The following is a 67562-nucleotide window of genomic DNA, read 5'->3' on the forward strand; positions in this document are numbered from 1 at the left end:
ACCAACAACTGAAACCACATCTACAACTCAATCAACAACTACACCAACATCTACACTGACTGCACAAATCTTTACAACTCAATCAACCACAACACTTGTACCAACAGCTACTTCAACTGTATCAACATCTACAGCTCAAACAACTGTACCAACATCTACGACTCAAACAACAGCGATCCCAACAACTAGATCAGCTGCACCAATTTTGACAACTCCAATACTGTCTTCATCAACTGAACTAACATCTACCACTCAATCAACAACAACTGCACCAACCTCAACATCAGCTGTGCCAATATCTACCAGTCTATCAACAACAACTGCACAAATCTCAACAACAACAATTGTGCCAACATCTACCACTCCATCTACAACAACTGCACCAACATCTACCACTCTATCAACAACAACTGCACCAACATCTACCACTCCATCAACAACTGCACCAACATCTACCACTCCGTCAACAACTGCACCAACATCTACCGCCCCATCAACAACAACTGCACCAACATCTACTGCTCCGTCAACAACTGCACCAACATCTACCACTTCATCAACAACAACTGCACCAACATCTACCACTTTGTCAACAACAACTGTACAAACCTCAACAACAACAACTGCACCAACATCTACCGCCCCATCAACAACAACTGCACCAACATCTACCACTCTATCAATAACTGCACCAACATCTACCACTCCATCAACAACAACTGCACCAACATCTACCACTCCATCAACAACAACTGCACCAACATCTACCACTCTATCAACAACAACTGCACCAACATCTACCACTCTACCAACAACTGCACAAACCTTAACAACTGCACCAACATCTACCACTCCATCTACAACAACTGCACCAACATCTACCACTCTACCAACAACTGCACAAACCTTAACAACTGCACCAACATCTACCACTCCATCTACAACAACTGCACCAACATCTACCACTCTATCAACAACAATTGCACCAACATCTACCACTTTGTCAACAACTGTACAAACCTCAACAACAAGAACTGCACCAACATCTACCGCCCCATCAACAACAACTGCACCAACATCTACCACTCCATCTACAACAACTGCACCAACATCTACCACTTTGTCAACAACTGTACAAACCTCAACAACAACAACTGCACCAACATCTACCACTCCATCAACAACTGCACCAACATCTACCACTCCATCAACAACTGCACCAACATCTACCACTCCGTCAACAACTGCACCAACATCTACCACTCCGTCAACAACTGCACCAACATCTACCACTCCATCAACAACAACTGCACCAACATCTACCACTCCATCAACAACAACTGCACCAACATCTACCTCTCTATCAACAACAACTGCACCAACATCTACCGCTCCGTCAACAACTGCACCAACATCTACCACTCTATCAACAACAATTGCACCAACATCTACCACTTTGTCAACAACAACTGTACAAACCTCAACAACAACAACTGCACCGACATCTACCATTCTATCAACAACAACAAGAGCACAAACCTCAACAACAACAACAACTGAGCCAACATCTACCGCTCTATCAACAATATCAACTGCACCAACATCGACGTCAACTGAATCAACATCAACAGCTCAAACTACATCAGCTGCATCAACACTGCTATCATCTACCTCTCAACTTACAACAACTCAATTTGTGTCTACAACTCAACCAGCAAGTCAGTCAACACCCTCATCTCCGGAAGCTGTCCTGCAAAGTAAGCAAATTTTATTTTATACGTTCATGCATTTGTTTTATTCATCACCGATATTTAGTGAATAGATTAAAGTTTTATTCACCTATGCTGATATGAATCTGATTTGAATTTGATTTTTATAGATATGACAGCAGTTGCGTACATCAATTTCAAAATGAGATCGTTTGTTGAGCTGAGCAATGATGAAATAATTACATATATTGAAAAGGTAAGCTGATATTTTGTCATTAATATATATTTTTAATTGCAAGCATTAACTTGTCAAACTGTTAAGTTCAAAACAGAATTAGCAATTACAATGGATATTTAATGTACCCAATAGAAGAAAAAAAGAGATAGTTCACCCAAAAATGAAAATTCTGTCATTAATTACTCACCCTCATGTCGCTCCAAACCCACAAGACCTTCGTTCATCTTCAGAACACAAATTAAGATATTTTAGATGAAATCCGAGAGCTTTCTGGCCCTCCATAGACAGCAATGCAACTGAAATGTTCACAAGCCCAGAAATGTAGTAAGGACATCGGTAAAACAATCTATGTGAAATCAGTGATTCAACCGCAATTTTATGAAGCTAACTAGGGACTTTGGGCTGGTACTCGGTGAATTTCCACCGCAGGAACCAGGATCTAAATAAAGTTCTGGGTAGAAATTTGCCCCTCAGAAAGTCCCTGCTCGCGAGGCAGTACTTTTTCAAAGGTCCGGAACTTTCAGGGGCGGAACTTGGGCGCTGAGCATGCTGATTGGTTGAGTTCACACAGCATTGAATTTAAACCACTATTTATTCGCATAATGTTTTTAAATATTACTGTTATTGTGTCATGAGATGTAGTTTTAAAAGTATTTCAGGCGAAATACTGCGGTTTATTTATAAAGACAGTGCCTACTTGAAAATGTGCTTCGCTGATTTCGGAGACATGAGCTCCACGCGATCACCGGGCGCTCAGTGCTCATGTATCCCACTGAGAGTAACCTCAACTCGGCTAGTCCTTCTGACATTTACTGCTGGCTCTGATGTGTAGTGGTTAGACATAAGATATAATTCATTTTGGGTAAATCTAACAGGTAATCTTCGGTCTTTATTCTATTAATCTATTAATATGTTAAAATGAAAATTAAAAGAGGCAATATTGATATAATATTTCATTTCATTGTAATGTACACTGAACAAAATTATAAACGCAACACTTTTGTTTTTGCCCCCATTTTTCATGAGCTGAACTCAAAGATCTAAGACTTTTTCTATGTACACAAAAGGCCTATTTCTCTCAAATATTGTTCACAAATCTGTCTAAACTGTGTTAATGAGTACTTCTCCTTTGCCGAGATACGCCATCCACCTCACAGGTGTGGCATGTCAGGATGCTGATTAGACAGTATGATTATTGCACAGGTGTGCCTTAGGCTGGCCACAATAAAAGGCCACTCTAAAACCTGTATTTTATGTCTGTGGGTAAGCACGGCATAAGTGGCTCAGTGGGAAAGGCTGTCTCCTCGCAGCAAGAAGATCTCTGGTTCAAGTCCCAGCTGAGCCAGAAAGTCTTTGCCTCACAATCTAAAGATGTGTGAATTACAGATGCTTAATTGTCTAAAAGTATAACTGTGTGTTTTACTGCCTGATGGATCCGTGAGTTGTTGTTTTTTGGGGGGGGCTTTTTATGGCTCAGTTTTGGGGTTTCTGGTTAAAGACTGGTCTCTATGTGGTTTACTGAAGGATGAGATTGGGTAGCACTATTAAAACATGTTCTGGCCCAGATCAGGGCTGGTTAGAAGTTACTATTTGGCTGAGATTTGGGCCAGTTATGGCTCATGTGGCTCATGTCCAGATCTGGGCCAAACAAAGGCCGTAATTCTTTGCTGCATGTGGGCCGAGTGTAACTGCTTGTTTGTCCCAGCAAACACAGTACTAAAATATTTTGAAATGTTTTAATAAAAAATACTTCTGTAAATATGTTTGGATTGCCTTTTGATTTGTAATGTTATTCTGAAGTATAGTATCACAATTTTACTAACTACAGTCATGGCCAAAAATATCGGCACTCTTGCAATTCTGTCAGAAAATGCAATACTTCTCTCAGAAAATTGTTCCAATTGCAAATGTTTTGGTATTCACATGCTTATTGTTTTTATTTGCAATGCAACAACACAAAAACACAGAAAAGAAAAGTCAAACTTGATAAAATTTCACACAGAACTCAAAAATGGACTGGACAAAATGATTGGCACCTTGTCAAAATTGTAAGAAATAATTGCTTTTCAAGCATGGGATGCTCCTGTAATTTGTATTTAGACACACCTGTGGCAAGTAACCGGTGTGGGCAATCTAGTAATCACACTTGCAACCAGTTAAAATGGAGAAAAGTTGACTCAACCTTTGTGTTGTGTGTCACACTGAGCATAGGCTTTCCTGTAGCTCAAATAGTAGAGCATGGCGCTAGCAACGCCAAGATCATGGGTTTGATTCCCAGGGAAAGCAAGAGCTGATAAAATGTAAAAACTGTAACTTGAATGCAATGTAAGTCGCTTTGGATAAAAGCGTCTGCTAAATGTATAAATGTAAATGTAATGGAGAAAAGAAAGAAGTGTAAAGAGTTGTCTGTGGATTTGAGAGAAAAAAATTGTGGAAAAACATGGACAATCTCAAGGCTACAAGTCCATCTTAATGTTCCTGTGTCCACTGTGAGCGATATCATCAAGAGGTTTACAGCCCATGGTACTGTAGCTAACCTCCCTGGATGTGGACGGAAGAGCAAAATTAATGAAAAATTACAATGAAGGATTGTTCGAATGGTGGTTCAAGCTGATCTGCAGACACAGGGTACAACAGTGTCAGCTCGCACCATCTGAATGAAAAGGGTAGGAGACCCAGGAGGACACCACTGCTACACAAAGGCATAAAAACGCAAGACTGGAGTTATGTGTATGAGTATGTGACAAAACCACAATCCTTCTGGGAGAACGTACTGTGGACAGATGAGACAAAAGTAGAGCTTTTTGGTAAAGAACATCATGGCACTGTTTACAGAAAAAGAAGAACACAATCCCTACAGTCAAACATGGTGGAGGTTCAAAGATGTTTTGGGGTTGCTTTGCTGCTTCTGGCACTGGATGCCTTGCCTGTGTGAACGGTATCATGAAATCTGATGATTACCAAAGAATTTTGGGGCGCAACGTTGTGGCCAGTGTCAGAAAGCTGCGTCTCCACCAGAGGTCATGGGTATGGTGGCTGGGAAGTGCAAAACAACATTACAAAGTGTGAAACACTTTTACGAAGCTCGTAACATTTTACGAAGCTCGTAACATTTTTACCTATCATAAAACACAATTACATGGGAAAAACACTTTTACCAAGGACGAAACAAATTTACATTTTAGAAAACAAATTAACAAGACGCAAAACACTTTTAGCAGTCCCGAAACAAATTTACAATGACAGATTCTTCACGGAAAGGGAATGTACCACACACCGGAAGTGACGCGGTGAAAGGTGTTGTTGTTGGTGAGCGGGTAAATTCGTGTTGTGGTTGTGGAGTAAATGCCGTAAATAAAGTTTATGGTGACCGAACATGGACTGCGGCCGAGGGATGTTTTGCCCGTATTGTGGCAAACACATGAGCAGCTTAAGGTGGTTTTGCTGTACGTGTGGTCGGTGTTTGGAGTTTCTAAAGGACGCGAACCAGACGGAAACACAGGGGACGTCTCGACAGCCGGACAGTGTTAAGCTGCTCATGTGTTTGCCACAAAACGGTAGTGATGTGACGTTCGACACAGAGGCTTCGAAGCCTGTATAAAAAAAACGAAGCATCTGGCAGTGAAGCACTGTACCGGAGCTTGATTCATTTTGCCAAAACCACGTGATCTGTGACGTCCGAAGCTTCGTTTTCGCACACAACCACGTGACTGCTTCATATTCTGTTTCAAATAACGCGATTCGCTTGCGCAGTTTGAAGTGTCACTCACTTATTTGATAAGAATGAATCAACATACGAATAAATATATGCATGTGTAGTTTTGTGCATGTTCATTTTGTATTAATTCCCGCTTCACAATCACTTCAGCTGACCATTCTGATAATCTTCTTTTATTTTGATCATTTATGCATATCATATATTCTTGCCTATTTTTTCCACAAATTTATTCACTCATTTATTCATATATTGTGTAAAACAATGACTGACATGTAAAAGATTAATTTATATAGCGTTAATACTTTCTTTGTTTTATTTTCATAGCACAAACTGATTTATTATCTGAAACAATCCAAAAATGGCTGGGTCGTCTGGGACGCAAAGGCAGCTATTTCCACCTTTTGACCACAAGATGTCGTTATTGTGCATCGTTTTGAAAAGCTTCGAGTAATGAACCTTTTTACGATACAGTTGAGGGGAAGCCTTGGTGCTTCGCAAAGCTTCATTTTTACATCACTACAAAGCGGGCAAAACATCCCTCGGCCGCAGTCCATGTTCGGTCACCATAAACTTTATTTACAGCATTTACTCCACAACCACAACACGAATTTACCGCGCTCACCAACAACAACACCTTTCACCGCGTCACTTCCGGTGTGTGGTACATTCCCTTTCCGTGAAGAATCTGTCATTGTAAATTTGTTTCGGGACTGGTAAAAGTGTTTTGCGTCTTGTTAATTTGTTTTCTAAAATGTAAATTTGTTTCGTCCTTGGTAAAAGTGTTTTTCCCATGTAATTGTGTTTTATGATAGGTAAAAATGTTTTCCAAAATGTAAATTTGTCTCGAGCCTCGTAAAAGTGTTTCACACTTTGTAATGTTGTTTTGCACTTCCCGGCCACCGTACATGGGTCTTCCAGCAGGACAATGACCCGAAACACACTTCAAAAAGCACTCAGAAATGGTTACAATCAAAGCGCTGGAGAGTTCTGAAATGGCCAGCAACGAGTCCAGATCTGAATCCCATAGAACACCTGTGGAGAGATCTCAAAACAGCAGTTGGGAGAAGGCATCCTTCAAATCTGAATGACCTGGAGCAGTTTGCAAAAGACGAGTGGTCAGAAATTCCAGTAGAGAGATTTAAAAAAAACTCATTCATGGTTACAAGAAGCGATTGATTTCAGTTATTTTTTTTCCAAAGGGGGTGCTACCAAATATTAAGTTAAGGGTGCCAATAATTTTGTCCAGTGCATTTTTTTGGTTTCTGTGTGGAATTGTATTAGATTTGACTTTTCATCTGTTTTTTTGTGTTGTTCTAATGCAATAAATAAATAAATAAATAAACATGTGAGTACCAAAACATTTGCAACTGCAACAATTTTCTGAGAGAAGGGTTGCATTTTCTGACAGAATTGCCGATATTTTTGGCCATGACTGTATATGTATGTAATATTCCAACTATACACACACACACACACACACACACATATATATTACACAATAGCAAAATACAGTAGAAACAAAATTACAAAGTACTGTAAAAATACAGTACAATACTGTTTTGTAGTTATACGGTACACAGTTCTATATACTGTAAAGTTGCATTACAGTACATGGTTCGGTAAAACCAAAATACAGTCACTTACCGTGCTACCAGTAACTTACTGTACAAATACAGGAAAATTATTGATAGTGCAGAGCTGGGCCAGATGACAATTGCTATGTGGGTTACTACATTTCTGAGCCTTGATCATGTTAGGATCCTTGCTGTCTATGGGAGGGTCACAGAGCTCATGGGATACATCAGAAAAATCTTAATTTGTGTTCCGAAGATGAACGGAGGTCTTGGAGGGTTTGGAACGACATGAGTAATTAATGACAGAATTTTCATTTTGGGTGAACTATCCCTTTAAGGACTGTTTAGAATCTTGTTTAGAGAACTGTTTAGAGAAAAAATTGGCTGAGAGTAGAATAACCTGCATACATAAAACAAGTCTAAAATAAGATGCACCAGTTTGCAATATCAAGCAGCTAAATTTTGTACAGCTAAAAATAGCTGGACATGGAAGACCCCGGAAGCTAGACACATTAAATTTACAAATGGTCACGTCCTCTCAATATGGGAAAAATAAGGTGGATTCAGTCTAAGTAAAAATCTTGGCTATCAAATACTGCCTAATAAGTTACCAATTGAATTTAACTGTAATGCTTACAGTGCTTATCAGCTTGCCAATTTTATTTGCAGTTTTTCAAGCACACAAACAGTAGTGGGACCATCAGGATTACTGTGAAGAAATCAAGAAAATTGATCTGAGGATCTGATATGGAAAACTGCAATCTTCTACAAACAATCTCTGAGTGAAGTGACCAGTCAGGCGTCCAAATATTTTGCATTTCATTTTTAAATATTGCTGTTTTAGTTGGTTTTTAGTTTAAGTCATGCATTTTTTTTTTCATTCTGAACTCAACAATCACTTAAGCTGTGTTGTGTAATGTGCAATGTTTTGTGTATGTTATTTAATTTCTGCTCCCTTCAGTGTGAATAATTAAAACAGCTCTCTCAACTATATAACATCTCAAACTTGTAGAATGTCAGAATGTGTTGCATTCGTCATACTAGACAGATAAGTCTTTCAAGACAACAGATAAAAAATGTGTTCTTGTAAATACTGATTTATAAGTGATCTAATATTCTAAATAAATGGTAAATGTATTTAAAAAAGGATTTGTTTTGGGTGGTTTTATCACATGTTTTTGTTCTGTGACCGAGTTTTCAGTTTGTTTCCTTAGTTACTCATTGTTTGATTCATTTTCACCTGCTGTTCATTTCTTTTATGTTAGTTTGATTGGCCTATTTAAGAACTGTGTTTTCTTCAAGTCTTTGTTATTTCTCATTGCTTGTGAACTGGTTGTTCTGTTCTTGTTTCTAGTTCCTGAGTTTTGTGTAATTAAAACAAATACTTACCTTTTTTCTTCTTCTTTCTAGATTTAACGCTAAAACTCACACCAGATGTGTGCATCTAATTTGGAAGACATTAGTGTTATGAAGTTGTAACAATCTGTAGCTTTAAAACTTCAGGTAAATTCTTCTCATTGTTTAAATGCCTTGACAGGTTAAAAAATGCTGATTAACCAGAACCAGCGATGGGAAATTCAAAGAAACCTAAATAAGCTCACTGTTCTCTTATGATAAAGTATCTGGTAATGAAGTATCAGTTAATTTTCTGGTCATATTTACTTGAGTTTTTAAAACCAATTTAATAGAAAAATGGTTTCGAGTTTGAAGAGCTTGCTTTATTAACCTCTTCTCTGTCCCTCTTCTTAATTTAAATTTTTTTTTTTTTTTCTAATTCATCAAGATTATTAAGAAATCTAGATGATAGATATTGATTATACATGCATCAGGCTTTTAATCTCCTCTTAAATAACTGAAAACAGTGTTATCAGAAATGATTTATGGAAATCATAAGGTGTTTCCTCACACTGAAAATCTGAAAACTGTCATTTGAAAATTTAAATTACTGACTTATGTATATTTTAGTCATATGCAAGTCATCTTCTCTGACTTAGAATTAATGGATAAGAGTTTTAGGAAGACAAGACTGCCATGTTTTGCTGTTAAATCTGAAAAAAAAAAAAAAAAAAAAACCCGGAAAAGAATAAAGATATCACATTTCTAGTTGTCTTCTTATTTGTAATTGTAATGCAATTTGAGTTATAAGTCAATAATATTTAAAATAAAATGTTGTCTTTGTCCCTATATTTAATTTAAGTGTCAATGGTGTTCATATGACATTGTTTTCCAGCAAAAGCCTTTATGAATTTATTGCCTGTTGCATATTTTCTTTTTGTGAAGTACTTTGTGAGGAAACATTTTGATGAAAAACATATTTGTAATTATTTCTATGAAAATGAGTGAAAATGTTGTTCTGTAAATAAACATCCAAAAAAGAAAAAGAAAAAAAAGAAAAAAAATCCTGTCTGCACATCAAACCTGTAGGGCAAAAAAAATCAGTGAAAATCTCACATTACTCTGACATACTTTATATTTAAATAATATAAATTAGTTAAGAAGAAATTTTCACTGGTGTAATCAATGTTAAACACCAAAATAAAAACTATTCTTTTTTTATCTAATATAAATGCATTATGCTTTTTATGGAAATGTCTGATCACATTTTTGTCACATTAGCCTTAAATCCAATATATATATATATATATATATATATTTTTTTTTATTTTTTTATTATAATTTATTAACTATACACACACACACACACACACACATATATATATATATAGATAGATAGATAGATATCACAGCAGCTATTGAGCAGTTAAATAATGGAATTATTTAACACACAAATCATTAAGCATGCATTTAATGCATTTGTTATTGATAGTGAACATTAAATAGTAAACATGATAACATTACATATCAGATTAAATGAATGATTATAGTATTTTTTATCATACTTTATTTGATTAAAAAAAATATTCAGACATTTTAGCAGAATGCAAATTGTCAGGGCTGGTTAAAGGTCAGTAGGATTGTTTACCTTCAGTTTATCATTAATAACAAAGCTAGTTACTTATTATTATTATATTTTTTAAACATTATATATATATATATATATATATATATCAGAAGAGAACTGTTTAAATATAAATGTCTATTCAGATTGAGATTTTGTTCGATTTTGAAGGCTATGACATTTTATAGTAAGGACATTTTTAAATATTAATATAATGTATGTCTAATGCATACAAATAATAAAGCCATGCCATTCTTATGTAAACAATCCAGGCGCCTTACACTGTGTATAGGCTATATATGATTCAAAACCTACTGAGGAAAAACAATCACCAAAGGGGGAAAATATAACGAAAAGACATCAGAGATTTTAATAGCCCTCTATTTTGGTATGTATAGCTACTATTTAAATTTAAATCACTGTTGAAATTCTATTAAGAGGAACTTTGAAAATAAAAAGGTATTTAATAATCATAAAAAAGATTAAAGATTTCACCTTCAACGCTATAATCTCGTAAACCCCGCCCATAGATGTGCTTGGCCAATCAGAGAAACTTCACCTCTTTAACTCATACGCGGCTGTACACAAGCCCCGCCCACACACGTGCTCGGCCAATCAGAAGACAAGTACCGCTTCTACCTTCACAGCGAGTTTGTCAATCTTGTGTAAATAAACCCCGCCCACATACACTAGGCAGAGACACGTCCACTTTCACAGCGTGATTTCGGCGTTAAAATGCTCTCAAGTGAGTTTTTCAAATAAGTTTTGTGTGTTGACAACTTATCCTAAAGAAATAAACGAGCTGTCCGGTAAAGACGGTAATGGCTGCAGAAAACGAGCGTGATGATCCATTACAAGAAATTCTGCATCAAATCGGTGGAAAAAGTAGCATTCATTTAATCAGCGCTGTGAGAGGACCTGATGGAGACACCGGCGTTTTACAGGACTTCATCGCTGATATGTTTAATAACGGAGGACACGAAGAAACCAGCGACTGTACTGGCAACAGCAACGGAGAAATCAAAATCCAAACAAACGCGTGCAGCCCTGATCAATCGCACACAGATCGATCAGAACAGAGTCCATCCGATCACAGCAAGAGCGAGAAACAAGATCCACTCAAGAACAAAACTGTGAGCTCAAGCCGAAACATCGGCGGAAATCAGAGAGCCATTAAATGCTCCGTGATCATATTCATCTTCAAACATGATTATGTGTGTCATAAAGAGAATCATGCGTGTTTGAGGGAGATTCTGAAGGACGTGAGAGCTCGGACAAAGAGAAACGCGCACCGTCCGGCTCTGCTGGGACTCGTTCACACCGACTCTGAACAATCAGAGATTCGCGACTCAGTGGAGTTTCTGGATCGATCACTGCGAGCAGTGTTCATTAACCACCCCCCACAGGCCATATGGACCGGACGTTACGTCACAAAGTCCCCGGATGTGTTGCAGGAGATCAGGTGGAACACCTGCAGGGCTGTGAAGTGCTCAATGTCTGCAGGTCAGAGATTCAACCCAGTGGACTCCTGTTCTGTGACAGCATGTTTGGGCACGAGAAAACAAGAAAACGCGACTGCTTTACGTTATGGCGATTTCATACAAATGCAACGATTAATCGAATGCGATCGCCATGCGCATCTCGTCAGTAAAGCCGGTTCTGTGATTAGTAGTAAATCACGTGTTTTCAGATGGAGCAGCATTTGCTATAAAGAGCTGTAGTTCACTGACAAGCTACGTGAAAAAAAAATCGCAGACGATATAATCGCGCGATTATCGTTTGCGATAATGACAGCTGTTTGCGTAGCTTCTGCCTAATCGCGATTGCGATTTCACTTTGATCTATCGTGCAGACCTACGGAATTGTGCTATCTTTAAATTTTTTTTTTTTGAGAAAAAAGTAATCGCGAAGGATCACCTCTAACTCCACCTTTGAACCTAACCATCAGTGGGGCATAAGGAGAGTGTACGAAAACGTACAACCGAGATTGTACGAATTGTACAAATAATTTCGCCAAAATGTAAAATAGTTACAAATTGAAGTTTACTATTTTACGCTTTGCAGCGTTTTGCGCGACACTGCATCGCTAAAAACCAGATCTATTTAGAAAATGCAACTATTTTACGATTGGGTGATTTTGTATGCTGTGATTCGTACGGAACTGTGATTTAAAGAAAAAAAAAAGTAACCACGAAGGACATGTACATGTAACTATTAGTGGGGCGTAAGCAGATTGTTTGAAAACATACGAATGAGATTGTATGAATTAGCTTCCGATTTCACAAAATTGCTGACGCTGCAAATGTAAAATAGTTAGCTATCAATTTCTGTGAGAGTATGTTTCCATGAAAATGTCTTGTGTAGTTTAAAAGCCTCAACACACTCTCATGGCAGTTGGCAACTATTTTACATTTTGCAGTGTCTCGCATGCTAAAAACAAATCTTATGAGAAAATGCAACTGTTCTACGATTGGGTGAAACAAATGTGTCCACGAAGGTCCACCTCTAAACCTAACCCTCAGAGGGGCTTTAGCAGATCGTACGAAAATGTATGAATTAAATTGTATGCATTAGCTACCAATTCGCCAAAAGGTAAAAGTTACGAATTGCCATAAGAGTGTGTCGCATAGACTCTAAACCTCGCTCATAGAAATTCACAAGTATTTTATGTTTTTCAGCGTCTTGCGTGTGACGCTCTTAAAACACTTTTAAAAACGCGAAAACGCAATTATTTTATGATTGGCGATTCTGCATGAATTTGCATAATCGCAAAACCCCAACACATTCTCCTGGCGATTCGTAACTATTTCATGCTTTGCAGCATCGCTCACATGAGCTTTTCTAAAAATGTTAAAATAAGTTCAATTTTTAAAAAGTTTTTTTTAAATTCAACTGATCTACGCCTCACGTTTTTGCAGTCCTCTGCGCTGTTTTCCATTGTTTTTCTATGTAAACATGTACTTGACTCATGCATTTGACCATTGGACTTAAAAAACTAACTTTTAAATAAATGAGCGTTTAGACTTAATGCCTGTTCACACCAAGAACGGTAACTATAAAAATAATAATTATATTAGCGTCCAGCTGTAGCATGAACTTCCCTATTCTCATAGATTTAGAATGATAATTAAGCCTTTATTATCATTATAGTTATCATCCTTGGTGTGAATGGTTGCTATTTTTTAATAGCAAGAATATGTTTTTGCATTTCACTGCACAGCTTTTCCATTGTTTTTCATATACACACATACTAAACAAACACGTTTGACCGCTTCGCTTGCGTTTTTCGAAGCATCTGATGCATGATGGGCCATTTCCACAGAATGCATTTTTTGCATTGAAAAACATGAGAATTCATCTTTTATTTTCGTATGATCTTTTAATGCCCCACTGATGGTTAGCTTTAGGGGTTGACCTTCATGCGTCTTTTTCCTAAAAATCATATGTTTACATACGAATCACAATGCACACATTTACGGCTGAGATTGTCATGTGACCTCCGGTCCTAGATAGCATTTTTGTGCATAGTTTCTGGTTTTAGAAACTAGTTAGACTTTGGTCATCATAGTGACCAGTTTACCTAGGCATATGGTCTGGACCAGCTTGTTTTCTCAAAAACTAGAGAACTGAGCAACCTACCTTGACAGCATTGTGGGGCATCATTGCCAAAAAATAAATAAAATTAAAACCCTGCAAGTTGCCTACCTAGACAACATTTTGGACATTTAGACAGCACATTGTCCCAAAAATGGGTTTTTGGTTAAATGCTTGAAATAAGGTCTGTCTAACACAAGCGGAAATGTAAAATAGTTATCATTTTCCATGAGAGCATCACAAAAATGATACTCCCATCATGCGATTTTTGGTCATCGTAGTCTTTTGAGTCTAATAGGACCTAGTGAACTATCTAACTAGACAACATTTTGGCCAATACAATCACGTTTCCTACCTATACAGCGTTTTTGGGCATACAATCCTAAAAATACAGTGAGCTGTTTATCTAGACAGTAGTTTGTGGCATCATAGTCTCAAACCCTATAGTGTGCTGCCCAACTAGCATCTTTTGGGCTTTTGGTTTACTATGTAGCTCACAACTCTGGTTGAATCACATGATTTGGGGGACTATAATGAATGGAGGCCCCTAGAAGAAAGTAATAATGTGATTAATGAGTCCTTTCTCAATGGCTCTTTATGTTGCAGATAGCGCCGTTGGCAGTAAAAGCAGTTTGTTTTGGCCACTGAAATGTTTCCCGGGAATTTTCAGAAAGACACACAGAGGACAGGCTGACATAAACACCAATAGTTGGCAGCAAGGTATGAGGATGTTCTTTTGCATTCAGATGGAAACCTGTTGTTTCACTGTCAACTAATCGCGCAATCTTAACTCTTCCAGCCAATCCAAATGCCACTGAGGAAGGAATTCCACTGCAGATGCGGCCCACGACAGCTTGACGCCATGCTGGCTTTGCAAATAGACCAAAATGGATGAAAAACAAGCCTCAAACTGTGTGCCTGTGTGTTACACAGGTCATATACTCTTGCACTATGACTTACCAGTCAGGAAGATTTGGAGAAATGAGAAATGAAGGCAATGAACGGCTGCTAGAGCATTATACATGATGCATTTTTTGTTATCTCAGAAGGATATATCACTACCATCATAGTAGCATACGGAGTTTATTAGTATTAAATGGTCTAATGTGACAATTCCTGAACACTGTGATTGACTACTGTATCAACTGTTGTTTTTAAATAAAAGAAACGAGTTGTTGCATTGACTGGCCAATGAATGAGGTATTTTGTAATTTTGTACGATTCCTAGATGTGATTCTGAAGAAAACAAGAAATGTAATTCATTTTAGCTGTTCGAAACGTTTTCGGTGTTGTTGAATGAATGAAAACGGAAGAGTTTACATTAGGCTGCGTCCGTACGCATTTTTGCGTTCCTCTGCTGTACGTTTTCATAGATTTTCAATGTAAATATGCTGTTTTGACTGTTTTCATTTGCGTCAGCGTTTGTCGTCTTTTTCGTGGCTGCAGAATTGGCTAAAACAACGTTTTCTGCAGGCTGTTTACAATCTGAACTACTGAATCAGTGTTTGTAAACGAGTGATTCATTTGAGTCGGTTCTTCTCGGTTCATGATTCATTCGGAATGATTCGAACTGATCGCTCACGCACTGAATCGTTTGGAGAGGTTTTTCGCTTCGTTAAATAGGCCTACTGCAGTTCTCAACCAGGGGACGGGGGAAAGTAAGTTAAATTAAAACAATCTAATTAAACTATTACAATGACTAAAATCCGTAGGCTGACATTTTTTATTTTAATTTTATTTGGTGCTATGGAAGCTTTCCGGCACGATAGATATTATAGAATTAAGAGAAAATGGTATGAATTGTAAGAGAAGAAGTTGACATTCATTCATTTTTATTTGATTTGAAATTTAAAAACAGAAATAAATGTGTTCCATGTTTTCATTTTATTTTATGTTATTTTATATTGTTATTTTGTTATTTTATGTTGTCTTATTTTGCTATTTTTAAGTTATGTTTTTATGTTATGTTATTTAATTTAATTTAACTATTTTATTTTATTTTGTTATTTTATTAATTTATTTTATGTTATTTTATTTTGTTATTTTATGTTGTCTTATTTTATTTTATCTTATGTTATTTAATTTAACTTTATTTTATTTTGTTATTTTGTTTTGTTATTTTATTTTGTTATTTTTATTGTATTAATTTAATTTAATTTTGTTATTTTATTTTATTAACTTTATTTTATTTTATTTTCATATAAAAATAAAAATCAGAAATAAATGTGCTCCATCCATGTTTGACCACCGAGTGGCAGATAAACCACGGCTTCAAATACTCTTCTCCGAATTGCAGAGAAGAAGAGCCGCTGGAGGGTTGCCCGCCTCAAAGCCTGTCTGGAAACAATTATTTTTTATTCTTGCCCAACTAAAATATTAATTTAAAAATAATTGCTATTACCCATTAAATAATACTTTTATAACCCCTGCTAACTGCCACGTCCATGTATTCCGCAGTATGTTATTTTACACTAAACGGCATGTGCTATCTTCAGGCAGAGTTCCGGCGCGTCCCGCACAAGCGCTCATTGTCAGATGAGTTTGAGCCGTCGCCGCCGCTGCTGTGTAATAGCAGTCGATCGCTCCTCGCTCGCACTGTTTCATTGAGCGTGAAATAAACTTTATTCTTCTTCTCGCTGATTGTGTGTTGAAATCGTTGTGCTGGAGGAGATCCGGTGACAGTCACAGACAGACATGATCACTTCAGCCGGTGAGTGAAGGAGAAGAGCGCGTTTGATTTAGCTGAGTCACACAGCTAACGGCTAACACGGCTCCTCTCTGACTTTAACCAGCTCTACGACTGTATTTCTGCTTTATGATAATAAATGTGCTCTTATGTGTACTACTTTTGCGCCTAAATGCAGTGGCGAGAGTGTAACTGTTTGCTAATGTCATTTCTAATGACTTTGACTTCAGTGGTTTGTTTACATCGACAACCAAAAGTAAGAAATTAGCGCGATTTATTAAAAATTTGACGTGATTTATGCGTCTCAGTATTGTTTTTACTGTATAAATTTGTCAAAAAGCCATACATATGTTATCTGTGAATGAAACGGATGTCTGAGGTTGTTATTTAGCATATCTGTCATGTCACTGTCATTAAACAACATGGATGGATGGGTAGAGAGAGACCGATATAACTGACAGATAGATGGATAGACAGACAGACAGGTAGATAGAAAGCAAGAGAAGACTGTATATACTGTTCTGATTGGTTTTGTGCTGTTTTGTAGCTGGTATCATTTCCCTCCTGGATGAAGACGAGCCGCAGCTCAAGGTACAGATGAGCTCTATCAAAGACATCAGTGTTTATTATATTGAGGTGGTTGCTAACAAGCTTTTGTTTTTCTTTTAAAGGAGTTTGCTCTACATAAACTAAACTCCATTGTCAATGACTTTTGGGCTGAGATTTCAGAGTCTGTAGACAAAATGTAAGTAGCATCGATTGTTTTAGAAGAGAATTGCACACAAAAATTGCCATGAGCTCATTTAAATGTTGTTCTAATCTGTTTCAAGCAGGGCTGTGATTTTTCTAGAAAAAATAGAAAAAATAATAAAATAAATAAATAAATATATATATATATATATATATATATATATATATTTATTATTATTTATTCATTTTTTATTTATATTTTTAATGTAAAGTGTACCCCATGTGAACTGCATGAATCTAGAGGGGAACATTTTTTAATATTTTAATTTTACAGCTGTTCTTTAAACTAAATTATTATTATAAAATACTCATTTTTATTGTACAGTATATTAGTAATAGTGAGATTAGTGATATTTTAGGGATTTTCTCGTTTTAAATTTAAATCAAAAGTAAAAATTTCAATACTACTACTAATTATTACTATTAGTAATTGCTTGAAATTGTCTTGTAATACTACAATAGGAATGAAATGGTGTTTTATATATATATATATATATATATATATATATATATATATATATATATATATATATATATATATATATATATAATTATTTTTGCAATATTAACAATAATAATTGTTAATTATTATGAGTATTTCTTTACAGGACAGTGTAATTATTGGAATAGTAATACAATTATTATTATTTAAAATATATCATAACTTAAAAATTCTTATTAATTGTTTGTCTTTTTACAATACAGTAGTCTTATTGCAATAGTATTATGTTTCTTTATTGATTTACTTTTATAATTTTATTAGTGCTGTCAAATGATTAATCGCGTCCAAAATAAAAGTTTTTGTTTACATAATAAATGTATGTGTACTGTGTATACATTGATATATGTATAATCTTTTATATTATATATAAATATAACATATTTTTCTTAAATATATGCGTGCATGTGTTTGTATTCATATATACATAATAAATATACACAGAACACGCATATATTGTGTAAACGCCTTTATTTTGGATGCGATTAATTGCTTGACAGTACTAAATTTTATTAATGATCATTTATTTTCATTCAATTATATTCATTTTATTTTTCAAATCATAAAGCTAAAAGAATAATATTTACAATAACGTGTAAAAATGAGTAGTTAGTAATACTACTATTAAAGTATAAAAGTTAGTAATTAATAATCAATCATAATAATAATAATAATAAATTATTGTTCAAAAATGAGAAAAAAAGAGATAAAACATTTTTAATGAGAAAATATATTGCCTTTGCAATAATACTATTGTAGTGTAAAAGCGATTAACAATTTCATATGAATGTTTATATACCAGTGAAGTGAAGTATGTTTTTCTCTGTCAGCGAGGTCCTGTATGAGGATGAGACGTTTTGTAGCAGAGAGTTTGCTGCACTGGTGGCTTCTAAAGTGTTTTACCACCTCGGAGCTTTTGAGGAGTCTTTAAACTACGCCCTGGGCGCTGGAGATCTCTTCAACGTCAGTGACAATTCAGAATATGTGGAGACTATTATTGGTAAGTGAAGAGCTGTCTCTGAAATTTATTTGAAAGTAATTCATACTTTTATTCAGCAGGGGTGCATTAAATTGATCAAATTTTACAGAAAAGACATTTGTTACAAAAGATTTACATTGCAGATGATGTTCTTTTGAACTTTCTACTCCTTAAAGAGACTTAAAAAATATTAAGCAGCTGTTTTCAACACTGATAATAATCTGAAATGTTTCTTGAGAAGCAAATCAGCATATTGGAATGATTTCTGAAGAATCATGTGACACTGAAGACTGGAGTAATGATGCTGAAAATACAGCTTTGATCACAGGAATAAATTACATTTTATCGTATAGTCACATTAGGGGTGTGCAATATGATCATTTTTGATCGTGGACGATAAAAATGTCTCCACGGTCTGCTTTTGAAGAAATATTGCACTACAGCACACATTCAATCAGATGCAGTTCTATGGAGCGAATTTTGTGACAAAATTATACAAACAAATCCAGTGTTTTGCAAATAAACACAATCTGCTTTGTAAAGGAAAAACTCGACTTTCAAACAAACGCAAAGTGATTTGCAAATACAAAACTCTGTTTGAGAGAAAATGCAGAGGTATGGACAAATATATGTACTGTGAGTTACAACTGTGAGACTCATTTGCCTTTTTATGAGGAAACTTGGCTTGATTTTCTCACAAATGCGTGCAGGCAGATTTTCTCACAAATGCAATTGAGCAACTTTCTTTTCCAAAAACAGCAGATGGCGCTGTCGGTCAATTTACGCTAGTCTCCCGAGACTCTATAATTAACCATTTAGATGTTTTCACAAAGCGACCCTACTACAGTGTCAGTGAAATTCACAACAAGTGCTGTAAAGTTGATTAGGCGTGACATGGCTAAACATTTAACTAAACAAAACTGATCCATTCTCCGTACCTCTTATCCTCTGTTGGATTGCGGGATACAGAATATACATATACTGTATATTGATACAATTGCATATTCAAAACAATGCAGGGGTGTAACAATATATCATGTCACAATATATTGTAATACTAAAATGCAGGTGTATAATGGATAGCGACAATATTGTGTACCAAAAATGAAAGCTTAGACAATTTAATTTAGTAGCAGATATAGCAATATCACCCAAGAGGTCACTGATTAGTAATAATAATAATTTAAAAAAAATCACATTATTTAGTACAATATGTAAAACTTTTAAAAATGATGTAACACTGCAATCATTTGTGCCTGAAATAATTTTTTAGCTAAGCAAAATGATGAATATTTCTCTTATGGTGTCACTGTTGTCCTGTGAATTGGGGAGAAGGATCAAGTTCACGCTGATGTAATACTAAATTCAGCATTTTAATAAACAGTGGTTTAATAAACAGCGTGCTACACGGGTGAAGACACACTCTGGACAGCGAGGACTCTTCTCAGAGTGACTCAGATGACGAACGTTTGCATTTTAAAGAGCCATCAATATAATTCCTGACGGTAGCCTTTTATTCTTAACTTCATGAGTTAAAATGTTGCTCGGCCTTATATAAAAAGCTACATATTTTTAGTTGGATTTTTCCAAACAGGCTATTGTCAGACTAAAATCTGCTGGTATATTGTTGAAATATGAAATATCTCCTTACATGCCACTTTTAGTTTTAAATGTTGTACAAGGCATGTATATTACTATACTATATATAAACATAAATATGATAATAAACTATGATATCTTATGAAAATTAAAGTTAGTTTTACTATAGGCAGGTTACCATTTCTATATAGGCAGCTTTACTACAAATACCATGGTATTTATTTAGTAAAACCATAGTTAATTTTCATAAGGGATATTAATGTTTAGATTATATTTTGGTACATTTATAAAGCTCATCTGAACTTAAACTAGTTTGATTATAGTACCTATTTGTATAATTAGTTTAGCCTACTCCTTTCAGTCGGTTGTCTATGTGTAGTTTTGTACTTGTTTAAACTTTTACTGCAGAGGTAGCCTACAACATTTCTCCACTGTAGGCTCTGTCTCAACATATATAGCAGAATGACAATAAACCTTACTTGACCTAACGTAAAAATAAAATTCAAAACGCTTTCATTTTTGGTACAGTTGTCACTATCCAAAATACATCTGCATTTTAGTATTACAATATATTGTGACACGATATATTGTTATACCCCTGCATTGTTTTGAATGGTGAACAATTGTATCAATATGTATATTCTATATCCTGCGATCCAACAGAGGATAAGAGGTACGGAGAATGGATCAGTTTTGTTTAGTTAAATGTTTAGCCATGTCACGCCTAATTAACTTTACAGCACTTGTTGTGAATTTCACTGACACTGTAGTAGGGTCGCTTTGTGAAAACATCTAAATGGTTAATTATAGAGATAGTAAGACAGAAACTCACCTGTTCCCCTCTCATATCGGTCTGAAAAGGTAAAGAGGTGTTTCGGGTCTCGGGAGACTAGCGTAAATTGAAGTTGAAATAGCGTAAGTTGAGTTTTTCTTTGCAAAGCAGATTGTGTTTATTTGCAAAACAACTGGATTTGTTTGTATAATTTTGTCACAAAATTCGCTCCATACAGTTCTGGTGCCGCCGTCTCAATATACTGTACGCTACATACTTTCACATCAGTGTTAACTCGGTAGAGTTACTCTCACAGGACACTGCACTTATTCGCAGTCACATATGTACATTTGCATGTGCTTTAAAGCCTTGCCGGTTAAACATTTCATTCACGTGCTGTACTGATGTGCGCTTTTTCTGAGCGCATACACTTGAAGCGCACGCGCACACCGCCAAACAGCGCCTGATTACCGGACTAAGTTATCTTTAGCGCTAAAACTGTCAAAACACACAAGGTTTACATATAACCACAATTGGTTATGTCTAAAATGAAAGTAAACAGTTGAGAGTGTGCCTGTATATTAGATGCGTGCAGGTCTTAAAGGGACAGAACTAAACATGCTGCTGCTTGTCATTAAAAGGATAGTCTCTCATAAAATTTAAATTCTGTCATTATTTACTCGCTCACATGTTGTCCCAAACCTGTATTAATTTCTATGAAATCTATATAGTTTTTTCTCTCATTTTTATATTTGTTCATTCAATTTCTTGAATGCTAAATACACCTATTGTACCTTAAAATAAAGCATTGTTTGTTTTATTTGTATATTATGTGTATTTGTAATGTGTATCTTTGTTCTTATTTTTTTAGTAACAAAGATAAAATAATAATATTTTTATCTTCGGCTAATTTGGCCTAAATATCCACTGTTCTTTTTTTTAATATTTTGTTACCTTGAAAGGCTTTTTTTTTATTTGTATTTTTTTTTTTTTTTTTATACACAATAGGGAAATTAGTTTGTCTGTACTGCTCAGACAACTAGCAAAATAGTAACATGAAATGAATCGTGATAAAATCGTGATATTTCTAAAAAAAAAAAATCATAAATATTGCCATATCACTCACCCCTAAGTCACATAGAAAACTTGAATTTGTTAGAATATTTCACAGTATTACTGTTTACTGTATTTTTGATCACATAAACGCTATTGGTGCAACGGATCACAAAACTCATGGTTCGGATCATATTACGAATTCTGAGTCACGGATAGGATTGTTTTTCTGATCAGCAAAAAAAAAAAGTTTGCTTTTCACCTATTACTGCAAACTTACTTTACTTCTATACCACTGCAAAAACTACTAGCTTAACTAATAAAGTCAGTAGTAAAACAAGAATAATTACTCATTATTAATAATTATAAGAATAATTTATATTATTACTAATTACTATAATTACAAGCATAGATGAATACAACAAAAGTTACAAATAAAGTCAGTAACAGACTAGTATTCAAGTGCAGAAATGTAATAATTAAGCGTAAAATATGACAACAGTGCCCACTGCATAAGTTTTATAGATTCATCTTTGTTAAAGCTGTGGTTTTGTTTGATTAGCAGTCAGAAGTAGGTATTTATAGGCTTCTGTCTCTTTAAGACCAAATGCATGGACCTGATACTGACAATCATCCGGTTTCTTTCTCAGCTGTTTACGTTTACTTAAGACATAACCAACTTTGTTTTAAAGTGAACGCGCATCTGTATACTGTATCCAGTGTAGACAAGGTAGCGGCAGTGATGGCTATTTCTATTTGCCTTTGTGACGCTAAGTGAGAGTGTTAGGGCTGTCAAAATGGCTAAAAAAAAAAACTAAATTCGAATTTTGTACTAAACTATTATCAATATTCAAATTATATAATCAAATTTAAAAGGCATAACTTCTGTTAGGGGGAAAAAAAAGCTTTTGGCTTCTCTCCTGAGGCGACAAGAGGGCACATTGAGCAAAATATTGGTTTAAAATTGCTTGAATGTGTAAATTGGAAAAACAAAACAACAGCAAATGATAATTGTTCACTCTCTGATGGTTAAACTTAACAGTTAATCCGTGAATCACATGCGTGCCGAACCGAGGGGCCTAGTTCGTACGAATCATGGATCATCTACAATCCGTTGCACCACTAATAAACACAGACTTGGAGAGCACGAGACTTCTTTCAAAAACATAGATCTTACTAACCCTCATCAATATATTGTCTTTTTGGCCATCAGCCAAGTGTATCGATCATTACACCAAACTGCGTGTCGAGAACGCCGAGCTGCCAGAGGATGAGGAGAAGAAAAGCATTGATCCTCGTCTGGAGGGAATTGTCAACAAGATGTTCCAGCGCTGCTTAGGAGATCACATGTACAAACAAGCCATCGGCATCGCGCTGGAGACCAGACGCTTGGACATCTTCGAGAAAACCATCCTGGAATCTGTATGTTTTTATCTGCAGAGTCATAAATTGAATATTAATCTTAAAGGGATAATTCACCCAAAAATGAAAATTCTGTCATTAATTACTCGCCCTCAGGTCGTTCCAAACCCTTAAGAACTTAGTTCATCTTCGGAACACAAATTAAGATATTTTTGATGCATTCCGAGAGCTGTCTGACCCTCCATAGACAGCAAGGATCCTCACACGATCAAGGCTCAGAAACGTAGCAAGGACATCGTTAAAATAATCCATGTGGCATCAGTGGTTCAACAGTAATTTTACGAAGCTACGAGAATACTTTGTTCGCAAAGAAAACAAAAATAACGGTTTTATTCAACATACCGTCTCCTCCGCGTCACCCTAAAGCGCCATTTTGGAGTGTATCTAATATGTAAACAACATATGTACGTGGATATGTTTTTACGTTCAGATCAAAGCGTGAACAATGTATCCGCGTGATGTATGTGATACTCTCCAAAATGGCGCTATAGGGTGATGCGGAGGAGACGATTTGTTTAATAAAGTCATTATTATTGTTTTCTTTTGCGCACAAAAAGTATTCTCATAGCTTCGTAAAATTACGGTTGAAACACTGACTGTTTTAACGATGTCCTTGATACGTTTCTGGACCTTGATCGTGTAAGGACACTTGCCGTCTACCGAGGGTCAGAGAGCTCTCAGATCCCATCAAAAATATCTTAATTTGTGTTCTGAAGATGAAGGTCTTACGGGTTTGGAACGACATGAGGGTGAGTAATTAATGACAGAATTTTCATTTTTGGGTGAACTAAGCCTTTAAGAACCATATTTCAGACCTTGTTTTGTTTTCCTACAGAACGACATTGGTGGTTTGCTGGCCTACAGCCTGAAGATCTGCATGTCCCTCATGCAGAACAAGAAGTTTCGTAACGACGTTCTCAGAGTTCTCGTCAAGCTGTACATGAACCTAGAGAAGCCTGACTTCATTAACGTTTGCCAGGTGACCTGTCCTGAATGGGTTGATCTTTCTCCTGCTGTGCGTTCAGAGATTCCTTTCTCACTTTTTTGTTTTTCATCTTAGTGTCTGATTTTCCTCGACGACCCTCAAGCTGTGAGCGATATATTGGAGAAGCTTGTCAAAGAGGATAACCTCCTGATGGCATATCAGATCTGCTTTGACCTGTATGAGAGCGCCAGCCAGCAGTTCCTGTCTTCTGTCATTCAGAACCTGCGGACCGTAGGCACACCCATCCCTGCGGTGCCCGGATCCACCAACACCGGCACTGTGCCCACCCAAGAGAAAGACAGGTAGACATGTTACTGCTTCCGTATTGGTGTTTCAAACTAATTGGTAAGTAAGTTAAGAAAAATCATATCTTTGTCTATATAATGCAAGTGAATGGGTGCCAGAGTTTTGAAGCTTCAAAAAGCACATACAGCTGTCATGATAGTAGTAGTTTTATTTATTTGTGTATATTTATTTACATGCGAAAAATAAAAACATACAGTATTTCATTGACATTGACAATTAGAAATGTCACTGCAACAAATTATAATGGTCCTAAAAATAGGCTTCATTTTCTTTTGCATTTTTCGTTTTTGTAAATTTATTTATTTATTCATTCAAGTTAGTTTTCTTGAGTCACCCCCATAATCATAGTAAAATCACTTCACTTCACTTTAATATCCTTGAGGGTTATTTTAACAAAAAGGTTGAAATCTAAAAAAAATTTAATAAGAGGATGTGGAACATAAATTGAATATGTTGTTATTGTTTCAGTGATGCCATGGAGACGGAGGATAAAGCTGGCAGTTCTCCAGCTGGAAAAGCTGCAAATGTGGTGAGTCATCACTTAAAGTCTTTTAGCACTTCAGATATCATGCTTGTATAAAAATGTTTAAATTGTAATTTCTTAAAATAGAAGGGTGAGCCGAAAGACCAGAACTCAAAAATGATCAAAATATTAAGTGGTGAAATGGCCATTGAGCTGCACCTTCAGTTCCTCATTCGAAACAACAACACAGACCTGATGATTCTCAAAAACACAAAGGTAAGAATCCAGCTCTTGAACTGCTTAAAGCCTCTAATGATATTTGATGTCAGCTCAAGTAAATTGAATATAAATCAAATCCTAGATGTTGGTATACTCAATTCATAAGCTAATAGTTTTTTTCCTGACATATTTCAGGATGCGGTGCGAAATTCGGTGTGTCACACAGCAACGGTCATAGCAAACTCATTCATGCACACGGGAACAACTAGTGACCAGTTTCTACGGTAAAGCACATTCACATGCTTAAGCTGCTTTTCCACTGAAATTACCTGGAACAGTTTGTCCCAGGAACTTTTTCCCCCACAGACCTATTGCTGTCTGCGTTTCCGTCGCGGTCTAAAGTACCGTGAAGATTAGGCAAATAGTCTGGTGACGTAGGTCTGCGTGTGTTTCTCAATACCCAGTATGCAAATTTCGGCCTTGCGTCCTCTGTAGTTCGAACTTCGCATGTACGCCTCGGGAGTGTGAACTCCCACGGACGGGACGACGCTAGTCCGGTAATTCTGCAAACAGCAGCGTACTTGATAACGTCAGTCAGCTCACCTTGGCCACTGCAATTTTTCTTACTGTATTTACAATAAGACGAAATATGATATCAATCACCACTGCCTCTTTTCGTTTTCATTTAAACACATTAATAGCCGCAGAAATGTAGTTCAGGGAACATACATGCATTACAATGAAACAAAATATTATGTCAAACAGCATTGCCTCTTTTTATTTTCATTTTCACACATTTATAGTTATATAATAAAGACCAAAGATTACCTGTTAGATTTACCTAAATGAATTATATCTCATGTTTAACCACTACAGAGACATCAGAGCCAGCAGTAAATGTCAGAAGGACTAGCCGAGTTGAGGCTGCTCTCAGTGGGATACATGAGCACTGAGCGCCTGGTGATCGCGTGGAGCTCATGTCTTCGAAATCAGCGAAGCACATTTTCAAATAGGCGCTGTCTTTATAAAAAAAAAAAAACACAGATTTGAGTTTTAAACAACTACATTCTCGCCTGAAATACGTTTAAAACTAGGCATGCAACGATAGCATTTTTTCCGATCCGATCCAGAAAAGTCTGAGTATCGGCCAATTCCGATCCGATACCAGTGCAGTTTTTTTTGTTTTGTTTTTTAAATCAATGTAGAATTTCTGTACTTCTGTGTCACTCTTTTGTGTGTTAAACACAATCTATTAGACAACTTAATTTTAATGAAAAAATAACATGAAAAAATATATAGGGGCTGTGTAAAACGTTTGGTCATGCGTTTTGTAATATAAATCTGATCGCTCAAACCACTTCAGGAGGTGGTCGGGGCCGCATTCCAGACGAAACTGGACATGTGTAAATGCATCTGGTTGTTGAAGCCACATATGTAAATTGTATTCCTCCTAAAATGTTAAAATAATAAACGTGTGAGACCGTGTTACAGGCTATGACATAATAGTCAGATATGACTGCGCTAATGCAACATGCATCGCTGCGGACGAGTAGCTGAGTATCTCTTCAACAAGCCGACGTGCAAACTGCCGCGAATGAAACTGAAAGTAAGACGCAGACGCTCAACAAAATCATTTTCTTTAAACGTAGTAAGACAAACTAGCAGTTAAAAAAAAAATCTGTTTTAAATTTTAGTTATTGTGCGCTCTTCGAGAGAGTTTCGTCGTCTTGACTGCAGGATGACAGACAGATGCAGCGGACAGAAGAGTTTAAGTGAACTTGAGTTTAACGTCTTAAATATTCATCTGTACCTCTCATTAAACTATGGAACGGCTTCAGAACACTTGGACTTTGACTTTATGGTGCTTTATAATGTTTTTGTGCTTTCGTTGGGCTTAACAATAACACAGAATAGTATACGCACAATATCGGATTCGGATCGGTCTCGTCTGACCGATACCCGATCTGCAGAAAATGCCAGTATCGGAGCCGATACCGATCCTGAATATCGGATCGATGCATCCCTATTTAAAACTACATTTCATGACACAATAAGTAATATTTAAAAAAAAAAAAAAAATATGTGAATACAGCATTGTATTTCAGAGGTGGTTGAAATACAATGCTGCGTGAACTCAACCAATCAGCATGCTCAACGCCCAAGTCCCACCCCCAAAAGTTCCATACCTTTGAAAAAGTACTACCTCACGAGCAGGGACTTTCTGAGGGGCAAATTTGAACCCGGAACTTTTAGATCCTGGTTCTTGCGGTGGAAACACATCCAGTACCGACCCAAAGTCCCTAGTTCCTGGGGAAAGTTCCTGCGGTGGAAAAGCGGCTTTAGTCTCTCTAACATTTAATGATACTGATAACAAGAAAACAGATTATGATAATTGTCACCTTTTTATTTTACAGAGAGAATTTGGAGTGGCTGGCAAGGGCAACTAACTGGGCCAAATTCACAGCAACAGCCAGTCTTGGTGTCATTCACAGGGTTAGCATTATCAATATGTTCAAGATGCTTTCCACAAAAAGGGAGCAGTTTGGTGATTGTTTGCTTTTGTTTGTTTTGCATGTTTGTTTGCATTTTTTTTCACTTTTAAGGTGTTTGTTTGCTTTAGTTTGTTTCAGATGTTCAGTTGCTTTTGTTTGTTTTAGATGTTTGTTTGCATTTATTTAGATTTTTCTTTTACATGTTTGCTTTTGTTTTATGTTTGTTTGTATTTGTTTGATTTTTAAGACCAGTTTTGTTTTAGTTGTATGTTTGTTGTTTTACAAGCGTGTTTGCTTGTAAATGTATTTTGTTTGCATGTGTGCTTTTGCTTTTGTTTTACATGTTTGATTGCTTTTGTTTTTTTAGATGCATGTTTCTTGTCTTACATGTTTGTTTGCTTTTGTTTTACGTGTGTGTGTGTGTTTTCTGGTTTTAGATGTGAGGTTTTCATTTTTCTAGTATGTTTTAGATGTTTTATTTGTGTATTTAGATAACTGCTTAAGTTGTTTGTTTGTAGTGCAAAAAATATTTTAGCATTTGTAATCATAATTGTAATTTTTTTTGTTTTTGTGTCCAGGGCCATGAAAAGGAAGCACTACAGTTAATGGCGACTTACCTGCCCAAAGACACCTCACCTGGATCAGCCTATCAGGAAGGAGGAGGGCTATACGCTCTCGGACTGATCCATGCTAACCACGGAGGGGACATCATTGACTACCTTCTGAGCCAGCTAAAGAGTGCCAGTAATGATGTATGTGCAGAATCACGCTCAAATAAAGTTTCATGGCACTGCAATTCCATAAAGCAGGAATAACACTCTACATCAATATTTATTTTTTTGCAGATTGTTCGACATGGTGGCGCTCTGGGTCTCGGGTTAGCTGCCCTGGGCACTGCTCGCCAAGATGTCTACGACCTGCTCAAATCAAACCTCTATCAAGATGACGCAGTAACAGGCATGTGCAGCATTTTCATTATTATTATTATTATTATTATTATTATTATTTGTTATTTTGGCACCTTCATTAAAAAGCTTAATCTTTATCAGTAGTTTTCATGAAGGCAAGCATCACTCTTACTGTTGGTCAAATTTTGGGCAACCACCCAGAACAATCAGGTTTAAATGGGCAACATTCGGTCTGTAATTCTACGTTAAGCTCACTGTCATTTTGTTAATTGGTGTTGTCACAGGAGAGGCGGCTGGTCTTGCTTTGGGACTGGTGATGTTGGGCTCAAAGTCAGCCCAGGCCATTGAGGACATGGTGGGCTACGCTCAGGAAACCCAGCATGAGAAGATCCTGCGTGGACTGGCTGTTGGCATCGCAATGGTGATGTACGGAAGGATGGAAGAGGCCGATACTCTAATTGAGAGTCTGTGTAGAGATAAGGTGAGCACTGAGTTTTTACATATATTTTAAGTCAAAACTATTTCTGTACATACCCTTAATTGCATCCTTTTTCATAAAAATGTAATGTTTCGTATAGGGGTGTGCGATATCGTCTGCAATAATATTGTAATTGTTGTTTTAACGATGTGCGATTTGACATTATCGAGTATTTTTCAAAAACCATTCAAAAAAAGCAACGTATGTACGTGAATGCGCTGTTTACGTTGTTTCCACTTTGATCTGAACATAAACAACGTATCTGCGTACATACGTTGAATACGTTGTTTACAAATGTGAAAAATGGTGCTATAGGGTGACGCGGAGGAGACAAATTGTTGAATAAAGTCATTATTTTTGTTTTCTTTGCGCACAAAGTATTCTCGTAGCTTCGTAAAATTACGGTTGAACCACTGTCACATGGATTATTTTAACGATGTCCTTGCTACGTTTCTGAGCCTTGATCGTGTAAGGACACTTGCTGTCTATCGAGGGTAAGAGAGCTCTCATCAAAAATATCTTAATTTGTGTTCTGAAGATAAACGGAGGTCCTATGAGTTTGGAACAACATGAGGGTAATTAATGACAGAATTTTCATTTTTAGGTGAACTATCCCTTTAAGATACCAGCGCAGTAACACACTCGGCAAAATATTGTCTAATTATCGTTATCGATAAAATCCCAGAAAATATCGATGTTTTTTTTTTTTTTTTCAGTATCGCACACCCCTAGTTTAGCAACATTTTTCTTAATTCTAATTCTGTCTCTTTAACAGGCAGAATAAATTCTTTGCAAAAAGTCTTAACTGTTTCCAGAACGCCATGTTTATTCTGTGAATACATTTAACTGTGTGGCTTGCTGTGTTCTGAGGTTCTGGTCTTCCATGCAGACAGCGCATTGAGCTTCTGTTTTATCTCACTGTCCCGACAGGACCCCATCCTGCGCCGGTCGGGAATGTACACAGTGGCCATGGCGTACTGCGGCTCTGGGAATAACAAAGCCATCCGACGACTGCTACATGTGGCTGTGAGTCTTACACTGGCAAATGTTACAAGCAATAGTATTATTAGACTCAAACAAATATAAGGGTCATTCCTCAGTTATAAGATAAAATGATTAGATTGTAATCCTACACTTTTTTTTTTTTCCTGATTTTTAAGAATGTTAAAATGTAACTTTACCTAATGAAAAGTGGAAAAAAAGACTTTTAAAGTTAGGGGAAGACACACATATAAATGAACAGAACAGGGTATAATATAGTATAATATAATATTTATTTTAATAACCTCTTTTAAATAACATCTCTGTCAGGGCAGCAGAGTAACCGATTGAAAGTCTATTTTTGTGTTCAGCAGGGCATCTATCCTGCATTTCCTGCAGATGGCGACATTTCCATAAATCATTTTGTACTTGCAGCTAAAGAGCTTGCAGTGTTACTTTTGTTAACTATTCTGCTGGACGTTTTGTTGTAATATCTGTATTTCTTTCAGAGTTATGCTCTGGTAAAGCTCAGGCACTACAGCTTTAATTATTACTTGATTATTTATTCAATGGATAAAAAATAACTCATGCCAAACAGAGTTAAAGTTGCTTAGTGAGGGATTGAGGATTAGTTTGTATGATTGATGACTAATATTGATATTGTGGATATGTGGGAGATCCTTTTTATTACAAATACAGTATTCCAAGGAAGATGCATTTAGTTTAAAACTTTTTATTATAGAACAAAAACTTTTTATTTTAACTTTTAAAATAATTGAGTGCTGGCAACATCTGCCTAAAGCCATCGACTTAAATTCACCCTTATGTTCACTTAATTTTGGTATTATGATAGAAGAAAATAAACTAAATAGGCTATTTCCTTAGAATAATAAATGTAATATTTTATCCATATACATCGCTCTGATTTCTCGTCCCTCTTCCTGTCAGGTAAGTGACGTGAACGACGATGTTCGGAGGGCTGCTGTGGAGTCCATTGGATTCATTTTGTTCAGGTATGGTGCTGTCTATCCTCACCTGTCTCTTTCTCATCAACGCTCCCTGTCGTCTCATGCTGCGCTTCATTATAAACAGACCGCGTCGGGATGAGCCGCTCTTTGATAGCTTGCCAGTAACCCTGATTAATCAGCCCTTAATGTATACACAGACGAGATTCCACCCATTAATCTGCAGCGCTTTACAGATGTGGTTAGAGTGTCTTCTGGAGTGCTTGTCCTCAGCAGTTGATTTTGATCCCATTAAGAGATGGATCACTTCCTCCCATCATGCCCTGTGGCACTTGCTTTATTGTCAGTGAGGGTTTTGCCATCCTTTTGTGCCTCTACCTAGTATTTGGGCATTGAGTGTATGTAGAGTTAATGGAAATTTCTGTCATATTCTCTAAATCAGTATCAACTAAATTCACCTTTTCAATGCAGAGGGGAAACAGAAGCTGCATCTGAAGTGGCATGTAGATGTATTTACAACACTGTTTAATGCAGGACATGAATGCATTTAACTTGCTGTTACAAATGCATAAATATTTTGAAATATTATATATAAAAGGTTGAATACTGATATTTGAAATGATTTAAAAACGAAAAGATACTATAAACGTGAAATTAAAACTGCCAGTAGGTGGCAGCAAGTCGCTGTTAATAAGCGAGTCATTGCAATTGAACCAAATCATTTAAATAGTTGATTCATTCAGAAACGAAACACCGTCATGTTGCTCAGAGACGCAAAACAGTGCTGTGGCTGTGTTTGGAATTATTGTTGTTGTCGTAATAGAGCAAAAACAGGCAATATGGCGTCTAAAACGTAAGTCTCTTGATTAACTTCTTGTCTATTGAACTTTTTATTGAAAATCAATCAAATTTTTATTCATGCTAATTTTTTGGGGAAAAAACTGTACTCTTCATGTGAGATTGATTTTGAATTGAACTGTGATATTGAACTGCATGAAATGATGTAAATATACATTTTCTGTCACAAATTCTTGAATTTTGTAACAGACTGAATCATGCAGTAAAAGAATGCACTCTAAATGCACACACGCATTTATTCTAACCTTCACATCATGTATGCGTGTACTCTGTAGGTGTATTTTGTTTGGTCAAATCGCACAACGCTACAACAACAATTACAATATTATCGCAAACGATATATATCGCACACCTCTAACTTCAACCAGACATTAGTTATCATTTACCCCCATTGTGGTTCCATTTACTACACTCTAAAAAATGCTGGGTTAAATGCAACCCAGCGCTGGGTAAAATATGGACGAACCCAGTGGTTGGGTTAAACATTTAATCCAACTGTTGGTTGAAAACAACCCAGCATGTGTTCTGTCCAATATTTACCCAGCACTGGGTTATATTTAACCCAGCATTTTTTTAAAGTGTAGTATGCGTTTTCGTTTTTAGTTTTAGTAAATATACATATTTTCAAAATGGATTGGTTGGTATAATTAGTGTGTTTTAGGGTCATGTCCGCTACACTACAAACTTCAAAACATCTGGATGTTGAGTAAATCTTGAAATAGCCAGCATTGATCATGGATCAATCTAAATGGCAACATTTGTTGACCTCAAAAATCAACAGTTTCATGGCAAAAATACTTTGAAGTAGTAGTTTTTAATCATAGGCCCAACCACAGATTTTGATCAAAAACAGCTTGCACCTTTAAACACCCTGCATGCAAGGGTAGAACATGTTGTGTTGTCCCATATGCTTCTTTTTTTATTTTTATTTTGCCGGCAGTAAATTCCCCCTCAGACACCCCCTCTGGTTCTTGGCCAAGTAGAACTGGTGAACTATTTTAAGCCCTAAAAAGGCCATGCGATAATCCTATGATCAATTGTGAGTTAAAAAAAATAAATAAAAAAAATCTATATAAATCCTTCCTGTGTTTAGAGAGTGCACAGAGCTGCAACAATTCAACAGGTTTCTGTCGTCTGTCCGACAGGCCTCCTATCCCTGTTGCACTTGCAAGTCATGACTATACACCTTCTGTTGTGGATGTTGATTTATCACTCACTACAAATATGAAAGGAATCTTTTCACCATAAGATAATGCTGTAAAACATGGTTGATTTTTTTTTTTTTCTTTTTCTTTTTTTTTTTCTTCATAGTAATGCATTTTTCACAACTTCAAAGTAGCACCATTGACATGCTTTTTGTGCAATTATAAACTGAGCAATAGCCAAAACAAACACTAAGTTCAAATGTTTCTGCATATTCAGTATGCAAGAAATATTTTCTGAACGCGTAATGAAATCATAATGTCAACTAATTTTATCTGAAAAAAAGTTTATTTAGCAATAGTTCAGAAGAATCTTGAAAAATGAGAGTATCTACAAAGTCATTTCTTACATGTTCAAAGGCATTTTTGATTCAAGATCAGTCTACAGAAGTAAAGAAGACCTGCCATAACTTAGTGAAGCATTTATTATTTTTCTTCATTGTATACAGAAGGTAAGTGGAGATGTAATTTATTGTGCTTATATTGAGAAGATATCTTATTTTGGCTTCACATTGTAGACCCTGTCTACTAACTTTGGGATGTGCAAAAATACTCCTCTCTTTGCCGTAAGTACTGTGTTTATTTTCACAGTACCGCCAATTATTAGGCTGGCCGTTACTTTCACACCCCAAAGCTATTTGTGTCTTTTGGGGGTTCTTAAACGTTCATCTTAAGTGCCAATCTGTCTCCCAATCCAAGGATTTAAGATGGAGTATTAGGTAACGCTTTAGTAAAGGGACCAATTCTCACTAGTAACTAGTTACTTATTAGCATGCCTATTATTATATATTGGTTGTTTATTAGTACTTATAAAACACGCATTCTGCATGACCATATTCTACATCCCTAATCCTACCCAGTACCTAAACTTAACTACTACTTTACTAACTATTAATAAGCAGTAAATTACGAGGTTATTGAGGGCAAAAGTTGTAGTTAATGACTTGTTAATGGGGAGAATTGGACCTTTAAAATAAAGTGCGACCAAGTGTGATATTAGCGGCCATGCAAAACAAAAACCCCTGACCATTTTATGCAGCCCTTCTGAACCATTTTAGACCATATCTCATTGGTTCCCATGAGAGCTTGTGGGCTTTTGGCACTGAACGACTGGCACATCTCTATCTTGGCTTCTTATCCGAAAGTGTATCGGATGTACTACACGTGGCTTACGTGTTCGTCAGGTTTACAGTCTTCATTGTCCGTCAGAAGCAATGTGTCCAGCGTGATGTTTGCAGAGGTCTGCAGGTGCGTGGGACGACGCCGGAGAGGACTCTGGTAACTTACAGGGCTGATGCCGTTCTGCATACCATGTTTTATAAACCGTTTTGAGTTTTCGGTCACCGATGGCCGAAAAGAAATTCTGTTTCTCCGTTGCATTTTTGGAGTCCTTACACGACTGTAGTTACATGTGATATAGCGCCTAAAGGCCTGCCTGAATGTCCTGTTGAACAGCGTATAAACCAGCGGGTTGATTCCCGATGAAACGTAGCCCACCCATTGAAAGATATCCAACAGCTGTTCCACTAGATTACTGTTGCACCCTTGACAGAGTACAGAAGTCACATTGGTAATGAAAAAAGGACACCACATCACAACAAACAACATGAATACAATCCCTAGAACCTTTGATGCTCTTTGTTCATTGCTCAAGTTTTGCATGGACCTCTTTCCTATGGTGGACATCCTGCGGAGAGGGACCTCGCCCCCTGTGACTGGATGCAGTGTTCGGTCCCTTTTTATTCCATTTGCAATGACCACTTTCTCAGGCGAAGAGAGACCCGGCAGCTCCTGGTGGAAGACTGTGGAAATACTGGGCCTTGCAGCTCTTGATCTCAGAAGATAGGCCTTCTTGCGCAGTACTTGGATTGTCAGCAAGTAGATAATCATCATAATTGTGAGTGGTATAAAGAAAGCCGTTAAAGACCCATACACTTTGAAGTCCCCAAAACCTTCTGGCGACAACAGACAGGTGTGGTTGTTGTTGAAGGTGACGTTGTTTGGATGGTCGAAGACTTGTAGCCCTTTGATTGGAATGGGTATTGCGATAACTGATGGAGAAAGAGCAATTGTTAAATTTAGCAGAGAATAAAGTTTAAACAAAACATTGAAATGATCAATACCAATTAAAATTGACTTCAGGTGTGCCCAGTCTCGCTCCCAGACTGGTACCTTCCTCCAGAGTTTAAACACACCTGAACCCGCTAAACATGGTCCTTGGGATTACTTGAAACAGCTGTGTTGGAGCACTTTGGTAGTACTCGAGACCAATTTCATTTACCTCAAAGCATATTTACATTCAGGTCTCATCTCAACTCATACTCGACCTTTTTCTGGTGTCGGTCTTGACTCTGATTAAACCTACGCTGGTCTGGGCATGGACTTCAACACTAGATGGAATTAAATTCTCCGGGAAGGTATATATCCAGGAGCAGGATTGGACACCACTGGACTAGTTATTGCATAGTCCAAGGATCTCCAACCCTGCTACTGGAGAGCTAACGCCCTGCAGACTTCAGTTTGTAGTTACACACCTGTTTGTAGTTATCAAGTTGCCCTGAGCACCTTGATTACCTGGTTCAGGTGTGTTTGTTTGGGGTTGGAGCTGAAATCTGCAGAACCTAGCTCACCAAAAGCAGGCTTGGAAATATGCAATGACCTAGTCCAGTGGTGTCCAGTCCTGCTCCTGGATATATACCTTCCTGGCAAGATTAATTCCAACCAGTGTAGAAGTCAAGACCAACTCATTTAGGTCCAAGTCCAGGCCGAGACCAGCATAGGTTGAATTATCGGAGCTGAAATCTGCGGGACGGTAGCTCACCAGGAGCATTGTTGGAGAACCCTGGCATAGTCTGTCATCCCCTTTGTAAGCTCCTGCCCACCGAATAGTGTTTTTTTTTTTTTGTGTGTATTTTGGCAGCTACCTTCTGTTTTTAAGCAATGCTACTAGTTGGTGAATTTTCAAAACCCTTTGACAAACTGGTTCTGCTTAAGCCTTGAACAGTTCAGATTGTGTGGGGTTCATCTGATCTTGATTAGGTTCTTAAGAGGTGCTCACATAAGATGAGATCTGTTGTTCGGGGGAAAAAAACAAAAACTGGATGTAGCACTGTGTAATGGAACAGAACACAGGCCTCGAGGCATGTTTTAACTTGATGCAACATCTTATAAGAGCAAAACTCATAGCGCAGTAAAATTAAAAACAGCAGATGATGTCTTTTCGATATTGTGGAACACTTGTGTAATAACAATTGGAATAGTGTATACATTTGCCATTCATTACTAATAATAGCAGTTATAACATCAATAATACATCTTGGATTTGAGGTCTCTCAGTTTAAGTATCTATAACCATCTGTTGCCTGTTTTCTCTCAGTAATACTGCTTTGTCAAACGTGAGAATATGCAAAGCCGTTCTCAGGAGTCCACAGTTTCATGGTCAGTGTTGAAGTGACACATCACGTGGCCTGCCTTTAATGGTGGTGAAACAGCTTCACGATTCTAGAACCGTGCGTTGAGCTTGTCCAAACAATGCAGCCAAAGTAATCGTCTGGACTGATGTTAACGAGCAGAAATTGCGAGGTGTTTACTTTCATTCCACCCCCCACAAGCCAACGTCCACGTATCACTAAAACCTGCTCATTAAAAGTGAATTGTTTGCTTGTATAAATAATAGAAGCTCACTGGTCAGTCAGTGACGTGAGATAAATGAAATTTATGCACATGCAACTTTTCCAGAGACGACGAGTGTTGAGATCATCGATCGGTTTGGCACTTAGAGACTGGGTTTTGCCAGATTTGTGTAAAGCTATAATTTCACATTTTATTAAATATAGGTTATGCAATTCTAGATACAAGTTTGTTCCCATTTATAAGCCTCTTCATCTTCTGGAAGGAAATTGGCATTTGTGTTTTTACAATTGAAAATGGAAATTCCCTGCATCTTTAAAGGCCAATGGCTAACATTGTGACATACCTATAGAGATTAGCCAGACAAGTGTGATCTTAGCCAGCGCTTTAGCTCTGGATTTGAACTGGCTGTGCTGGATTGGTTTCTTGATCGCAATGTAGCGGTCGAGGGAGATGGCACACAGGTGCATGATGGAGGCAGTTGAAAACAAGACATCCAGGAACAGCCAGATAGGGCACAGGAAATCTGCAAGGGGCCATCTGGAGTCTGAAATATGAAGAGAATATTAAGCACTAATCAGTGGGCTCTCTGAATTTAAACTAGGTCCAACTCTTTGTGATGGGACACACACATTTTAAAGACATCTTTTCAACATCATGTCATGCACGCTAACTTAGCATGGCTTTCATCAGAGTTATTGTGCCATTCAGTGTTTCTGGAAAAATGCTGCCCAAACCTATTCTCCTAAATGTTCTTCTCTTCAGTCACCTATGAAGAACTTCAGATTAAGTTAAATATGTTGTAAATCACAGATCTTTCATGGTGGGAAAATAAATGAGTGACATGGAATAAACAATGCAATACAGTTTTTTTTTTTTTACTAATTCATATAAAACATTTTTGCTAATCCTTTCAGATGATTAAGGATTTCCCAGTGTTTCTTGACAAATCAGGCTCGCCTTAAATGTAAATATTGTAGACTAGTTTTCCTTGTTTTTTGATATCTTGTTTGGACATGAACATTAATGCATTGCTTTAAATTCATCGCAGCCTTTGCATCCCATCTTGTATTTAGTGGATCTTAACATTATTAAATAAATAGAAACAAGCTTGAGTTTAACACAAACAATTCAAAAGATTAAACATTCAGGGGCTTTTGCACTATTCATCAAGCTCTCCAGTGACGCTGTTTATTTTAGTGACAGACGTGAAATGGTGGATAATCGAGTTGGTCCTCATCCCATTGCAGTTACAAATGCTGTTGTTTAAAGCCTTTGAAAAAGATTACATTGTTTTTATCTCTTCAGTTTTTGTTGGTCTTTTTCATGCTCAAGTAAAACAGATAAACTGTGTGGTACATGCCGTATTATTGCTCTCATGACAATTCCACATTTACCAGAAATGAAAAGGAAGGTAAAATGCTAAATTTAGTGAAATTTTTCATAAAATACATCGTACATCTCTTAATAAGCTCCTCCAAATACTTCAGGTTACTGGTTTAACAAAGTTAGATTTTGTGTAAACTTTTGGGTCTCAGTTTCACAATGTGTGCTTACATTTTAAACATGATTTCTTGCCTTCATGGACCTCAACCGTAGTGTATCTCCAAACTTGTGTGTGTGAGCGGACCTCCATGGTTTGGAGAGCCTATAACCAGATGTTGAAGACTGGCATTGGTCAGATCACCCATCTTCACTAAACAGATCCTCACAGAAGCTCCTCAGAGAGGGCTACATTATTGCCAGCTAGGTTTTCTGAATCCAGCATGTTTTTGCAGTCATTTGAGGCAAACTAATTTAACCAGCATGATTGTTGAATTCATTTCTATAATTTCTTGACCAAAAAATAATAGAAAATACTGACTCCAAGTTTTTGAATGGTTCAAACATTAAAAATCTTACTGTTCATATGTATGTGTATGTATGTGCTGTCGAAATTAGCATGTTAACGCAATCGATTATTCTATTAATTTTTCGAATTTAACGCAGTTAACGCAGGGGCGGAGCTAGGGTTGACCACCCCACTCACAACTGCAGCTTCAGTCTCGTTGACGAAGTGTGTTTATTTAGATGCAGAACATCTTTATGACCACATAAAACAGGAGATTTTTTTCAGATGCACACTCCACCTCAGCGACAGGCGTGAGTCAAACGAGCACGTAAACAGTACAGGTGACGAGGAGCAACAGTAATGAGATTTTGTCAGGCCACAAGTTAGTAAAAACAAATCTTTCTGTCCTGTCAGCCGTTATACTTTGCTCGTAGTGCATGCTCTTCAGTTGCACGCACAAATATGGCAGCGCGCTGTAGCCTGTATCATTTCATATTAAAGCGTTAATGAAAAGTTCTACAAGTGCTTCAGATCCACGTCAGCGGCAGCTCTTAAAGTAATAGCAGCCAAATAAGCTAATAACCCAGCTGCTGTGATGTCTGTTTATCAAAGAACAAAAGAGAAAAAAAAGAAGAAATCAATTGCTTTTGTAGCTTTAAGGATTCATCTATAGCCTATTTAATTTAGAATTTGGTGTTTGATAACTTTATTCAATTTCTGTAGGTTATATTTCCTATTTGCTAAAGGGCATATGTAAATATGACATTTATTATAATGGGTTTATGTGAAGATTGTTTAAATTCACTTAAATTAGAAGTTATTTTTTAAAGTCTTATAAATTTTAAAATTGATAGCTCTCAATTATATTGTAATGTTGAATGCTTATAGTCAATGGTTAAAAAGGAAAAGAAAAAAACAAAAATTCAGAGACATCAGTGATGCTCGCCTTCGGTCATAAAAAAGATGCCACTAAACAAATATTTAAAAAAGTACTGTCATTATGTTTTCTACGTTAATTTCAAGATTGTGTGTGAAATTATTGCAATATAAAAGTATATTTCAAAACTTTAAAAGTTAAGTGGATTAATATATACGGTTAATTTTGATTGACAGCCTGCATTAGATGACACTATTCTGTATTTGTGTGCTTACATTTTTGTAAAATTGTCAACTATGCAGTTTCTCCCAATCACAGAAACTTTTATCCAAAAAGCCCAAGTCTATTGTTCAATAGATTCTCAATGTTGAATCTGAAATAATTTTGTAGAGTGTAAATGTGCGGTCAGCATTTACACTATTTTCCATTGCAAAATACAGTCATTGTTATAGGAATCCATGCAATTGGGAATTTTGCGTAAGGGTGAAAGATTATCAACAGATTTTGCAATGCGAATTAGCTGTGTTGACCAACAGATAGCCACTTGATTTGAAAGCGATTGTGTGAGTTGTGCTTCATACATCACTACACTGTTGACAATAGACACTGGATCTTTTTCCCACAACATTCTGGCTAAAGTGACTGCAGCCTAAGAACTAAAACAATAAAAATCTATAAAAGGTTATGCTAATTTATATGTGTCAATATAGCAATCAAATGTTTTTACTTAAATAATATTCACCCAAACACTTTAGTATATGAAATATACCACATAGAACCCCCTATAAACGATTTTGGGTGATAACTCAAGTTTGTTCAAATGTCATGGCACTTGAAAATAATTGATATTGCTTAGATTTTGTAGGCAAGACAATATCTAAGCGAACAGATTTACTATGTCGTCCAGCCCTAGTTCCCATATAGACTGACAGGTAAGTGTGCCCTCTCTTGCTGAAAGCAAAATAAAGACTCACTCTGCTCTACCACACTTTAGGTTTGCGCCGCCAAGTCTCAACTTCCTCATGTAAATATTTCTCTGGTTCTCAGAGAAACACATTTGTGGTGTGCTCTCCATAGTAGGCTCTTGTTTTTAGCCTTGCTGAGACTCTTTATCAAGCGCTGTGTAGGTTTTCACAGAGTTCATGAGTTTTTCATGGCTTTAACTTCAGTTCCTGTCTTCACCTGGTCCACAGATGTAGACGCGGCCTTTGGACATTTGGTTTTAATGTTTTAGCAAGCACATCTTACCTCCACAAGACTGAAAGCGTTGATTTACTCCAGTAGGTAAAGGTTGCTTTTAATTTTTATGATTACATTTAATCGCGAGTTATTATGTTGCGAATTAACGTCTAGAGTTACCGCTGTCTTGGTCAATAAATTGTGGCACTCAACATATTGTATTCTTGTACCCCTTCCTCCAAAGGTAATTTGATTTAATTACCTGTCAGTGTTCATGACTTCTGGTAAGCTTCAGCTGTTTGGCGAAACCCTTCTTTCTCTGTCTGCATTCACACATGGTTTTCCTTCTGTGGAACACCTTTAGAAGCTGTTTGCAAGTCATTTTCCCATCCTATCTTCAGTTTCTTTGTGTCATCAAGGCTTGATTTAACTTGGCTACTTAAACCAAGTTTGGGCTTGAGGTTTTCAACAAAAACATCCAACAGAAGCCCACCTTTACCCATCTTTGGGTTACGTTTTCTTCCAATTTCTCCAACACAGTGTTTGACCATTTATTTTGGATGAATAGCATCTGTTAAAATATTTTCCAGTCCGTAACTGGACTTAAAGTAGCAACTAATTACATGTAATCTGGATTGCAGTACTTGTTAAGTACTTGTTGTAATATTAGATTATTACATTTTAAAATAGTCCTAATCAAACTACAGTTACATTTTTATTGATTACATATTTACCTAATAGCAGTATTTATAATTTGATTCTCCCTAATTCTTCTTTTTCATCATTTAAACATTTCTTTCTAAAATAGCCTGCCGCTTATACACTCAGAAAGTCTTCCAGTTTGTGGACCTTCACACAAAGACTAGTCATGTCGCTATAATTTACCAGACTTATTTTAATAAAAAAATAAAAAAGTGTTTTCTCAACATTTCAACATTGCATCAGCTACTGATGCACACATTCTTTTTATTTACCTTGCAGTTCTTTACAAACCCCAGTTTGGTTTAATGCACTTCATGTTGTTAATAACAACGAATTAAATATATTTTCTTTCACTTTGTTTGTTTATAACAATATATAGTACACAATCATGTTGGTTTTTTTGGGGGGGTTTTTTAGGTCAAAAGTTAGGTCAAAAGTAATCAAAAAGTAGTCTGATTATATTACCTAAAATGTGTTATGTGATGGATTACGTAACTAACTACAAGTTTCGCCATGCAATTTGGAATCCGTAACGGACTACAATTTATACGTAATCTACCCAGCAGTCTTAAAAGGATAATTCACCCTAAAAATGGAAATTCAGTCATTTACTCTAATGTTGTTCCAAACCTTGGACCACATTGAAAGTCCTAAGGTTTGGTATGACATGAAGTTGAGCGAATAACGACTGAATTTCATTGCTAGATTGTCCCTTTAAGGTTCTTGTTCAAGAGCCAAATTATGGTCGAGTAAACAACCTGAAACAGACAAGGTGCAGCAAATAAGGTTCAATAAATGTCATCAGGTCTAATTAATGAGAAATAATAGATGGACTGGGGTGTTTGGCATCGGAACTGAAAGCCAAGCTGGCATCATAACGATAATAGTAGTAGCTTGGCAGATGTTGTGTAGTTTGAAACTTGTGAGGCATGTTTACACCAGAAATGTTTTGAAGAGTGCTTGACTTCTGTGTGTCTTCATTCTGTCAGTGCAGGGAAACGAAACATGGTCTTTATCATGGTTTAATATGGTTTTAGTGTAATTCTGAGAAACTTTACAGACTCCATCTGCTAATAAATTGTACAATAAACAATCCTCCATAATTAATGTTAAGGTTACTTACGAAATAGCACAGTCACGAGAGCGATGGGCATGACGAGCAATCCCACCAGCAGATCGGCCACAGCCAGAGACATCAGGAAGAAGTTAGTGGCATTCTGGAGTTTTCTCTCCAATGACACTGCCAGAATGACCAGGATGTTTCCACCAATGGTGGGGATGATGACCAGAAGAATGAGCAGCGCTGCCCAATGGAGTGGTTCTCCAAGCTGGTTGGATTCCCAATCCTCGCTCCCTGTTTGGTTGAGCTCCGGCATGGACGAGACGCTATTGCTAGCCATTCTGCTTCGGAAAGTTGTACTTTGGTTTTTTCCGTGGGCTCGTCCAGCATTGTCACAGACTCCTGGTCCGAGGGTGGTGGTACGTTCAAGTTCAAATGATGCACTTGTGTTTGTGTAAGCAAAAGATTTTCCAAAAAATTCCCTCCAAATTATTATCTCCTGATGGAATCAGAGTCCGGATTGGTTACATGGTAGACAAGGTCTTGCCCATCTTTGTTCGTTCTCCTGCAAATATAAACATTACAGCTGTAATCCCGTCATTCAAAAACACACTGTCTTCAAACTGACATTTGATAAATAAGATTTTCTCGCGTCATATGATTAGCGGTACGTGTTCCAGGCCGTGTTCATAATTAAGCAAGGAAGTAGCTCTCAGTAATGAACTGTGAGTGTTGACCATATGGAGTCATTTGTGCTCCTATCTACTTCAATCATTCGGGGCTCATGACTTCATAAACAGTGTTTATATTTTCAGAATAATTAGGGTTTCATAACTTCATTATAATTTCGAAATGGCTCCTTCTAGCATAACATTATGTAATGAGTGTTATGAAATAGACAAATGGTGTATAATATGTCGATGATTTTAAGTATCATCTACATAGGAAAAATCTGGCATTTATAGAGAAAAAAAAAACTACTGTAGAATATTAACATGATTTTTTTTTTTTCCTGTTATGTAGACTATTGTATTTCCCCTACCAACTTTACCACTGTTTGAAGTTGGTTTTCCCCCATTATAAGCTAAAAAGAATTCATCAACATATATTTTTTTAATCAAATTACATTTACATTTTTTAACTATATATTTTCTAAATTTAAAACGGTTCTAAATGTATGAATCGTTTTTCCATGATGAAAAATATTGTGAAAATTAAGTATATTGTTCACTTACCTTGAACTCAAACCTGAAGATTTCCTCTAGGCATTAGCTTAATTCCATATTATTCACCGTTGTATTCTTTCCCGTCTTTTAAGCAAATGAAACAAGTGCTTCTTCACAAAACGTTCCTCAGATTGCGATCTCTCATTTTATATGTACACAAAAAAAGTATGTGACCAAATTTTCTGTTGGAACGGATCCAGATATTATCTCACTGTTCAGTTGCATGCTGAGGAATGTCCTTGTTTTCGAGGAGCTGGACGAATCCCCAGATCTTCTCTGCATCGCCTACCGTGATCACCGGTCTAAAACTTCCATACGTCCTCTAACCCTTCCTCTCTCATTCTGTGTCTGCTTACTGACTCGCTCTGCCTCTCCCTCCCCCTCTCTCTCTCACAAGTTAAACCTGGAGGAATGGATGAATGTGTCGACAATGGGGTGGTTCCAGTGATCCTGGGGAGTCATTTTCTTCAATGCAGCAAAGCTGCTGTTTATTTTTGTCATTCATGATTTTTCCATAACTTGATTTATTATTTTTCTTTCATTCATTCAGTCAACTGGTCAATTAAAAAAATAATAATAATGGTTTAGCACATCCCTGCCACCTACTTCTTGTCAGAAATGAAAAAAAAACGTGGTGTTTTTGATGCTTTTTAAGCTATTGAGTTTCTATCGAGCTATTGGGTTTCTATCCAGACTTGAACCTTGAAGCACCCTGTTAATTTTCCTCAGCTGTCTATATCCAGATGGAGCGGGATTGTCTTTTAACACCCTCTGAATACTGAGAGGGTCAGTTCAGTGGTGGATCTGTCGTATTTTAAGAAGTATCGATTGAGGACTTGACTCCAACTTTCGCATTAAATGACTTTTGCGAGTCCAATCCGTGAACAATCTTCGTCCAGCTCCTCCTTCACATTACCGCCATGTGCTCAGGCTGTATAGACACATCTGCTTCCCACCTTGACATGGTGTAGCTGGAGGTTAAAGCTGGTTACTGAAAACACCAACAAAAATGTGTGTTTGTCTGTGTTTATATGTTGTACACGCTACCAATCAAACGTTTGAATACACCTATTTTCCACATTATGGATTGAAAGTAGAGTTATAATTTGGAAGTACATGGAATTATGTAGTGACCATAAAAAGGCTTAAAATAACAGGCTCATTCTGGATGCTTTTTTAAAACTATTAAAGGAGTTGTTATAATAGTATCATTTGTTGTACTATTGTTTTTATTAATATTTTGAATAAAAAAAAAATGATAATCTTAATTTGAGCTGTTAAAATTGTCTTGGCAACTAGTAGTAATAATTTATTATTTTTTAATATTTGTTTTTATTTAATTTATTTCAAGCCAACATTTTTAATGGTTTTAGTTACTTAATGATAACCCTGTTTCTACACACTAAGTATAATTTCACCCACTTAACATTAAAAATTTAAGGCAGAAACTGAACCTAAGCTAATCAAACTAGCTGTACGGGTTATTTCAACTTTTTTTATTTTTTAGTTAATTCAAATTACAATAATCTGACCTAAATATTGTTTTGAAAAGTTTTGTAGACATCTAATGAGAAATGTGTGTGTGTGTGTGGAAAATTAAGGCCAAAACTTTTTTTTTTTTTTTTTTCAGCTAATAAAACCTGAAGTCTATGTTTTAATAGTAAACAAGTACAGAAATGCTGTTTTTTAGAATGGTGCCGTTGCAGGGGACTCTTTTGTTTGTTCATTTTACTGGTGCGTTGGATAGCGTCTGGCAAAGGGAAACTCTTGAACCATGAATGCCTCCGACTCCTGGAGTGTGTCAGGCTTCGTCTTTTGTTTATGAAAGTTAACAAGAAAAAACTTAAATCAGACAAAACTAAATTTAGGACGGAGCTTTTAGCTAAAGATTTAAGAGGCTGTTAAGGTTGATTGCGCTTGCAAAGTAAGACAAAGCAGTTCATGTATGTATGTGTGTATATGTGTGTATATATATATATATATATATATATATATATATATATATATATATATATATACATACATATACATACATACATACATACATACATACATACATACACACACACACACACACACACACACACACACACACACACACACACACACACACACACACACACACACACACACACACACACACACACACACACACACACACACACACACACACACACACACACACACACACACACACACACACACACACACACACACACACATATATATATATATATATATATATATACACACACACCAGGGTGTCAACGTTAACGCATGAGCTTTTACACAGCAGAAATAAACATGACAACAGCCACTATAGATTATATAAGATAATAAACACACGATTACGATGGGATATGGTCTGTCTGTGATTTTTTTTTTTTTTTAGATTAATGTGTACATCTGAAATGCTAATTTGTGCAGCGATATAAAAGGCTATAAATAGCATATTTTAACAACAGTAAACGACCAAATTCCACGTGATCGCAAAGGAAGTTATTACAAACACTCGATGGTGGTTTGAAGTGAGTTCTGAGTAAAAGTGCACTATTAATCTCATAAATTGTTTTATGAAGCATGATGCTAATATTAGCTCTAATACACCTGCAGAACAGGTCCAATTCTTCTTCATAATACATTTTATCATAATACTTCACGTAAGGTCGCAAGAAAATGTTTTGTTGTATTTATTTAGAAATACTTTTGATAATACTTGGGTAAATGTATACTGGGATTGAAGCGATGTGGCTTGGTAAATGTTTTATTGCCAGTATAAAGGCTGATAATGGCTGAATAAAACGAAAGAATAATGATAAAAGAATAATAAGGATTATGTCTCATACCTGGCGGAAGTGTGAAAGGTTCTGTTTCCTTAAACTAGTTTGTCATGCATTTCTTTATTTCAACACATTTACAGGTAAATCCTAGTATTTTAAATTTGTGATTTAATCAACGCGATTTAAATTTTTTTAATTGATTGACAGCACTAATATATACACTTATACTTTTTGGGGACCGTGATCTTTGACACTGAACGAGTGCAAGTTGTTTTGTTTTTTTTGGAATTATTAGTACGTTTAGTAATTTTTTCGTCAGTGTTTAGAATAGATTTCTATTTTTAATATTTTTTTTTTTTTTAAATGTACTATGCATAGGCATGTGTATATAGTGTGGAGCACAAACATTGTACGCTTTATTTTTGTATATGCCTAAATTAATTTTTTAGCAAATTGGCAAGTGGTTATGAATGAATACCAGAACCTATTGAAAGGAATTCTAGATTTCTGTGTGAAAACAAATGAAGCTCCAGTCTTAATCTGAGATGAGCCTCTAAAACCCAAATGAGCAGTCAGGATTAGATTGAATAAACGGCCGTCGATGAGCATAAGACCCTGGCCAAGATTTGTATTTGTACAGAAGGTTCCCAACTTCAACGTTGAAACTGTATTTCCCAGCTTGCCAAGTTCGGCCCTTGATATCTAGCGCAACACATTAATTCCAGCCTGATGAAAGATTAAGTCAAATCCTTTTTTATTGCTAGTTGGCATTTGTATGTGAGTACTAAGTTGTGGATTAGCTTCCCACGGAAAGGGTTTTGCCTGTGGGAAGGGTTCGAGCAGTTGTCTCAACTGGACATGTTGTCTGTTATTACTGACAAGATTGTGTTTTTTGTTTCTCTGGACCAAAACTGAACTTTAAATTTACTTCAGTTTATATTAAATCAACCTGGCATTATGCAAACTATACAAATCTGGTTTTGCACAATTAATCTCAGAGCATATTGCTATCAGTCAATCAAATTATTTATGTGGATCTGAGTAGTCCAATTTAAAGATTGGATATCGATTCGATTTCATTGCCATGTTTACATAGAAAATAAGAGAATCTTTTCTTATGTATAGTTTGATAATATTTGATACTTGATTTTGTTTGAAGCATTCAAGTATGTACATTGGAGCTTAACAATATCTGCATTTCCATTTGTAATTTGCACAAAACGTTTGCATTATTTTATAAATGTCGATTAAATTGCAAAATGACCCATTTTCATTAACCTGTTTATGTTCATAGAGAAGCTTTCTATACATTTCATTCAACTGTATTAAAAGCCTTTGAACCACATTTTGAACAATAAAACATCTATTATGCCTTTGTACCAAAGTACAAAATATTAGGCCAGAAAGTCTCATCACATTTATGGCCTAACATTCCCATAATTTTATGGTCTTGTTCATAATAAACTCATGTGCATACTTCAGATATGCTTAATGAATGGAAACCGAAATAACCATCCTGTACTATTTAGTTAGAGTTAGATTCTTTTGTAACAAATGTCAATTTGGCTGCACACCAGTTTAATAGTGCCTTTGCATAAACTTTGTACAAGAACTAAAGCCTCGCATTCCTTCAGTCGATCCGAAGTATCACTGTCAGAGAAAATAAACCGTTTGGAAAAATGGATGGTCTTTGCTTCAAGTGTTTTGTGTTTGTGTCTACAGGACTCCAGAACAATGTCCCAGTGTGGTTTCTCTGCTGTCTGAGAGCTACAATCCTCACGTCCGCTGCGGTGCTGCAATGGCTCTGGGCATCTGTTGTGCTGGCACTGGGAACAAGGTCAGTTTTGATGAATACTGTATCTGTACTCACTGTACTCACTACTCTTAGTTGGTTTCATTGAATTAGCTTAACAAACTGAAATTGTTAAAAGTATTAATACAGAAAACTTTCAGTACCATGGAAAAAAAAAATCTAAAAAGGTAAATATTAATTGAAATATTAAAATAAATGTCAACAATGGAATAAACAGTAGATGACGTGAACTTTTAAACAGCTTTCATCTAGGTTAATATTCAGTTAAAATATACCTGCTGTGCATAGATATTTTTTTAACACTTTAAAATAAGGTTCTATATTTAACGCATTAACTAGTACTGACTAACTATGACGAATATAGTTGTTATAGTGTATTAATCGTTGTTAATTAGTTAATAAAATGCAGCTGCTCATTGTTAGTCCATGTTAGCTGAGGTCCATTTAATAGTATTAATAGATACAACTTTTGATTTTAATAACATTTTATTAAATGTTGGAATCAAAATTAACTAAGATTAATAAGTGCTTTAGAAGTATTTTTCATTGTTAGTCTACGTTAATTAATGTGGTTAACTAATTAACAAAAGGAACCTTATTGTAATATGTTACCAATATTAGTTGAATACATTTTTGTTCATAACTAATAATTGTAATGCTAATTTATGCACCTTAAAATGTTAGAAATTAACATTTAAGCTAGATTTATAAATGCTGTAAAATTTTTATACGAGTCAGTTGTGCACAAATCAGACATGCCAAATTACGATGTCAGATTTATTATTTATTTGTATAAAGTTTTTCAGAACATTCTTTCAAAGCAACTTTACAAAAACTCATGATATCTCCATGCCTTATAGTCGCATTGGACATGTAATAGCTTGGACAATATATTTATATATGATTTATATTGATCTATGTGAGTATAGTGTATGTGTGCAGATAAAGTTGTATATAAATATAATACTGCTGTCAAACGATAAATCGCATCCAAAATAAAAGTTTTTGTTTACATAATGTGTGTACTGTGTATATTTATTATTTATATATGTAAATACAAACACATGCATGTATATATTTAAGAAATATTTGTTACGTTTATATATTACTTATATTTATACATGACATAATTTCTATGAATATAAATATATAAATGTAAATATTTGTAAATATATGCTGTATGTGTGCATCTTTATATACACATAATAAATATACAGAGTACACACATGTAAACAAACTTTTATTTTGGATGCGATTAATCGCGATTAATCGTTTGACAGCACACACATATATGTATATAATATGTATACGTAACTTCATGTAAAGAGTTCTGCGATTTAATATAGTAATGTTTTATGAAAAAAAGTCAGGCAGTTGAGGTTTGTTATATATTATGTATTGCTTTATATGAGTATACTGTAACTTCTAATTTATCAACAACATCAGTTTTTGTTCAGTCATTGTTGCATTTGTGACCATTTTAGTCACAGTCTGGAGCTCTGATCTGACTGTTAAAGGTTAGACGGCTGAAAGATTATTAAACGAGTGTGTAAGACAGCTGAGCAGGATCTGCCAGGACCCAAGAGAGATGTTTGAACTGTCTTACAACAATCCTGAGTGATGTTATTGGCTCTTCTGCATGCTCAGGTCGGTTCTGCGACTAATTGCATTACCAGTGGAAGAGTCACAGATGGCATATTTACCACTCGAGTGGAGATGAGATTAAAACTGATGCCTTGGACAATGTTGTAGCCATTAACCACTCAACTCCCTCTTGTTGGGTGAGCTGGAAAAATGGAATATGAAGATTGGTCTTGACTATTTAATTTATAATAACTCTAATCCAAATCCCTCTCAGGTGCCCAAATACAGTCATGGGCGGTTTTGTGGCGAGCCAAGATCTCCCACACTTTCAATTCTGTCAGGCCGTTTAAATGGGTCACAAATTCAGTTTTGGGTCCGTAATTTATACACCTGGTCGTTTTACTGCAATATAATTTCTGCTTTTGTTGTCCCCGACACAATCCTTTTTTGGCTCCATCTGTCAAACAAACTCTGGCTTTATTTTGAATTAAACGTTCCAAACAACTGCTGACCCAATCGCAGAAATATGCATAATGGTGGTATACTGTATGTTGTGTAATGTTACCTTAGCTCAGTGATCTGTGAGCCAAATTTGCTGTTTTGGGCTCCGTCTTCAGTGCAGTTGTAATTCAAAATGATTTGGCTTTTAACTTAAAGATCAAATGTGACACTAAATACCCATCTTAAGCAAACCAAACTAAAGGATGGAAAGTTCATGCACTGTAACGGTGTAACTGTACACGTATTCATAGAAGAAAATTTTCAGTGCGGGTCTCTCAGTTTGGTATGCATGTTTACCGAACAATTTCAGCATTGTTTATTTCGCGAAATATTAGACTACTGTGTATATACACAATTATATTTTTCTTCACCTGTTAGTGATGTCTTATTTAATGTATGTTTAAATAAATGTGTTATGAAACAAAAATTTATTATAATTTAATTTATTTAAAGAAAGATATATTTTTTTTTTTCTGTAAACCACTGTAAAAAACAAAACAATTTTATGTTTAGATTTTTCCCCCTGCTGTACCGAAAACCATACCGAACCGTGACGTCAAAACCGAACTGTCATGTTTGTGTACCATTACACCGCTATCATGCAGTCTTTCTTTCTCTGTGGCTGGTGAATCATAAGTAGATAATTTAACATGGCTACTTCCCTTCTGTATTTTCAGGTCTGCCATATTACTATGTCTCAAAGTCAAAGATGGTTAGAATCTGATGAATTTGCGGTTTAGGCTAAACCATTCAGCATGCTGCGTCAGGATATGCTTCTGTTTTTCCATAATCATAATTCATATGCTTCCTTTGATGATTTCCTTCAACAGGAAGCAATCAATCTCCTGGAGCCCATGACCAATGACCCAGTGAATTACGTAAGACAGGGCGCGCTGATCGCCTCGGCTTTGATCATGATCCAGCAGACGGAGGTCACCTGTCCAAAGGTAAGGGGAGTGTGTGACTTTGGGTGGCTCGGGTTAATTATTTGGCTCTTGGGATTCATAAATGTTAAAAAAATAATATTTCAGTCCTTGCCTGACTTCAGTATGTGGCACAAAGCTACAAAATCACAGTAAATGTTTAATATCCATTCATGTGGATCACATGTTGCACCAATGAGGTTCCAGATTAATGCATGTACATTAGCTAGAGGAAGTTTTTGTGGGCTTGAGAGACTACACAGACTGAAAATGAACAATAGTCTGTCATTTTACTGTTTATTATAGGTTCTAGTACGCACCTAAAGTCATAAATATTCACCTTTTATAATATCAGACTTTGTCTAATCATTTCTACAGTGTGGTTGTAGTCACGGTACATTTGGTTGTTTCTTGGGATGATTTTCCTTCGGTTTTACCACAGGATTATTATTGGGCTGTGAATTTCATGGCCACATGAAAGTAAAATTGATTTGAAATCCATGTTTTATAGTGTAATAAAAGGCTTCAGTTGTAATAATGGCAATCATTTGTTAAATATCCCTTCCGGGCAGACTTTAATTTATGCTAGCCACATGTTTTATGAGACTGGCCTTAAAGTTTGGGGAGAGAAAGAAGAGTATGATTCTCATAAATGCCTTAGAACAGACTTCATTTAATCATGTGGTTACCACTGAACCAGAATCTAAATGTTTCTTTAATATTTTCAAAAGCTAATTAAGTCGTTTCGCACATGAATCTGTGTTGACCTTGTCAAATCCCTGAGAAACCATCTTTTAAATTATGGCATAAGACCAGAAACATTTAAAATAAGGTAAGTTTCGATTTCACATCTTGGATATTTCTGGTATGTTGTTTCCTGTTCTCGTTCATTGTTTAATTTAAAACCCCAGTTGTCATATATCAGAGATCAGCTGTACAGTGGCTCTTTCTTTCCATAGGTGAACCAGTTTCGACAGCTCTACTCAAAGGTGATCAATGACAAGCACGATGACGTGATGGCCAAATTCGGCGCCATCCTGGCTCAGGGCATCCTGGATGCAGGTCAGTATCAGATGGGAATACTTAAGGTTTCTGGACTAGACTTCATGGACTAGACTATTCTCATGAATGGAATATAAAGGAAAAATGCTTAGTAGAATTTGTTGAACTATCTTTTTAATATGTGCTTTATCAAACAAAAAGCCATTGTATTACAGTGTTTTTTCAGTATGCATTAGACTTAGTGCTGGGCAATGATTAATCGCATTCAAAATAAACATTTTTGTTTATATAGTGTGTGTGTGTGTACTGTGTATATTTAGTATGTGTATATATAAATACACACACATGCATGTATATATTTTAAAAAATGTTATGTTTATATTAAATATATTTATATATGAATATGTAAATATTTTCAAAATATATACTGTGTCTCTTTATACATAATAAATATACACAGTACACACACATATATAAACAAAAACTTTTATTTTGGATGCGATTTTAATTGTTGCCCAGCACTAATTCAAATATTAAATAAATACAAAATACAAAATAAAAAGTCACAATACAAAAAAAAAGAAAGAACTTTTAAATAGGTTAATTTATTTTATAAAATAATTCAGTATTTAATATAATCTCGTTTCTTTTATTCCATTTGGTTTTGGGTTCAAGTTAACAGTTTGAGGTCTCGTAAAGGGATAGTTCACCCAAAAATTAAAATTGTCATTAATTACTCACCCTCATGTCGTTCCAAACTCATAAGACCCATAAGTTCATCTTCAGAACACAAATTAAGATATTTTTTGATGCATTCTGAGAGCTCTCTGACCCTCTCATAGACAGCATAAAATAATCCATTGAAATAGTTAAAAGTTAAAATAATCCATGTGACATCAGTGGTTCAACAGTAATTTTACGAAGCTACGAGAATACATTTTGTGCGCAAAGAAAATGACAATTCGTCTCCTCCACGTCACCCTATAGCGCCATTTTGGAGAGTTTCACATACGTAAACAGCGTATATATGCGGATACGTTGTTTACGTTCAGATCAAAGCGTAAACAGCGTACATACATTGATTTACGTATGTGATGCTCTCCAAAATTAATGACAGAATTTTCACTTTTGGGTGAATTATCCCTTTAAGTCAGCTCTAAAATATATGTGGAAATAAATAGATATTGCCAATTTTAAAGTTTTTTTCCCCCCTCTCTGGTTTAATGTGCTTTATAGTCTTACCTCAAATAACTGAATGGTTAAAAAACAAACCTTTTGTATGCATGTCAGGGCAGGTAAGTCTGTTTAAGGCTTTCTGATAAAATGCTGATAGGATCCTGACAAGAATGTGGCATGCGAAACAAGATAGCACCACATCTTCATGCCGCTACAAGCAAATATCATTCACTCAGTCCCAGGGGTGCTTGCCTATTAATATTAAAATAATGCATTGACCTTCAAGATGCTCTTGTCCCCAGCTTCCCAAATATCAGCTTGTGAACGAACCCAGTACAGGTGATCACAGAGTCTGGAGTATTTCACATGGAGTGTTGTGTTTGCCAACAGTAACTGAATTTAGGACATGCTGGGACGGTGTTGCATCCTAATTATTTGTATTACAGTTGGGCGACAGTTCTTAATATGGGGGATTTCAAGGTTTCACTGAGGGGTCCATGCCTGAACACTTCATTTAAATACATGAGGCATACCACAACATGCAGACTGAAGTTTGCTGCAACTTATTAAATAGCTGCTTTATAAAAACATTCTTACACCGTGGCTCCAAATCCTAAGCTGCCTTCCTGTCTACAGCATACAATGTCAGCTTAAACAATATACATTACATAGGCAGCAACTCCATGTGCTACACAAATAGTGCACATCGCAGAAAGCACACAGGAGAATCAATTCTCATTTGATTTAAGTATACTTTGACATTAGCATGTTGCTAAGCTAATACTGCAGTATTTCATTAAGCATAAAAATGCACCGCATACTCAAATGTTCGAGTTTGACATTAGCATGTTATTAATGTAACATGACAATTATCCAGTAAGCAAAACAGCTCTTGAAGTTAATTGAAAATGGCAAGTTCTCTTGAAATTATGCATGAACAACATTTTGAAGTCATCTTTTATTCTCGCTTGTTTCATGGCCTGGTTTGGTAGAGAGTTTGAACTCTTGGCTTATTGGTTGTCACATATGACACAGCATGATTTAAGTCACTGCAGTCAAAACAAACAATACAGGCCATAATTTCCCTATGCAACTGCAGTAGATGCCAACAGGAAACTGGCAGTCTGATCATTTAATAGGCTGTGGCAGAAGTGTGCTATTGTCTGTGACGCCTGTCATTCTGAGCCAGATTGATCCTCTAAACTAATGATACTAAACCTCTCTCCATTCATCTTTAAAAATGCATTGTTATGGACATATCCACACCTCTTTCCGGCCTGGCACTCATCCCTCACTCCTGTTATTGTCTGCTCATCAGGCAGTTTGAGGGTGGAGGAGTCTTTGGCCTTGACCTTCACATCATCTCCTATTAATATCCCATTGCTGTATCAGCTTCATGGGCCATGCACCTCAACAGGAAAGGACATTTGAATGCTGAATTTGTTAATCAAGATATTACCAGTGCACACCTACACCATCCTCCTTTCAGCATCAAATTTGTGTGGCCTTTGCAATGCTGAAAAATCAAAGCCAGAATCCAAGACAAACCTTTTAAATATAAGCATAAAGTCTGGTCCACAACATTGTTTATTCTGGCAAAAAACAACCACTTAAGGTGTGGTCTCATTTACCACTGGTAGGCGAAATATTCCAATAGTCCAATCATTTAAGTAGGTATCTGCACAATTTAGAGTTTGGTGTAAGGGTGAAAGATTTCAGTGCAGATTTTGCAAATTTGCTGCATTGACCAATCAGAAAGCTGATTGGTTTAAAAGTGATTTGTGAGTCGGCGCCGATGGCCTAATGGGCAGTTCAACGACATATAATGCCGTTGCGTTACAGGCGTCCCAAGTTCGAAACCCAGCTCGAGGACCTTTCCCCATGGTCCCACAGCCCCCCTCTCTCTCCCACTTCACTTCCTGTCTACTCTACACTGTCCTATCGTAATAAAGACAAAACACCAAAATTAAATCTTAAAAATAAGTGATTTGTGAGTGGCACTTCATGGATTGCTACACTACTGACATCAGACCTCTTTCGTTGAAACTTTGCTAATGAAGAGGCTGGCTGGCGTTCCAGAGGAGCTTGTTAACACTCCATCTTTCCGATTCTTCTCAGGTGGTCGTAACGTGACGATCTCTCTGCAGTCACGCACAGGCCACACCCATATGCCATCTGTGGTGGGTCTTTTGGTCTTCACCCAGTTTTGGTTCTGGTTCCCGCTCTCTCACTTCCTGTCTCTGGCCTTCACACCCACAGCTATCATCGGCCTCAACAAGGATCTGAAGGTAAGAAGAGCCGTGCAACCTCAACATGGGTGACTTCCCTCGTATATAAGAGAAACAGTTGCAAGATATTTTTATCTCTTGCATTATGTGTCAAATGTTATAATCCCCATGTATCCAGCATGGAGCCAAACCATTAATCCATGCAAGAAGAGCTAGCAGCAGTTGGAGCACTGGTAAAGCGGTTAGTTCAGGAATGTCCATTCCTGTTCCTGGAAGGCCACTGTCCTGCAGTTTAGCTCCAACCCCAATTAAGCACACTCGAACCAGCTATCAACTGTAAGATGGTGGCCCTCCAGGAGCAGGTTTGGACACCCCAGGATTAACGCAGATGTTCACATTGTTAAAACTTGGGAAAGCTGATGCTACCAAAATGGTCCTCTACATTGCTTGAGGCACAAGTACTGCATGTTAGAGCAGCACATTTTTGTTTTACTCTTTAAAAAAAAAAAAAAAAAAAACTGTTCAAACCCTAGTGAACTTAGTGGTTGTTGCCTCTATGGGCAGCATCCTAACTGTCATTGAACCTCCTATGTGACTGACTTGGAAGGCTGTACAGGGGCAACAACTTTTGGTTTCAGCACTTCTCAAACAAACCATACAGGAGACTTGAAAATTTGAAATTAACCTATTTCTAAGGAACAGCATAAAATAAAATAATTAAAGTCTTTAAATCTATACTTTTCAATTTTGAACGAATAAGTTCTGTCCTGTTAACAGATGCCGAAGGTGCAATATCGATCCAACTGCAAGCCCTCCACCTTTGCTTACCCTCCACCCTTGGAAGTGCCAAAGGAGAAGGAAAAAGAGAAGGTCTGTTTTAACCCTTGTATCATGAACTCTCACCTGGCTTGTCAAATCTCAGCTTGATACCAAAAACCAGTGTTCCAATGTTCTAGTCCCAGATTTCATGGCGTAACTTGTCCCGCTGTTCTTCTGTCAGGTTTCCACCGCCGTTCTGTCCATCACGGCTAAAGCCAAGAAGAAGGAAAAGGAGAAGAAAGAGAAGGAAGAGGAAAAGATGGAAGTGGTATGCATGTCCCACAGCACTTCCAGAAACCTTTAGCATGTCATGTATTGCAGAACCCCAGTGATTTGATCTTTATCTGATGCAGGAAACACTGGCAGAAGCAGAGAAAGAAAAGAAAGACGAGGAGAAGAAGGAGAAAGAGAAGGAGAAGGAGAAGGAGAAAGAGAAAGAGAAGGAAAAAGAGAAAGAAAAAGAAAAAGAAAAGGAAAAGAAAAAAGAGCCAGAGCCAAACTTCCAGATGTTGGAGAACCCAGCTCGTGTCTTGCCCGCCCAGCTCAAGGTCCTCACTATGCCTGACAGCTGCAGATACCAGCCCTTCAAACCTGTGAGTCTGACTCCTTTCATTTAGGCCTGTTGTGAATGTTTGACAGTTTTCATCTGTAAAACCACTCATGCTGCCAATGAGAGAAACTCTTCAGAGAGAAGACTTTTGCTTAACGGCTCTAAATAAACAGCATTGAGAGCTGCAGTTTAGTGCTCAGAGGTCAGCTGGCATGACTCCAGCCACTTGTTTTTGCATTTTAGGAGACTTAAAATGTGAAATTGTCTGCTTTAGCAGGAAAGTAATTCTGGATTTTGCATTAAATAAGACATCTAGACATCTATTTTTGCCTGAAAGTATATAGTTGGACTGTCACACCATATAATAACCCCCTTTGTCCACATTGTCGCTCCCAGTTACACACGGGTGGCATCATCATCTTGAAAGACACCAGTGAGGAAGAGGAGGAGCTTGTGGAGCCCGTGTCTGCCCATGGCCCTAAGATCGAGGAGGAAGAACAGGAGCCCGAGGCCCCAGAACCCTTCGAATACATAGACGAGTGAGATACGCCACCTTACAGGTACTTCCTCTACATGAACACAATGGACTTTTTTTTTTTGTATGTTGAATTATTTTTGTTTAGACTGTTCATGTGAAGATGCTAAACTAAGAAAGATATTTAAATTAAAATTTCATGAAATTCCAATACAATCTGCTAGACTTTCGAAGCAGCAACTTCATTTGGATAGAATTTATACCTTATGAGTACAGCAACATTTCAATTTTGAAATAACATTTATTGAATCAACAGAAACGATGCAATGTGAATCATAACAAAAACAGACAAGTGCAAAAGTTTGGGCGCCCCAATGGAATAATCGCATCAATATTTAGTAGAGCCACCTTTTGCTGAAATAACAGCCTGTAGATGCTTCTTATAGCCACTGATAAGTCCTTGAATCCTGACTGCAGGTATTTTGACTCTTCTTCCTTGCAAAAAGTCTTCCAGTTTGATGGCTGTCGAGCATGAACAGCCTGCTTCAAAACAATCCATAGATTATCAGTAATGTTCAAGTCTGTTGACTGGGATGGCCATTCTAGAACATTGCATCTATGAATTCCTTGGTAGATTTGGAACAGTGCCTTGGGTCATTGTCCTGCTAAAACAAACAACCCTGGTGTAACTTCAACCTCTTGACTGATTCTTGAACATTGTTCTTAAGAATCTGCTGATACTGGGTGGAATGCATGCGAACGTCAACTCTGACATGGTTTCCAGTACCTGTGCCTGTCACACAACCCCATAGCAGGATGGACCTTCCACCGAATTGAACTGTAGGCCGCCATGTAAAGGGCTTCTGGTTGTTAGTTACCAGATAACTCTTGTCTTATTCCAAAATAATCCTGGCTTGTCCTGATGAGCCTTTGCATGCATCAAATGGCTCTGCTTTTTGGCAATACGCAGAAAAGGCTTTTTCTACATCACCCTTCCATTGTGCTGTTCCTCGTGCAAGGTGTGCTGGACTGTGGAACAATGTACTCTTTGGAGGTCTGTGGTTTGTCTGTGACCATTCTTTCAGATATAGATATATATATATATATATATATATATATATTTTTTTTTTTTTTTTTCTCAGATTCTGTGGCCTTCCATTTTCTAACTTATATTTCTGACTCTGGAGAATTTTTTTGTATCCTCCTAATTCATATTAACAAATTATCCTAGTTCTTAGGTCATTAGCGAGTTCTTTTGAGGTTCCCATGTTGCTACTTTCCAGTATAGAATCAAGGAAAAGCACAACTAGCAATTAGCTACCTTAAAAATCATATTCTATGATGGGTAGCAGTGTTAAGGTTCACTGAGCCAATCAAATCAATATCGTATTGTAATTAATCAGCAATAAGTGACTACAGGTAATCAACACGATTGAAAGGGTGCCCAAACTTTTGCACAGCCTATTTTTCACCTTCAACTGGGATGGAAAACATTACATTATGGAGCTTTCTCTAGAAACTTCATGGTATATCACTACAATTTTTTTCTTATAAAGATATTATGCAGCCTCCTAGGGGTGCCAAAACTTTTGCATAAAACTGTAATGGTCTTGTTACAACTCGATGAAGATCATGTGCTCATCTCCTCTCTTTTTTGCAGGTGGTGTTATGAATTCTGCGTGTTCACAGCATGCATGTCTACTCAAATGCCCACCCCTTTTCCTTTTTTACGTTTTTTCCTCCACTTGGCCTGCCGTGGGCACTTGAGGGATGTTTTACACAATGGTTTTCAGTTATTACAATAAATATATATGTTGAACATGAGATTGGGTGCTTTTATTGTGGTGGATCTGCTTTAAATGTATTTTTGGCATTTTTGTATTGTCAATTATGATGTTGCATAAGGTGGGGTAGTTGACATGAAATGCCTTTGAGAAGACATGCTGTACTATTTTAAACAGCATAACATAAATTCATGCATGCAAATTGCAATATATAAAATGAAAGAGTGAAGACACAAAAGTGGTTAAAATGTCAAATGAAATGGTGGCCATTTATTGAGATTAAGATAATGTTAATATTCTAAGTTAACATTTTCCCAAGGTCATCCACTCACATTGTGCATTGTCACTATAGCTACTATCTTTTCAAATCTCAATTTACCCAAAATACAGTTACAAAAGAATAACCAACTGTCTGGAGGAAAGAGACGTCAGTTCACTCGCATCGTGTGAGAAACAGCATCAGTCATAGTCACAGTATTTTCTTGAAAAATAAACAAGCCACCTTTTTCCATATAATGTATATCATAAGGTGCTTTCTACAGAAACTGCCAAGTGACTGTTAATGGTATGTAGTCAGAGGTGTTCTACCAACCTAAACTGACAGGAGGAAGCATTTAGTCACACTTTTCCCCTCGACTGTTCACTATATCCCCTAAAAGGAAAAGATTTTTGTCAAGGCGCTAATTTCCCGTATGTCTTTACAAAGTGGGTGGGATACTTTGTACTTTTGGCACAGTTCTGGAAAGAAACTCGTATATCACTAATATTTCCTTGGAATCGTGGTCATATCTTAGAATCTCCGTGTCATTTTAGGGAGTCTAGGATCTTGACCTTCATACTTTTTTTTTTTTTTTTTTTTTTTTTTACACAGAATTGATTGTAAATTCTGTCGTAACTGCAGAGATCTTCATTAGTTTGTTTTCCAAATAAGAAAAAGAAAGTGTTCCATAGTTCTTTTAAGGACCTTGCAACATAGACCCCAGTCATCATCAGCCTCTCTTAATGGACCGTGCTCTTATAAACTGCATTTAGAAGAATGGCGAGTCAACGTCATAGCAAAAGCAGATGAAACCACTATATTATTACACTTTATTATATGTCAACATCTTTCCTTCATTGCCCATTTCTGGATATATGACCATACAAGGTGGTATATCTACCAGGGAAACGGAGACTTGCCTTGATATGACCCTAAAGGGTCAAAGCGAACACTTGGAGAATGGCGCGTCCTGCCCAAGTACGATTGTTGGTGAACAAATACCTCCATTGCTTTTTGCCGTGAAGTCACAGTCTGTTGAAGCCGCACTGATGACTGAATAGATGGCAAGAGCGAACCTCTTTTGTTCGGTCAGTCAGCAGACTGGCCAGAGTGGTGTTGGAGAAACGTTTATGACGGGTGTCCAGGCGCTGGAGGTGGTCGAGAGCCTTCTGTTTGTTGTACTTGCTGGGTACAGTGATGGACACGCTGGCTGGCCATTTGAACTGGGGACAGGGATGACTGTTATGATTCCTCGAGAGTCAGGGAATTTGTGGATCTTGGCAAGAATTGCGGAACATCATAAATACAATGCTGTAATGGAACTCAAGGGTCGGACCAATGGCTCTCCCAGTGGGAATAGTAAAAGTGGCAATGTGGAACCAGGTTACAATGATCTGCAGGATTTCTAGCGGCATCAAATGGAACTGAGATCTGTTCCTTTGAAAAACAACAATGTGAGTTTAGCAGACAATGGAAGATGCCAAGTTTGAAACTTCTTAAAGTCTTTTTTTTTTTTTTAAGTTCTGTTAATGCATTTATTCCTATTAATTCCTTATACCTTGACTCAGAGCACTCACAGCTCTTTCATTTCAACCACAATAGAAGTCAATTATTTCAAACCATCCTGATAAGGACTTGTTTGACAGTAAACTGTTTGTTACCATGATTGCATGTCTGCAGTGCCCACATCCCATGAAATACGCAAAGGAATTGAGTTTATATAAGAGATGAACCTAGCTGATAAGCTTCTGGTAGCGGACAGTCTCTAGGTGCTCCTCAGTCTGCTCCCTAGTTCAGTATTAAGTGGGGAGTTTGCCATTTGCAGCCCATTTCATTTTTGAAAATAGGTGCACATGAAGCTTGGAGAATGCACCATACAATGTTTTGATATCTTCTTCAGTCTCAGTGCCACAGTGTATTCTACGACTAAAAACCTGCTTTTTATGTCAACCTGATAATTGTGTCAGGAAATTAAGCCATTTTTGTTAGTGGAGGCCATTGCAGATTCACAAATTTGTTTGCAATATCACATCATGGGGAACTAGGGAATAGGTTTTTGCTGGGCAACCACCAGGCCATTTTTATATATAGTCCCCCCATTTTCAGGGGCTCAAATGCAATTGGACAAATAAATATAATCTCAAATAAAATGTTCGTTTTTGATATCCTGTTGAGAATCCTTAAGTCTGTAACGCATGGACTTCACCAGAGACTGGGTTTCCTCCTTTGTGATGCTTTGCCAGGCCTTTACTGCAGCTGACTTCAGCTGTTGTTTGTTTGTGGGTCTTTCTGCCTTTAGTTTTGTCTTCAGCGAGTGAAATGCATGCTCAGTCGGATTGAAATCAGGAGATTAATTTAGCCATCGCAGAATATTCCACTTTTTTACCTTCAAAAACTCTTCGGTTGCTTTTGCTGTATGTTTTGGGTCATCGTCCAATCAACTTTGCTCAATTTGACTGTATAGGGACATACTGTCTGACCAGATTCACTTCAGAATTCATCCGGCTGCTTCTGTCCTCTGTCACGTCATCAATAAACACCAGTAACCCAGTCCCACTGGAAACCATGCACACTCATGCCATCACACTGCTCCACCATGTTTCACAGATGATGTTGTGAGCTTTAGATCATGAGCTGTTCCAAGCCTATATCTATTATTATTATTATTACATTTTATTAAATTTTTTCAGTTATATAACAGGATTAGGAAGTGTTGAACATTACAAGGACCTATAAAATGTATTTTGTTGTGGTGACTGAAAAATAGTTGCTTTGTTTAGGGTTTGACTTAGCAATGACCACAGAAGTGCTTCCAGTTGCTTTCGTAATGTTTCATTGGGTCTCTATGTTCAGTGTTTCTCAAATAAAATAAACACTTCCAGAGCAGACCATGCCAAGACATTTTGGACACCGATAGACTCTCGGGCCGTATGTTGATTGAATTAACCTCCACAACAAAGGGTTCTTGTACTGGTCAGGGTCTGGGCTAACCTGTCTGAGCTCTCTCTTTGAGCACAGCTGGAAGCCAGATTCACTGTCACGGATTCAGTAGATTTTCCAGCCATTCGCTGGCAAAGCACTGAGGTGTAGTTGATGAGACCCTTGGGACTCTGCTCTTAAAAGTGTCTCCACTGGAGAGAGCAACTACAGGGGCCTCCCTATTCCGGGAAGTGAGAATAGAGTAATAGAAAAGCAACGCAAGTGAGTTGGCTAAATGGATGGTATAGGGCAACAAACATCCACAATTTTCCAGCCATTAGGTGGACGATTGCGGTGTGAAAGTATGTTGCTGACAGCTCTCTTTCATTCCTTCATCATTACAGTCAAAGAAACAATCCCACAAAGACTGTTTAGATTCTCCACGCTTGCATGCTAGTGATTTTTTGAAAGTGAACTCGTGAGTCAATCCTGAACGGTCAACTTCTGGAAAGAAGAGAGAAGACTTTGCTTCATTAGGCAAAGAAATCATTAAGCAGAGAGGTAGAACAAATGCGGGCTGTGAAAATGGTTGTGGTTGGCTCCTACACTTTCCACTTGATGTTAATGTTAAGTAGGCTATGACAGAGTTTGGCTTCTTGTGTTTCAGAATTGAAGCATTAGCAGTCCCAATCTTATCCCGTAGCTTTTGCTTTTTTACAAGTATGGAAAGGTTTAAAATAACAGTTAACTATCCTGGAACTCTCGAGGACAGCTTGTCAGGATGAGGGTTGGATACTAACATTAATGGAGCTTGCCGCCTTTGTTTTTGTGCAAATGTATTTTTTTATGGAGGGAAAAGGACTCAAGCAGTGGCTCTTTGTCTCTCTGCGGGAAGCCAACCGCAGATTTCCTCTCCACCGCAGAGCAAGGATGGATGCCCGGAAGACGTTAGGCGCTAGCTTGAATAAAATGAAATAACTTTATCATATGACCAATCGGTACATGGAAATGACGACATAACATTATTTCATATAGGTTATTTGATTTGTTTTATACGCTCACCCTTCCCCAGGCCACAGTTAATGTTTGATTTTATGAAGCGCTCAATGCAATAATTTCTTGAGTGCACCAGTTCAGCGATTTCAGGAACAGATGGGTCACCCTTTCTGCGATCAGTTATTGGACTCCAGATGACTTGAGGCAGGTAGCTAGATCAGCCATGCCACTGTTGCAGCTGTTTCAAGTCAATTTAAAGGGTACACATCTGGCAGAAACCCAGCAAATAATTGAAAAATCATGTAGGATGAAACCTCTTGTGATGGTTTAGATCAGGGATGAACAATCCGAGTCCCAGAGAGCCACTGTACAGCAGAGTTTCAAGAAATCCTTAAGACCTTGGTTAGTTTTAGGCTGGACCAGACTGGAATTGCACGTACCTGCTTTACAAAGTCCAAGTGAGGAACCTTTTGACTTCTGGAGTTGCTCTTCAATCCTGGTCCTGGAGAGGGGCTGTCATGTGTTTCAAACCTGATCAAACTCACCTGCCTGTGATTTCCTAGTATTCTTGAAGACAGGAAAGATTAGCTCCAGCCTTAATTAAACATGCCTGAATCAAATAATCAATGTCTTCAGGATCACTGGAAGGTTCCAGGCAGGTGTGTTGGAGCTCTGCTAAGAAACTGGACAAGTTTGAAAGTACCTTGAAGAGTTAAAGAGCTATAGACAACCTTGGCATTACCAAGTGGGGCTAGCTAGGATCTTCAGGTCTGCATCAGCAGTAGCCAACCCTGTTCTTGCAGAGTTCAGATCCAACCCTAATCAAACGCACCTAAACCAGCTAATCGAAGTATTCAAGATTACTTTAAAAGTGTCGGGACAGAGTTGGAACTGAAGGTAGCCCTCCAGGAGCAGGGTTGGCTACCCCTGGTCTACATCAGTGGTTCCCAATCCTGGTCTTTTTAACATGATCCATTCATTTTATGAATCACTCGTACACATATTTGAGAGATGATCGTTAGATCAATTTTAAGATGGTTTCTGCACAACATTTTATATTTTAGACATCTAAAATGTGCAGTGTCGGGGGTTCTCCAGGACCAGGATTGGGAATCAGTGGTCTACATAATCTATAGCCGTGTCACAATTCAAAGGTTTCATTCGAAGACCAAATGCATCACAGAGGTGCAACAAAGGCTGCTTCAAACGTGGCCTTGAAATGCATCTTGTGTTTCATGGGCCGTTAATGATTTAACAGATGGCCGCGTCACAGACCAGACTATCCCAAGAGTCATTGTGTGCATGTGACGACAGGAGTTTTTGAGAGAAAATGCTGGTTTGACTTGACGGTATTAGGTTTCAATTTAATTGAACCATATGATCATAATTATTCACTCATTTGGCAGATATGAGCCAATGAAATTTCGCAATATGATAATTGATGACAAACTTTCACTTGCAACAATTTCAGTGCTTTTTTTTCTACATTACTTGATTTACTTCCCAGAAACACTGATTCTAAGAGTCACCGTTCACTTTGGCTTTAAGCTTAGCAATAACCATAATGCATGGCTTGAGCCTTATTTTACACAGTTTATAAATAAATCTCCTGAAGCAGTGTGAAGGGTAATGTTCTCAGTTTATAAAAGCGCATGATATGAGAAGGTGAGTCAGTGCGCAGCTGGCAGGGGCATGAGTTCATCCCGTCACGAGCGACTGAACGCCTGCCGCGTTATAGAGAGAAAGCGCCAATGTTTTCATAACATCAGCCTCTGCCATGGAGCTGAGCCCATTACAAACATGGCAACCCCCCTGCATAGGAAACTACTTCATACAATCTGATAATGTAAGGTAGAAACTAAACGGGTTAGATTACTTGCTTAGACTAGAATTTTGATTTAAAAAAAAATATATATAATCTAAGTGAAGAATAAGTAGTAAGCTGGTGGTGCCGTTGCGCTACGGGTGTCCCGAGTTCGAATCCCAACTTGAGGACCTTTCCCGATCTGGGTCTCCCATTTCACTTCCTAAATCTTAAGTCTTAAAGTGAATAATAAATTAAATTCATACAATTAAGACTGTCAATTTTTTTTTCTTGTAATACACAAATTCTAATATAATGAATAAGGCATTATAAAAAAAATTGAGAAAACAATTTATATATTTTGAGATATTTTCAGTCAGACATTCGCACTGGATAAAATAATCTTAAAAACTGCATGGGTCATACAGAGATGATTACAGAATGAATACAGGGGCAAGAAAGCACAAAAATCGATCCAAACTAGCTTATTACAACATTTGAAGTACCACAAAATAAACTTCCCAGCCCAAGATAACATATGTACAGAATATACACAATTTTACACCCCCTTACACTGTGGTTTCACTTGTATATTATTTGAACATACAAAGAAAGTGGGGTGTTCATGCTAAATTGAGTTTTCACAAGATTTTCTTTCAAAAATGAACGAGTAAATGACGTAATGAAAGTATAGTCTTTAAAACTGATATCATGTAAACTTAAATGGTTTCATCCTCGCTCTACAATCATACACCAATGCAACTTACTAAAATGTACTATTTAGCTAAAAACCCTCATTTGTGAAACAAGCAGAATTAATTTGTTTGTAAAACCAATTGCATTTACTTTGAATGATTTCCAAACAAAAAAAATTCATTCAGCACGCTTCATAAATGGCTCAAATATTACATTACGCTTATTCATCTGAAAATCTATATAGATACAGCCAATGGATCCATCAATTAAATCCTATATGAAATAGTTTTATCTACATTTACAATAAAAACGCAACAATTCAACTGGTGTCACCCACATTATTTTATGGGCAACAACACTAATTTCATTTAAAAAAAAATTATTTTAATCCGATTTGGAGAAAAATCCCAAACTGCAGTTATGAGGAGGTTGTTGTGGTGTGATATACCATCCAAAATCTGCTCAGTAGCGGTTGAGTTTGTCAGGGTCGTTCGATGCCATCTGGGAGAAGTCTTGGAAAATGTCCTGATACGTTTCATCTCCTGCAAAGAGAAAACAGCTTGATTATGGAGGAAGCAGAGAGTGTGATTTACCTGCATCAAGCACCAAAACTCAAAACTCGCACAGACACAGAGAGATTCTCATACCTGTGCTACTTCAGAGCAGAAACTCAGCAGGAGAACGCAGGAGGAAAGAAGGAAATGCAGAGGTGAAAAGCACATGACACCAAATGATGCATATGAAGTACGTTTATTGACTATTTACATTGATATCTAGCATGTAGTAGCACATAAAACACATTTTGATTAAATACTGTCAAGTCTTGGGCAAATAGTTTAAAGAAATGTTCTGGGTTCAGGACGAGTTATGAGAGATACAGATGCAACAGTGACAGAAACAAAGCAGATAAATGAAGAGAGCTGCTCACAAATATATAACATGGTATACAACAGTATTTGAAAAATTATAATTCCATCACTTATGAACACCTTCCATGTTTTTTATTTGCATAATAAACCTGAGACTGTGTTCTGTAGAGATTGCAGTAACGATACGATGCTGAAGTGTTGAATTGTAAGGTTTTGTTTAAAAGAGCTCATTTAAAATGAGTGAAAATCTAAGAGGGAAACATCTGGTGCCAAATGGAGGAAGAAAATGAAACCCTTTTGAATGAACCTCCATGCGTCTGTGTGACCAGCAGTAAAGTCCAGCTCTACTGCGCCCCTCTGTGACCGACGACAGTACCACAAATCCAGCTAATAATTAGATGAACTATTTTGGCACATTCATTGACGTTAAATTAAAATTTTAAAAATATATATTTATAGCAGCATTCTGA

General features: G+C 36.8%; 4 protein-coding genes across 5 annotated transcripts in view; 2 read left to right on the plus strand and 2 right to left on the minus strand.

Moving 5' to 3' along the window:
- Positions 1 to 10861: 10861 nt before the first annotated feature.
- On the plus strand, positions 10862 to 14991 carry LOC131530465 (uncharacterized). Its single transcript, XM_058760741.1, has 3 exons — positions 10862 to 11701; positions 14399 to 14512; positions 14592 to 14991. Exons 1-3 carry the CDS (start codon positions 11020 to 11022, stop codon positions 14648 to 14650), a joined length of 855 nt encoding a protein of 284 aa, XP_058616724.1. The 5' UTR covers positions 10862 to 11019; the 3' UTR covers positions 14651 to 14991.
- A 1317-nt stretch (positions 14992 to 16308) lies between these two features.
- On the plus strand, positions 16309 to 59589 carry psmd1 (proteasome 26S subunit, non-ATPase 1). Its single transcript, XM_058760247.1, has 25 exons — positions 16309 to 16502; positions 17026 to 17069; positions 17150 to 17223; positions 18558 to 18727; positions 23344 to 23552; positions 24388 to 24531; positions 24613 to 24839; positions 25312 to 25372; positions 25454 to 25582; positions 25721 to 25809; positions 27940 to 28018; positions 28596 to 28769; positions 28863 to 28974; positions 29210 to 29406; positions 30334 to 30429; positions 31333 to 31397; positions 48417 to 48531; positions 51423 to 51539; positions 52475 to 52577; positions 55812 to 55981; positions 56699 to 56791; positions 56922 to 57008; positions 57094 to 57333; positions 57687 to 57850; positions 59426 to 59589. The coding sequence occupies exons 1-24, from the start codon at positions 16487 to 16489 to the stop codon at positions 57831 to 57833; spliced, it is 2958 nt and encodes a 985-aa protein (XP_058616230.1). The 5' UTR covers positions 16309 to 16486; the 3' UTR covers positions 57834 to 57850; positions 59426 to 59589.
- Positions 32859 to 45060, minus strand: htr2b (5-hydroxytryptamine (serotonin) receptor 2B, G protein-coupled). 2 transcript variants are annotated; one of them, XM_058760249.1, is made up of 4 exons: positions 43924 to 45060; positions 42752 to 43253; positions 37386 to 37586; positions 32859 to 35460 (listed from the first exon to the last, which is right to left on the minus strand). In XM_058760249.1, the coding sequence occupies exons 2-4, from the start codon at positions 43026 to 43028 to the stop codon at positions 34568 to 34570; spliced, it is 1371 nt and encodes a 456-aa protein (XP_058616232.1). In that variant the 5' UTR covers positions 43029 to 43253; positions 43924 to 45060; the 3' UTR covers positions 32859 to 34567. The 2 variants fall into 2 exon arrangements, with proteins under 2 accessions (XP_058616232.1, XP_058616233.1); XM_058760250.1 differs by lacking the exon at positions 43924 to 45060 and having other exon boundaries at positions 32860 to 35460; positions 37386 to 42610; positions 42752 to 42878.
- Positions 59590 to 65866: 6277 nt separating the features above from the next.
- LOC131530589 (arf-GAP with coiled-coil, ANK repeat and PH domain-containing protein 2-like) overlaps positions 65867 to 67562 on the minus strand; it is a 46563-nt gene continuing 44867 nt past the window's right edge. Inside the window, exon 23 of the mRNA XM_058760944.1 lies at positions 65867 to 66765. Within this exon, the coding sequence (XP_058616927.1) occupies positions 66686 to 66765 (80 nt within the window). The 3' untranslated portion in view covers positions 65867 to 66685. The remainder of the gene's footprint in view (positions 66766 to 67562) is intronic.

This window comes from Onychostoma macrolepis, chromosome 22 (assembly GCF_012432095.1).
Source record: "Onychostoma macrolepis isolate SWU-2019 chromosome 22, ASM1243209v1, whole genome shotgun sequence".
Lineage (NCBI taxonomy): Eukaryota > Metazoa > Chordata > Actinopteri > Cypriniformes > Cyprinidae > Onychostoma > Onychostoma macrolepis.

Bases quoted from the DNA above. Each gene is read 5' to 3' on its own strand.
- LOC131530465 (XM_058760741.1), top strand. From the start codon at position 11,020: ATGGCTGCAGAAAACGAGCGTGATGATCCATTACAAGAAATTCTGCAT. The intron at 11,702-14,398 runs GTCAGAGATTCA...TTTATGTTGCAG, and splicing joins GAAGTGCTCAATGTCTGCAG to ATAGCGCCGTTGGCAGTAAA. The intron at 14,513-14,591 runs GTATGAGGATGT...TAACTCTTCCAG, and splicing joins CACCAATAGTTGGCAGCAAG to CCAATCCAAATGCCACTGAG.
- psmd1 (XM_058760247.1), top strand. The intron at 17,224-18,557 runs GTAAGTAGCATC...TTTCTCTGTCAG, and splicing joins TCAGAGTCTGTAGACAAAAT to CGAGGTCCTGTATGAGGATG. The intron at 51,540-52,474 runs GTAAGGGGAGTG...TTCTTTCCATAG, and splicing joins CGGAGGTCACCTGTCCAAAG to GTGAACCAGTTTCGACAGCT.
- htr2b (XM_058760249.1), bottom strand. From the start codon at position 43,028: ATGGCTAGCAATAGCGTCTCGTCCATGCCGGAGCTCAACCAAACAGGG. The intron at 37,587-42,751 runs GTAAGTAACCTT...TTCATATTTCAG, and splicing joins TCTCGTGACTGTGCTATTTC to ACTCCAGATGGCCCCTTGCA. The intron at 35,461-37,385 runs GTATGTCACAAT...TTTCTCCATCAG, and splicing joins TGTCTGGCTAATCTCTATAG to TTATCGCAATACCCATTCCA.